Raw genomic sequence first — 70,231 nt, 5'->3', positions numbered from 1 at the left:
AAGGTGTTTGCCTGCAGAAGCAGCCTCAACGTAGTAAAAGGCAAAATTACCATCATTCCAGATGACCATTGTCTGCTCTCCCCTTTGTTGGGGGGGGGGGGGGGGGTGGGGTGAGAGCTGACTGGAGGTGATTTAACCTTAGGGTCACCAAGCCTCAGGCAAGGGGCAAGGGTGAGAAGGCCGGGCCTTCGTGAATAACCTCAGCCAATGTTGTTGGCGTCATGAACCAGCCGTCCAGCCAACTGAGCTAAATCCCGAAACGTGACCTCATGGCACAGTCACATGATAATGGAAAGCCAGATCCGTCAACCAGACTGGTTACATTTCAAAACCGAAACATCCCCATTTTCATCTCTAAAAAAATATACAAACATCTCCCTTTTCCCAGTAAGGAAAGGACACATTTGCATGAACGATCCTGCGTGACTGAACGTCACCCAAGTTACCCACCACACACACGCCCACTGTTCTAATGCAGCAGCAACTGCTTGTTCTCCTGCACCTGACACCATGTTACATGGTACAAGGATAGCAGAGTTTCATCAGTGTCTTGTTTCTGATGAGTCCTTGCTGAAGTGGTCTTAAGATGCCTGCTTCCACAGGCAGCCTCATGGAGTAGTCACACTACAGAAACCCAGATGTGTCAACCAGAGGGGTTACATTTCAAAAGACAAACACATGCATCTTAAGGGACCGCTGCTTGTCTGTGACCTGTTTGTTCTCTGCTTGCCACAACCTCACAGCTTAGAGAGGATGGCTGCACAAATAGTTTATCTTATCTATCCTGTCAGGTCCCTTTGTCACTTTAAACATCTCCATTTGATAACCCTTTTTTATGTTTGTTCTTGGGGTGTGGGCATTGCTGGCTAGGCCAGCATTTATTGCTTATCCCTGATTGCTTCTGAGGTGACAGCTAAGAGTCAACTACATTGCTGTGGCTCTGGAGTCACACGTAGGCCAGACCAGATAAGGACGGCGATTTCCTTCCCTAAAGGACATTCATGAACCAGATGCGTTTTTCTGACAATCGACAATGGCTTAAGCCATGATCTTATTGAATGGCGGGGCAGGCTCGAAGGGCTGGATGGCCTACTCCTGCTCCTATTTCTTATGTTCTTATGTTCATCAGTAGATTCTTAATTCAGATATTTTTTATTGAATTCAAATTCTACCATCTGTCCTGGTGGGATTTGAACATGGGTCCCCAGAGCATTAGTCTGGATCTCTGGATTACTAGTCACAATGCCTTCACTTCCCCTTATTATATAATAACAGGTTAATTAAGTGACTATCATTTCCACTCAAAACTATTTTGAGTTTGGCTCTTGGCCTTAGCAATGAGAACTGTGTCAAATAGGTGGAGTTACCAGGCTTGGTAACTGAAAAGGCAAAAGAGTAACATGTGGCACCGTTGGTTAGCACTACTGCTTCACAGCGCCATGAACTCAGGTTCAATTCCAGCCTCGGGTGACTGTCTATGTAGGGTTTGCTCTGCAGGTTTCTTCCCAAACTTCAAAAATGTATAAGTTTCCTCCCACACTTCAAAGATGTGCAGGTTAGGGAGACTGGCATTGCTAAATTGCCCCTTAGTGTCCCAAGACGTGTCAGCTAGATTGATAAACCATGATAAATGTGTGGAATTACAGGGATAGGGTAGGGGAGAGAACCCCTAATAGGATAGATGACAGGGCCTGTGACAAACAGGTCACATACAAAAGGGCCTCTTGACACATTGTTCAAGAGCTGATGCAGACTCGAAGGGCCAAATGGCCTCTTTTGCACAGTAGGGGTTCTATGATTCTATGATATTTTATAGGATTCTTCATAACGGGATGCAGCTTCATCCCACTACGATAAACTCTTAAAGAATAAAATAACTTGCACTTATCAAACACTTTTCAAGGTCTCAGGACATCCCAAACCACTTCCCAGCCATTGAAGTGCTTTATGAAGTGGAGTCCATGTTGTAATGCAGGAAACGTGGCAGCCATTTTGTGCACAGCAAGGTTCTACAAAACAACAATGAGAGAATGATCAGAAAATCCACTCAGGGCAATGCTGGTTTGAGGGGTAAATAGTAGTCAAGACACTGCGGAGAACCTTTTCTGCTGTGCAGGGACAATCCGAGCTTTCTGAAACAGTTATCAACAAGAAGCTGCTCACTCATCTGAACCCTTGATTAGATTCCAGACTGTAACTCATTCCCAGGTATCCATTATTCTATGTATAAACCGCCTGCACCCCTCGATTAGATTCCAGTCTGTAACTCACTCCCAGGTATCCATTATTCCATATATAAACCATCTGAACCCCTTGATTAGGCTCCAGTCTGTCTCAGAGTGGGCCAGTCACAAAATGTTGAACAAGTGTCTATGAAGCTGTGAACTCGGCTTTATCCATCACAACAGTATCAGAATGACAACAGACACCAAGAGCACGTGCAAAGCCAAACACATACATACATATACAAAAAGAGGTACAAATAAAAATACACACATATACATCTGCACACCCGCATGTACAGATAAATATACACAGTATATACGTAACATTCAATTATATTGAAGTTTATTTATTAGACACAAGTAGGCTTATATTAACACAGCAATGAAGTTACTGTGAAAATCCCCAAGTCGCCAGATTCCAGCACACTGAGGGAGAATCCAGCATCGCTAATGCATCCTAACCAGCATGTCTTTCGGACTGTGGGAGGAAACCCACCCAGACACGGGGAGAACATGCAGACTTCACACAGACAGTGACCCGAGCTGGGAATTGAGCCCAGATCCCTGGTGCTGGGAGGCAACAATGCTAACCATTGAGCCACCATGCTGCCCCAGCAGACAAGTTCAGATTCTCAACTTACACAAATGCATTCACTTATTATTATATACATAACACAATCCAAGCTGGCTGGGTGGTTAACAGTGTGGCTGAGTGTCTTGGGCTACAAGAAGATGTAGATAGAATGGTCATATGGGCAGATAAGTGGCAGATGGAATATAACCCTGAAAAATGTGAGGTGATATATTTTGGAAGGAGTATTCAATGAATGGTAGGACACTAGGAAGTCCTTGTGTCTTTGTCCACAGATCTGAAAGTGGAAGGGCATGTTATTAGGGCAGTGAAAAAGGCATATGGTTCACTCGCCTTTATCAATCCAGGCATAAATTACAAAAGCAAGGAAGTCATGTTGGGAGTTGTATAGAACTTTGTTGAGGCCACAGCTAGAGTACTGTGTGCAGTTCTGGTTGCCACATTGTAGACAGGATGTGATCGCACTGGAGGGATTGCAGAGGAGATTCACCAGTATGCTGCCTGGGATGGAGCATTTAAGTTATGAAGAAAAGTTGTGCTTACTTGGGTTATTTTCATTAGAGTAGAGAAGACTGAGGGGCATCCTGATTGAGGTGTACAAGATTATGGGGGACATGGAAAAATTGGATAGTGAACAGCTGTTCCCCTTACTTGAAGAGTCAGTCAGAAGGGGACATGGGTTCAAGGTGAGGGGCAGACCCACATGCTATTATACACATACTAATTATTAATCTCTTACACAAATACAAACACTCACATCTAAATATGTATCTATGTACATATCGACATTGATAAAATACACATAGACCAATACACACATTTACGTCTGAAATACACAGATATACAGAATACACACGATACCTGCACACACGCATATTTTTATACATATATTATAAAATATAATATATTTTTATGAGATAGATATGTATACATACACGTTACACATACATATGTTAACCACTGTGCCATCATGCTGCTCAGTTATGTGTGTATTCTCACACATACATATATTCACACACACATATATATATATATATATGATAGAACATAGAACATTTGAGTAAAGAACCTGCCTCTGACACCTGTTCTATATCTATCACCCCCTCAATTTAAAGCTATGCCCCCTCATGCTAGCCATCACCACCTGAGGAAAAAGGCTCTCACTGTCCACCCTATCTAATCCTCTGATCATCTTATATGCCTCTATTAAGTCACCTCTTAACCTTCTCTCTAACAAAACAGCCTCAAGTCCCTCAGCCTTCCCTCATAAGACCTTCCCATCACCCCAGGCAACATCCTAGTAAAACTCCTCTGCACTCTTTCCAATGCTTCCACATCCTTCCTATAATGAGACCAGAACTCTACACAATACTCCAAATGCGGCCGCTTCAGAGTTTTGTACAGCTGCAACATGACCTCATGGCTCTGAAACTCAATCCCTCTACCAATAAAAGCTAACACACTGTACGCCTTCTTAACAACCCTATCAACCTGGGTGCCAACTTTCAGAGATCTATGCACGTGGACACCGAGATCTCTCTGCTAATCCACACTACCAAGTAACTTACCATTAGCCCAGTACTCTGTATTCCTGTTACTCCTTCCACAGCGAATCACTTCACACTTTTCCGCATTAAGCTCCAGTTGCCACCTCTCAGCCCAGCTCTGCAGCTTATCTATGTCCCTCTGTAACCTGTAACATTCTTCTGCACTGTCCACAACTCCATTGACTTTAGTGCCAGCCGCAAATTTACTAACCCATCCTTCCACGCCATCGTCCAGGTCATTTATAAAAAAGACAAACAGCAGTGCCCCCAAAATAGATCCTTGTGGTACACCACTAGTAACTGAACTCCAGGGTGAACATTTTCCATCAACTACCACCCTCTGTCTTCTTATAGCTAGCCAATTTCTGATCCAGATGCACATATAGATCTCTAAAGCACATTCATAGACATCTATATTTACACACACACATATCAAGATGTAAAATGTATAACACACACAGAGCTACTTATCTACATTTATATCACAGCTGCCTGTATATTGGCACCTGTATTACACACAGCTGCCTGTATATTGGCACCTGTATTACACACAGCTGCCTGTATATTGGCACCTGTATTACACACAGCTGCCTGTATATTGGCACCTGTATTACACACAGCTGCCTGTATATTGGCACCTGTATTACACACAGCTGCCTGTATATTCACATCTATATTACAGAGCTATTTGTCTATATTCATATCTATATTACACACACAGCTACCTCTACATTTACACCTGTATTACACACACAGATATCTATCTGTATTTCACACAGCTACCTCTATATTTATATCTGTATTTCACACAGCTGTCTGTATTATATTTTGTTTCACACACAGTGCCGGCTGAAGTTTAGGTGATACTCTCAACCCCCGGGCCCGCTCTCTGTCTCCGCTCCGGGGCTTGTTATTGCCCCAAGCCACGGCCCCATGCAGTCCATGAGGGAGGCTGTGAGTGAGGCTGCGGCCTATGTTACCCCGCATCCCCGACGCTGGGTTACTCACCCTCAGCTGGCAGAAGGCTCCGGCTCTGCTCGGCTCGGCTCGGCGTCAGGGCGGGGCCGGGCCTTGAGAGCGGGGGCGGGGCTTGTGGACAGGGGCGGGGCTGGAAAGCGGGGGCGGGGCTAGTGGACAGGGGCGGAGCGGGGCTGGAAAGCAGAGGCGGGGCTGAGACCGGGTTTTGTGACTGGGGGGGCGGGGCCGTGGGACAGGGAAGGCGGGGCCTGGGCCTGGTGAGCGAGATCTGGGTTTGGAGCGCGGGGGCAGGGCCTCGTCCTGAAGAGCGGGGGAGGTGCTTGAGAGCGACGAGAGTGGGGATGTGGCTTGGAGACTGGATCATGTGACGAAGAAGTGCAGCCTGGGTTCCGGGGGCGGGGCTTGGTCTGGAGAGCGGGTTTGGGGCTTGGGCGAGGGGACTTGCGGTTTGGCTTGGAGGCCTTGGTCTGGTGACTGGGGGCGTGGCCTCGGCGACGGGGTGGGGTCTTGGTCTCGGGGCGGGGCCTTGGTAATGGGGGAGGGCCTGTGTGTCGGGGGCGGGGTGTGGTGTTGCGGTCAGGAGATTGTGCACCGGGATGAGTCTTGGCTACGACAGTGGACTCAATGAGACTGGGAGCTGGAGCTAGCGATTGGAGCGGGAACTTTGGGAATGGGGACTGGGGACGGGCGTCTTTGGAAACTGGGGAGGGGGGACAGACTTGCTGAGACTGGGCGGGATCTGTGGGGTCTAGGGGCGGGCCTGGGGAGAGTGGGGCGGGGTCTTTGGATGTTTAAAACGATAGGTGTTTAGTACATTGGTTGCTTAGCACCATAGTACTTACAAATCAGGTTTAAGTTAAAGTTTATTTAGTTGTCACAAGAAAGGTTTACATTAACACTGCAATGAAGTTACTGTGAAATTCCCCTTGTTGAGAACATAAGAAATAGGAGCAGGAGTAGGCCATCTAGCCCTTCGAGCCTGCCCCGCCATTCAATAGTTGCTATACTCTAGCGTCTAATTGGGTCAATGCATCTAACCCGCATGTCCTTCAGATTTTGGGAGGAAACCAGAACACGCAGAGGAAACCCACACAGACATGGGGAGGACGTGTAGACTCCACACAGACAGTGACCGAAGCTAGGAATCGAACCTGGGTCCCTGGCGGGGCCTGGGGAGACTGGGGGCAGGGCCTGATATTCTGGGGCGGGGCCTGGGTAAATTGAGCATGGGTCTGGCAGTCAGGGCTGTGTTCAGCCTAAGTCCTGGAGGCTGGGGTCGAGGCAAAGCATGGGCTGTGCTAGGGATAATACAGTAAGAAGTATTGCAACACCACGTTAAAATCCAACAGGTTTATTTGGTGGCACAAACCCCTTGCTTTTGGAGCGCTGCTCGTTCATCAGGTGAAAACTCACTTCATCACTCACCTGATGAAGGAGAAGTGCTCTGAAAGCTCATGCTACCAAATAAACCTGTTGGACTTTAAGCTGGTGTTGTGATTCACCTTACTGTGTTTATCCCCGTCCAATGCCGACATCTCCACACTAGGGATCATAGCCCAGAGTATTTAATATGCAGAGTATTGAAGATCTGCTGTAGTGAATACCCTGACTATTAACACTTGGACTATCAATACTCGAGATATTAAACAAAAGAGTCTTAAACACAGTTTATTTAACACTCAAGACCTATTGATTTTAAACAGTTGGAACATGGAGTATAAAACCTCTGGACCCATGGCAGATGTGATTGTGGGCTTCTTTCCATTTTCCTGCTGTATCCCCATAACCTTTGACTCCATTGTAGATCTGTCTAAATTAGACATGAATGTATGCAATGATCCAACTCTTTGGGGAAGAGAATTCTATAGACTAACTTACCCTCAAGAGTACAAATTCCTCCTCATCTCTGTCTAAATGGAAGCCCCTTGTTTTGAAACTGTTCCCCTCCCAGACCTAGATTCCTGCATGAGGAGAAATGTCCTCTCAGTTTCCACCCTATCATACCCCTCAGAATCTTCTGTTTCAATAATCTCTCACTCCTCTACAAGACATCCAATATACCAAACAACCTGGGTGGCATGGTGGCACGGTCTGTTAGCACTGCTGCCTTATAGAGCCAGGGACCCAGGTTCGATTCCTGGGTTCGGTCACTGTCTGTGTGGAGTCTGCACGTCCTCCCTGTGTCTGTGTGGGTTTCCTCTGGGTGTTCTGGTTTCCTCCCAAAATCTGAAGGACATGCCGGTTAGATGCATTGACCCAATTAGATGCTAGAGTGTGGCAACTAGGGGAATTTCACAGTAACTTCATTGCAGTGTTAATGTAAACCTTACTCGTGACAACTAAATAAACTTTAACTTAAACATGATTTGTAAGTACCATGGTGCTAAGCAACCAATGTACTAAACACCTGTAGTTTTAAACATCCAAAGTGCTAAACTTCTAGAGTACTAATCATCCAAGTACTAAACTTCTGGAGTATTATACACTCAGAGTACTTAACACCCATTGTACGAGAAATGCAAAGTGCTGAACACCTACACTGCTAATACTCAGAGCGCTAGATAACCAGAATACAGAACAGCCAGAAACCTCAGTACTAAACACCCAAAGTACTGAGCACCTATAGCACTAAACACTCAGGGTATTAAACCCCTAAACACCCAGGGTACTAAACATCCAGCGCATTAAACACCCAGAGTATTAAACATATATAACACCAAATACCCAAAGTATTAAACATCTGGTGAAAGTGTTACAATTACAATTAGTGATAGTTTTATGGTCACTATTACTGAGGATAGATTAGTATTCCAGATTCATTAACTGAATTTAAATTCCACCAACTCCCATGGTGAAAATTGAAACCATGTTCCCAGAACATTAGCTCCAATTACTAGCCCAGTGACATAACATTAAACTAACCTTTAACAATATTAGTGCTGATGTATTCGATTAATATTAAATACACTTTCCTAGTTACTTTAAAAAAAGACTCACCAGTTTATTCTCTACCTTTGAATAAAAAGGAAATGCTCACCAGGCAATCACCAACCTGCATTCTTAATGTGGGTTCTGACTGGCTCCTGTTGTTGGCAGCAGATAGTTATATCCTACTCCTCGTCTTGCATTTTCTCGCTGCTCTGACTGAACACACTTCTCCATGCTGTTTTATACCCACTGCTCCTGGTCTAGCTCTTTCTCTCTGCTCTGACTGAACACTCACTTCTCCATGCTGTTTTATACCCCCACTCCTGATTTTGCTCTCTCTCGCTGCTCTGACTGAACACTCACTTCTCCGTGCTGTTTTATATCCCTGCTCCTGGTCTTGCTCTTTCTCACTGCTCTGACTGAACACTCACTTGTCTGTGCTGTTTTGTATCCAATGCTCCTGATCTTGTTCTTTCTCGCTGCTCTGAGTGAACACTCACTCCTCAGTGCTATTTTATATCCACACTCCTGGTTTTGCTCTTCCTCGCACCACTGACTGAGCACTCATTTCTCTGTGCTGTTTTATACCCCCACTCTTGATCTCGCTCTTTCTCGCTGCTCTGACTGAACACTCATTTCTCTGTGCTGTTTTATACCCCCACTCCTGGTCTTGCTCTTCCTTGCACCACTGACTGAACACTCACTTCGCTCCTGGTCTCACTCTTTCTCGCTGCTCTGACTGAATATTCACTTTTCTGTGCTGTTTTAATACCCCTGCTTATGGTCTTACTGTTTTTCTCTGCTGTGAGTGAATACTCACTTCTCCATGCTGTTTTTTTACCTCCCGCTTCTGGTTTTGCATTTTCTCGCTATTCTGACTGAAAACTCACCTCTCTGTGCTGTTTTATACCCCTGCTCCTCGTCTTACTGTTTCTTTCTGTTCTGACTCAACACTCATTTCTCCAAAATGTTCTATACCCCACTCCCGGTCTTGCATTTTCTTGCTGCTCTGACTGAACACTCACTTCTCTGTGCTATTTTATTCCCCTGCTCCTGGTCTCACTCTTTCTCACTGCTCTGTCTAAACACTCACCTGCTCCTTGTTGTTTTATATACCCATTGGGGCGAGTGTAAGTATTTGAAGTGGAAGGGAAAGGGTGCCTTCTTTTGGTCGATGGCTATAGCAAGTGGATAAATGTTGAGTCTGTGCCCAATGCCACAAGTGCCAAGACTACTGAGAAGTTGGTTTGCAATTTATGGGTTATGCTGGTGTCAGGTAGTGACCCACAGATCGCAGTGGAAGATTTTGAAATGTTTCTGAGTAAGAATGAAGTCAAAGACTCTCTAATGCCATCATATCACCCAGCATCAAATAGTGTTGCAGAGAAAGGAGTGTAGAAGTATTTGCTAAGTGACAAGCTACGCTCTAATTTCTACATTTTTCTTGGGCACAGGCTAGATAATGTTTTTGTTCTCTTACAGAACAACCCCAAAGTCTACAGTAGGTTGCTTACCTTACAAGCTAAACACGCTCCAAAGGAACGTTTATTTTGCTTAAGCCTGACTTCAATAGCAAAGTAAGACAAAGTCCTACCACACAAGATATGAAACATAGAGAGTTCAGTGCTAGTCAGAAGATCACGGTTAAACAAAACACCAAAAGTGATAAGGAGAAATAAGTGTTGGAATTGTTGTAAAGAGATGAGTTGCATATGCATACCTAGTAAGATTGGAGGGAGACACAATGTCGTGTAGATCATTTACTTGAAAGGAAAAACCTAAAAATGGGTGAACCTCCTGTGGCCCCAATTCCCCTGACAGTCCCAAGTGCAAGTCAGAAGCTTTGCTGGTGTCGCAGAGTCCACTCGGAGCAATGTAAGTCAGGGTCTTTCATTAAGGCAAATCTATCAACATTGCAGTCCCAATGGAGTTGGGAGTCAAGGTCAAAGTTCAGTGTTCAGAGCCAAAACAGTTGGAGATACTGAGAGATAGAAACAGAAGGAGATACCCAGATGGGAAGGGGAAGGAGCCAGATGGGGCAATTGAAAGTATATAGGAAGAAAGGAGTTAAATTTTATTTTAATTGTTTCTTGTAAAATATTTTTGTTAACTAAATACTCATGTTAAATAACCTTTTTTAACATGTAAATCGCTCTGTTAATATAAGTAACAGATGTTTTGACTGTGATTTTTGTCAAGTAAGTATGTAACCAAGCTATTAAATTTCAGTCACTGTTGATGTTGATTTAGTCATATTTCATCCGGGAAATTATCCACACAAATCATTGACATCTAAATGTGTATTTTTAATGTGGGAAGGGAGTGTCCCGTGCTAGAAAGTGTTGAACAGTTTGTTGTACTGCTGTCTCTACTGCCCTCTGTGTAGGCGAGGTGTAACTGAAATCAGTTCCCTCACGTGGGCCTGAAGCCAGTCCAGCATTCATCTTACTAATGCAGTACACACCAGTGACCACTCTTTTTTGGGGAAAGAGATTTCCTTTGATTTCCTTATTGGATTTCTTGATGATTATTTCTGGCCTTGAGGGAAGCATTTCCCCACGAGTGGAATCATTTGCTCTGTACTCACTCTTATCAAAGACCAAAGAAAAGGACAGCTTAGGAACAGGCTGTTTCGCCCTCTAACCCTGTGCTGATCACGATGACCTAACTAAACGAAAAAAAAACCTTCTGACCTTACTCAGAACCATATCTCTCTGTTTCCTTCCTATTCATGTATCCATCGAGATGCCTCTTAAATGTTGCTAATGTGCCTGATTTCACAACCTCCTTTGGTAGCACTTTCCAGGCACCCACCACTCTCCATGTGAAAAACGTCCCCTGCACAACTCCCTTCAACTTGCCTCCTCTTACCTCGAATCTGTACTCCCTTGTAATTGACCCTTCCACCCTTGGAAAAAGCCTCTAACTGTTCACCCTGTATCTGCCTCTCACAATTTTGTAGACCTCAATCAGGTCTCTCCTCAGCCTCCGTCTTTCCAGTGAGAACAATTATAGTTTATTCAATCCCTCCTTATTGTCAACACCCTCGAGACCTGTCAACACCTCCCTTAAGTTTATTTACTTATTAGTGTCACATGCAGGCTTACATTAATATTGCAATGATGTTACTATGAAAACCCCCTAGTTGCCACACTCTGGTATCTATTTGGGTATACTGAGGGAGAATTTAGCATGGCCAATGCATGTCTTTCGGACTGTGGGAGGAAACCCAAGCACTCAGAGGAAACTCACGCAGACACAAGGAGAACTTGCAGACTCTGCACAGACAGTGACCCAAGCCAGAAACCGAACCCAGGTCCCTGACCCTGTGAGGCAGCAGGGCTAACCACTGTACCACCATGCCGCTAGGTCACCCCTCATCCTTATTTTTTACAACAGGAAAGAGACTCAGCCTGATAATCCTTTCCTGATGAGCACACCCACTCATCTCTTGTATCATCCTTGTAAACCTTCTCTGTATCCACTCCAAATGCCTCCATATCCTCTTAACATGGCAACCAGAAAAATACATAGAAGTCAATGTGCAGTCTGACCACAGCTTTAACATAAATTTTCAATTCTATCACTTGAGAACTATGGGGTGGCACAGTGGCACAGAGGTTAGCACTGCTGCTTCACAGTGTCAGGGACCCCGGTTCAATTTCAGCCTCTGCTCCAGGTCACTGTCTATGTGGAGTCTGCACTTCTCCCCGTATCTGCATGGGTTTCCTCCGTGTGCTCTGGTTTCCTCCCACACTCCAAAGCAAAGATGTGATGGTAAGATTGATTGGCCGTACCAAATTGTCCCTTAGTGTCAGAGGGAACTAACAGGGTAAATATGTGAGGGGGATAGGTCTTGGGTGGGATTTTTGTTGGTGCAGTTTCAGTGGGCTGAATGGCCTCATTTTGCACTGTAGGGATTCCAAGATTCTAAATCCTGTGGTCTGGTTTGTTTATGTTTATGGCTTTGCCAATCCTATGACACAACTTTTCATGATTGGTGTTTCTGTATTTCAAGATCCCTCTGTTCCTCTCTTCCACTTAGATGGCACCCCCTGAGTAATAAGTGATCTCAATAGTGGAACAGTGGTTAACACTACTGCTTAGAAATATATTGGCTATTCCTTCACTGTCACTGGGTCAAAATCCTGGAATTCCTTCCCTAACAGCACTGTGGGTAGACTTACACCACAGGTCACCACCACCTTCCCAAGGGCAATTAAGGATAGGTATTGAATACTGAGCCAAGCCAGCAATCCTTACACCCTGTAAATACATTTTAAAAAAGGACTAAAGGCCTATAAGTCTTCCTGACCTGATGGGCTGAACACGAAGGTGTTAAAGACGTGCTGGTTAGGGTGCATTGGCCGTGCTAAATTCTCCCTCAGTGTACCCGAACAGGTGCTGGCATGTGGCGACGAGGGGAATTTCACAGTAACTTCATTGCTACCTGTGACACTAACAAATAGACTTAAATGAGGTGGCTCCAGAATTTCCCTAGGTTCTGAAAAGTTCCCACTAGGTTGGAAAACCATAAATATTCACAAGAAGTGAGGGTGACAGGAAGCAGCAAACTGTAGACCTGTTGGCATAACATCTGTCATTGGGGAAAAGTCTGGTTTTATGAAAGTGAAATCACATTTGACAAATTTATTAGAGTTCTTTAAGGATATAACAAGCAGGGTAGATAAAGGGGAACCAGTAGATATGTGGATTTGGATTTCTGAAAGGCTTTCAGTAGGGTACCATACAAAGGTTACTACATTAGATAAGAGCTCATAGCATTGGGAGTAATATAGATGCTTGGGTTAAAATATAAGAACGTAAGAACTAGGAAGTAGTAGGTAGTTCAGCCCCTTGAGCCTGCTCCGCCATTCAATATGGTCATAGCTGATCTTGTCTTAGCCTCAACTCCACTTTCCTGCTATTCTCTATAACCTTTCAATGCATTACTAATTAAAAATCCAACTATCTCCTCCTTAAATTTATTCAATGTCCAGGCATCCACTGCACTTGGGGGTAGTGAATTCCACAGACTCACCATTCTTTGAGAGAAGTGATTTCTCCTCTTCTGATTTAAATCTGCCACCCCTTATCCTAAAACTTCAACCTCTCTGAGTCGATTGCCCCACAAGAGGGGACATCCTGTCTACATTTATTCTGTCAATCCTCTTCAGCACCTATATACCTCAATTAGATCTCCTCTCATTGTCCTAAATTTCAAAGAGTATTGGCCTGAACTGTCCAATCTTTCTTCATAAGACAAACCCCTCATCTCTGGAATTAACCTGGTGAACCTCCTCTGAACTGCCTCCAATGCAACGACATCCCTCCTCAAGTAAGGGGACCAAAACTGTACACCATATTCCAGGTATGGTCTCACTAATGCAGTGTACAGTTGCAGCAACACTTTGGCACTTTTATACTCTATTCCTTTAGCAACAAATGCCAAAATTCAATTTGCCTTTTTTATTACCTGCTATACCTACACGTTAGTTTTCTACTAGTTCCAGAGACTTGTGATAATTGAGTCATTTTCAAACTGTAACAAGTGGAGTGCCACAGGGATCAGTGCTGGGGCATCAAATATTTACAATCTTCAGTAATAAACCTGGATGGAGTGTATTTCAGTCAAATTGCCGATGACGCAAAGGTCGGCAGGGAAGCACATAGGTGCGGAGGATACACATAGTCTGCACAGATTTTATCAATGGAATTTAATGTGGGGAAAATGTGAGGTGCTAGAAAGAACAGAAAGATAGAAGCCTATATGAATGGAGAGGATCTACAGAATGCTGTGGTATAGAGGGCATCCTCATACATGAATCACGTAAATGCGAAGTTATTCATTTTGGAAGAAAAACAAGAAGGCAGATTGCTTCCTGGATGGCTGTAAATTGGGAGAGACGAGTGTGCAGTGGAACCTGGGTGTCCTTGTGCACCAGTCACTGAAGGTAAGCATGCAGGTGCATCCGGTGGTAAAGAAGGCAAATGGCATGTTGGTCTTTACTGCAAGAGGTCTCGAGTACAGGAGCAGGGATGTGCTGTTGCAATTATAGGCCATACCTAGAATATTATGTGCCCTTTTAGTCTCTTTTTCTGAGGAAGAATGTTCTTCCTCTCAAGGGAGTGCAGCGAAGGTTTACGAGGCTGATTCCGGGGATGGCGGGACTGATGTATGAGGAGAGATTGACCAGGGTAGGATTGTTTTCACTGGAGTTCAGACGAATGAGGGGGGATCTCATAGAGATTGACAAAATTCTAACAAGACTAGACAAGGTTTATGCAGGGAGGGTGTTCCTGATGGTGGGGCAGTCCAGAACCAAGGGTCACAGTTTGAGGATTCAGGGTAAACCATTTAGGATGGAGATGAGGAGACATTTCTTCACCTGAAGAGTGGTGATCCTGTGGAATTCATTACCTCAGAAAGTAGTTGATGCCAAAACCTGGGTTCAATTCCCGGCTTGGGTCACTTCTGTGTGGAGTCTGCACATTCTCCCCGTGTCTGCATGGGTTTCCTCCAGGAGCTCCATTTCCTTCCACAGTCCAAAAGATGTGTTGGTTAGGTGCATTGGCCGTGCTAAATTCTCCCTCAGTGTACCCGAACAGGTGCTGAAGCGTGATGACCTGGGAGTTTTCACAGTAATTTCAATGCAATGGTAAAGTAAGTCAACCTTGTGAGACTAAAAATAAAAAAAAACAAAGCATATAATTCCTTGAGGGAATTCAACCCTGTATCTTACCCTATGCTCTGGAACAACATTACTTTCATAGCATGGGAGCTACTTATTCAAACAGGTACTGAAGACAGGAACCTTTCTCACTGGCAACACACATTAGAAAATTGGTAGACTGCTTGCTAGCATGTACTTGTTAAATGACCTTTGCATCTAACCCTTCCTAACCCTAAGATAGGAGTGTACAGTGGTGGGCTAGAAGTAGAAATGTATTCTAAATTGTCATATTTCCTGCATACGCTAAGGACTTTCTATCAATTTCAATCAGTTGTACTTGCCTTTCAGGATAAGCTTGAGAAGTCACTCAGCTTCCTCCAGCAGCAGATGGAAGAGGTCTTCAGGAGTCAGAACGAAGAAGAGGCAAATATGATCCAACTCAAGGCAAGTTAACATGTGAAACTGAAGGCAGTGATTTCCAAGTAGAACCAAGGGATTCTTTATTTTATTCATTTGTGGGACATCGGCGTCACTGATTGGCCAGCATTTATTGTAAGAAGTCTCACAACACCAAGTTAAAGTCCAACAGGTTTATTTGTAGCACAAGCCACTAGGTTTTGGAGCACTGAGTGGGAGTTCTGTTCACAAACAGGGCATATAAAGACACAAACTCAATTTACAAAACAATTGTTGGAGTGTGAGAGAAGACTTGCATTCCAACCATTATTTTGTAAATTGAGTTTGTGTCTTTATATGCTCTGTTTGTGAACTGAAATCCCACTCACCTGATGAAGGAGCAGCACTCGAAAAGCTTGTGGCTTGTGTTAGCAAATAAATCTGTTGGTCTTTAACCTGGTGTTGTGAGACTTTTTACTGTGTTTACCCCAGACCAATGCTGGCATCTCCACATCGCAGCATTTATTGCCCATCCCTTGTTGCTCAAAGGTAGTTGAGAGTCAACCACATTGCTGTGGCTCTGGAGTCACATGTAGGCCACACCAGGTAAGGTTGGCAGACTTCCTTCCCTAAAGGATATTAGTGAACCAGATGGGTTTTCCAACAATTAATATAGTGTCATGATCATCAATGGATTCTTAATTCCAGATTTTTTTAATTGAATTTCAATTCCACCATCTGCCGCGTTGTGGAATTTGAACCTGAACAGTAGCTGAGTTTCTGGATTAATAGTCTAGCGATAACGTCTCTAGGCCATTGCCTCCCTCTATTCGAGCTCTCTTATTAAAGTCTACTAATGGGCCACGAACTTCAGGTGGATTCACACCCATGTTGAATCTCTACCCATCTGAAAGGGTTATTGAGCTGCAGCGAGTTACGTAGAGAAGTGGGTTTTGCTGTCCACACTCTTCCAAAGTGAGACCATAGGATATCTTGAAATACATTTTGAAGTGTAGGCCCTGTTGTAATGTAGGAAATGCAGCAGACAATTTGCGCACAGCAAGTTCCCACAAACAGCAATGAGATAATGATCAATGAATTTTTTTTTGTCATGTTGACTAGGAGATACTCGTTGTGAGGGTTCAATTCCCATCATGGCAGATGGTGAAATTTGACTTCAATAAAAATCTGTCATTAAAAGTCTAATGGTGACCATGAAACCATTGTTGATTGTGCATCTAGCTCACTTTAGGGAAGGAAATCTGCCATCTTATCCTGTCTGGCCTACATATGACTCAACGAGCCATTCAAGTTGCGGGCAATTAGGGATGGGCAACTTTGCTGGATTGGCACCGAGGTCTCATTTCAAGGAGCTTTCAATGACATTCAGGGAGTTGACAAATCTGGGAGGTGGGGGCTAGCCTTGGCAAAGAGAGATTCCACCTTCACTTTGATGGTGATGTTACCCATTTGTCCAACACCGCATTCACTGGGGCAGAGTCATTCTCTTGAGCAAGCCGAAACAGGAGGGGCTTGCCTCTACCCCAGGCAATTCTTCATTGGTGCAAGCTTGTTGCCGAAATTCTGAGGCATCCAGTCCACTGATCTCCAGGTCTTTTCCACTTTGCCTCTGGGTGACCTGTAGGATTTCCCACCAGTGATTTGATTGGAGAGTGGATGAACCCCCAAGGACTTTCGGGGTTGGGGGTGGGGGTTGGGGGTGGGGGGTGGGGGGTGGGGGTTGGGGGTGGGGGTGGGGGTTGGGGGGGGAGTGGTGAAGGGGAGGGAGTGGTGAAGGGGAGGGGGAGGTGAGGGGGAGATTTTAAAATCACTGACTGGCAATCAAAGCAGCATCACAGACCCTATCATAGAAACTGGCTAGAATTTTATATCTGTCAACTTCAGCGATGGTGACCATTGGAAGGGTTTCCATTACAAGTCGTCCCTCAAGTGCCAGTTTGACTTCCTACTTGAAAATCTGAAATGACAATGTGCGTGCATTTGCACATGCACCCACATATTTGCACAACTGTGTGCACAAGGTACTGCTGGTTGTATGGGTACACACATGAATGTCTTGCTTGTGTGAGAGTCTGAACACGTGTGTGCAAGTGTGCATGGATCAGTGTGCATTTGTATGCACATTGATGTGTATTTCTGTGAAGGTGTGCAAGAAATATGTAGAAAGATGCACATATAATCTAAGAATTTATTCCTCCCTGTGTAAACAATGTGCAGCAGTGTGCGAGTGTACAGTAGTGCATGTGTGTGTGTGTACAGCAGTGTGTGAGTGCACAGCAGTATGTGGGTGTACAGCTATGTGGGTGTACAGCAGTGAGTATACAGTAGTGTGTGTGTGTAGTAGTGTGTGAGTGCACAGCAGTGTGTGAGTGTACACCAGTGTTTGAGTGTACAGCAGTATGTGAGTGTATAGCAGTGTGTGCGTGTATGGCAGTATGAGTGTACAGCAGTGTGTGTGTACAGCAGTGAATGTATAGCAGTGTAAGTTTACAGCAATGTGTGTGCATAGTAGTATGTGAGTGTGCAGCGGTGTGTACGAGTGTGCAGCAGCATGTACGTGAGTGTGCAGCAATATGTATGTGAGTGTGCAGCAGTATGTACGTGAGTATGCAGCAATATCTACGTGAGTGTACAGCAGTATGTACGTGAGTGTGCAACAATATGCACATGAGTGTACATCAGTATGCACATGAGTGTACAGCAGTGTGTATGTCAGTGTACAGCAGTACGTATGTGACTGTGCAGCAGTATGTATATAAGTGTGCAGCAGTATGTACATGAGTATGCAGCAATATTATGAGTGTACAGCAATATGTATGTGAGTGTGCGACAGTATGTGCGTGAGTGTACAGCAGTGTGCAAGTGTGTATAGCAGTATGTATGTGAATGTATAGCAGTATGTATGTGAATGTACAGCAATATATATATATGTGTGTGCAGCAGAATGCACGTGTGTATAGCAGCATGTATGTGAGTGTACAGCAATATATATGTGAGTGTGCAGCCCTGCTTATAATATTCCTCTCGAGCATGTTGTCCATGCCGTTAACTAATTTTGAATGCAAGTAAAACTTTCGCCTTTCAGCCAGCACCCTCAGCCCGGATGCCTCCTGTGTAAGTGAATGATGTAGAGTAGAGTTGGTCTATACGTATCCCACACTATTTCAGACACGTGTGCTATTGCTGTTCATCCTGTTCCATACACACTTGCATGAGCCCTCTCCTCAGACGCACATCAGAGTCAGACTGATGGGCGCGACACCACTCTCTTATCTGTTGATGTCTTTCTCCCTGATACCAAGGGCACCTACTCATGAGATTGACGGGGTTGGGAGCATTAGAAAGATCTCGTGTGACTGGGTACCTTTGGATAGGTTTTCTATGTGTGTAACCTGGTGTTCCCTATGATATTGGTGGAGATCCCATGGGATGGGACAGTTGAGTAGTTTTCCTAATAGATTGTCCAGGTTTCAACATTGTAGGATTGGACTGGTTTGCAACAGTTTCCTACGGTGTGGAAGGAGGGGAAGGAATGGGTGATGCAGATTGAACAGACTTCATTGGGCTGGTTTGAGCAGCTTTCCTATGGGATTGGACTGGTTTGACCTGGTTTCTGTTGGGATTGGCCTGGTTTCTGTTGGGATTGGACTGGTTTCTGCTGGGATTAGACTGGTTTGGACTGGTTTTTGGTGTGATTGGACTGGTTTCTGCTGGGATTGGACTGGTTTGGATTGGTTTCTTTTGGGACTGGACTGGTTTGGACTGGTTTTTGGTGTGATTGGACTGGTTTCTGCTGGGATTGGACTGGTTTGGACAGGTTCCTGTTGGGATTGGACTGGTATCTGCTAGGATTGGACTGGTTTGGGCTGGTTTCTGCTGGGATTGTCCTGGTTTCTGCTGGGATTGGCCTGGTTTCTGCTGGGATTGGACTGGCCTCTGTTGGGATTGGACTGGTTTCTGTTGGGATTGGACTGGTTTCTGCTGGGATTGGACTGGTTTGGACTGGTTTCTGTTGGGATCGGACTGGTTTCTGTTGGGATTGGTCTGGTTTCTGTTGGGATTATACTGGTTTGGACTGGTTTCTGGTAGAATTGGATGGGTTTCCAATGGCAGCCATCAGTTTTGAAGAGGTTTCTTCAGGGATTGGATGGGACTGAATACATTCTTGGTGGAAATGATCCCATGTGAGCAGTTTGCCATGGGTTGGGAATGTCTGTAGACATTTCCTACCAGGTTGGGCTGGCCGGGGATGCATAGTGGTGTTTCTGGCTCTGAGTGGCGCGTGCATGGTGTGGAGTAGCACACGGTCAGGGCAGCTTCCCATGCATCAGGGATTGTGGGTAGAGTGGCTGCCATTGGAGCCAGTTCTGCCATGGTGGTGGATGGCATCAAACTGAAGCAATGTCACTGGACTAAGTAATCCAAATGCCCTGGCTGTTGCTCTGGCAGCACGTTCATATCTCGACTGAGCATTTGATTTGATTCATTATTATCACATATGTCTGTCAATGGTGGGGTGGGGGGTGCAGTTGTTGGGAAGCACAGGGGCACAGTGGGTTAGCACTGCTACCTCACAGCACCAGGGACCCGGGCTTGGGTCGCTGTTTGTGTGGAGTTTGCGCATTCTCCCTGTGTCAGCGTGAGTTTCCTCTGGGTGCTCCGGTTTCCTCCCACAGTCTAAAGAAGTGCAGGTTAGGAGGATTGGCCGTGCTCAATTGCCCCTTAGTGTCAGGCAATTAGCAGTGTAAATATGTGAGGTTGTGGGGGTAGGGCTTAGGTAGGCTTGATGGGCCAAATAGTCTCCTTCCGCATGGTCAATTCTATGATTCTGTGATTGTAGAATGTCTCAAAGCTACCTGCACCACATTCCCAGGCAGGGCATTCCAGACCCCAAACCACTCACTGTGCGAAGAAGTTATTTTCTCACATGTCATTTGCTCCTTTTGCAAATCACTTTAAATCTATGCCCTCTCGTTCTCGATCCATTTGTCAGGGCGGATAGTTTCTCCCTATCTATTCTCCCTATTTATCTCCCAGTCCCCTCATGATTTTGAACATCTCTATCAAATCTTCTCTCCGCCTTCTTCTCTCAAAGGAGAAGAGTCCCAACCTCAGTCGCAAGGTTACGTAATGCATTTTGGAAGGTCTAATACAGAAAGGAAATATGCAGTAAATGGCAGAACCCTTAAGAGTATTGATAGGTAGAGGGATCTGGATGTACAAGTACACAGGTCACTGAAAGTAGCAAAGTAGATGGAGCAGGTAATCAAGGAGGCATACGGCATGCTTGCCTTCATCGGCTGGGGCATTGAGTTTAAAAATTGGCAAGTCATGTTGCAGCTTTATAGAACCTTAGTTAAGCCATGCTTGGAATGTAGTGTTCAATTCTGGTCACCACACTATCACAAGCATGTGGGGGCTTTGGAGAGGGTACTGAAAAGGTGTACCAGGATGTTGCATGGTATGGAGGACAGGTTGGAGAAACTTGGTTTGTTCTCACTCGAACAACGGAGGTTGAGGGGCAATTTGGATAGAAGTCTACAAGATTATGAGAGGCATGGACAGAGTGGATAGTCAGAAGCTTTTTCCCAGGGTCGAAGAGTCAATTACTTGGGGACATAGGTTTAAGATACGAGGGGCAAGATTTAAAGGAGATGTACGAGGCAAGTTCTTCATACACAAAGTACGGTGGGTGCCTGGAACTCATTGCCGGGGGAGGTACTGCAAGCAGATACGATAGTGAGTTTTAAGGGGCATTTGGACAAACACATGAATAGGATGGAAATAGAGGGATATGGTCCCCGGAAGGATAAGGGGTTTTAGTTAAGTCGGGCAGCATTGTTGGTGCAGGCTTGGAGGGCCTGTTCTTGTGCTTTAATTTTCTTTGTTCTTTTATCTTTGTTCTCTCCAATCTGGAACCATGGAATCCCTACAATGCAGAAGCAGGCCATTCAGCCCATCTGCACTGACTCTCTGACAGAATATCTTATCCAAACCCTCTCCCCTGCCTTATTCCCGTAGTTTCACTAATCCCCCTAACCTTCACATCTTGGGATACTAAGAGACAATTTAGCATGGCCAATCTACCTAACCTGCACATCCATCTTTATCACCGAAATTTCTCATCCCCGGACCAAGCTTGGATTTCTGTTATGCACTGCGGTCTTCAACACTTCACCCACCAACACAGCAAAGAAGATAGCTTTCCCCCTGGCCTGATTTTCACTCTCCCACAAAGGTGATATTGGATGGGTATAAAACTAGCCTTTCACTGACACCTGTGGGATTCCCACCCGGCGAATGGGCTTAGAAATGATTCCCTTTGATGGTGTATTATGCTGCTCCATATCAGGGCCTTCCCTGAACTGGTTCAGATTATGTCGAGGTGGTCCGCGTTGGGGCGATGTTTTGGCATCACTCAGTTTGGACTCGTTTTGCTTTCGGAATGGCTGCCATTAAGTTGGCTTGATTCAGCAAGGGGTTTGCTGGGATAGGTGTGGTTTTGACTGGAGGTGAATTGGCTTCGAAGTACATTTGGCACTGGCTGGTTCAGAGTTGCTTGGCTTGGTCTGCCTTTGCTTGAATCATTCCGATTTGGCCCAGGGTAGCTTGGAAAGTGATCAGTTTTTGTTTGGAGTAATTTGGTTGCTGGCAAACCCAAATCTTATTGCAAATGGGGGTCAAATTCCATGTTCATGGGAGCAACCACCTCAACATTATTCTTGGTATCAGCGGAAACATGAATAAATATCAGGTCTTTTACACATTCCTGGAGTCTGAACATTTAAACAGAGTATGGGATGGAGAGGGTGACATTTGTTCCAATCATTCTGATCTGAACTTGATGATGTTCTCTGTTTAAACACCAACTTATAGACCATTTTAGTACTTAGTGAATCACTGATGGCTGCTATATTAAAGTGTGCAGATTATTTTATGGATTATATAAAGATAAATCATCACTGGATAACATACTCTGCTGGAGGAATACCCTGGTGTGGTTTTAATTTTAATGTTCATTCACATTGATATCTGGAGATGTCAATGGGGATTCACTGATAAAACTAGTTAAAGAGTTGACGTCTGGGAAGTCAGTCAAAGGCCTACTTTCTGTGCCTGCTCTCACTGTGCACTCTGATATGGTGGCTGTTCACACTTGTAGATCATTCTAATGTATGGCCTATCCACTGAATTCATGTCACTGCATTAGGTTCAACGCACAGATAGCGACACACAGTCAAGGAGTGTATTCTGCCGTACACAGACGAGGCATGTGATGCATATTGGCACCTTAAGTGATGACCGAGCCCCTTTATTTTCCCCCTTTCTCTCCCCAGCCCTTCACTCCCTCTCATTTTCTCCATCTTCTTGTCTCTCTCTTTCCCATCGTTCTGTCTCCCTCACTCTCTCTTCCATACACTCTCTTTCCCATTCTCGGTCTATCTTCTTTCCCCCGCATTCCTTCTGCCTCTCTCCTTTCTTCCTACTCTCTCTCTCCCCTCCTTCCTTTTCCTCACAAACCCCATTCTCCCTCTCTCTCTTTCACTCTCCCCATTCAGTTTTTCTCTCACCCTCCCTGTCTCCCTTTATTCATTCTCTTTCACTCTATACCTCAGTCTGTCACTTCCACTCTCTTTTCCACACACTCTTTCCAATTTTCTCTATCTTCTCTCCTTCTGCTTCTATCCTCCTCTCCCACTCTTGCTCTCCCTTTCTCTATCCATTTCCCTCACAAACCATCTCTTTCTCTCTTCCACTCTCTTTCTCTCCCCCAGTTATTTATTCTTGTTCTCTCAATATCTACCCCACCCTCTCTCTCTCTCTCTCTCTCACTCTACCTCGCTCCCCTACCTATTGTTCTTTCCGTCTTCCCCATTCTCTCACCCTCTCCATTTCTCCCCACTGTCCCTCCCCCACCACCAATTCTCTGCCCTTTGTCATTCTCAAGTGAAATGAAAGGCAGTTCGCACCATTGGCTGCGTGGCGCATTTGTTTATTATATATGGGTGGCTCTGACAGGACAGAACTGAGTTGTTAAAGGTTTGGTGACATTAAACATGTCATTTGAAATCCATGGAAATGGGACGCGGGATCAGACTACCTGGAGCCGTTTGCCACACAAATATAATACCTCAAGATGTTGTAGACAGTTCTTCACCTTGCCCAGCTGCCTGCCTCTCAGCCACTGAACTTGTTCAACTCTGAAGGGACTGAAGGATGTAACTATCTTTGGTGGACACTGAACATTGTCTCCCTTGCCAAGTTTCTACTGTAAGACAGCCAAAGAAATTATGTGGAGTTTTTTTTATTTCTTTCATAGAAACATAGGAAATAGAAGCAGGAGTAGGCCATTCAGCCCTTCTAACCTGCTCCATCATTCATTATAATTATCCAGTCTGATCCTGCCTCTCCCTCAACCTTTGACCCCTTTAGCCCCCAGTTTTTTTTAATTTAACTCCTTCTTGAAAACATACAGGACGGGAATTTCTGTCCATTCTCACCCCCAAAACCAGAGAATCTCGCTTGAGGTCAACGGACTTTTGTATGATCCCCCACAATGCTGTGATTTCCGAGGTGGCCAAGACAGGAAACTTCCCCCACAATGTTTTGGCCTCAAATTACTTTCTTTGGTAGTGAATTCCACAGGTTTACCAGTCTCTAGGTGAAGAAATTTCTCCTCACCTCAGTCCTAAATTGTTTATCCCATTTCTTTAGACTGTGACCCCTGGTTCTGGACACCCCACTTTCAGGAACATCCTTCCGACATCTACCCTGTCTAGCCCTGATAGAATTTTATAGATTTATAGTTTATCCTGCAGCCCACACACCAACAGGTTCTTTGTCTCCACCCCCTACCTCTCCACAAGCTTCTACCTCATTCCGACATCTATTTTCAGGAGCCAGAAGGTTTTCATCCAAACAGGTTGGGGGGGGGGGGGGCACTGTTTCTTAGGGAATGTTTCTTTTTTTAAATTTGTTTGTGGAACATGGGTGTCATTGGCTGGGCCAGCATTTATTGCCCATCCTTGAGGGCATTTAAGAGTCAACCACATTGCTGTGGGTCTGGAGTTACATGTAGTGCAGACTAAGTAAGGATGGCAGATTTTCTTCCTTAAAGAATATTCATGAACCAGATGGGTTTTTCCGACAGTCGACAATGGTTTCAGGGTCATTAGTACACTCTTAATTCCAGATTTTTATTGGATTCAAATTTCGCCATCTGCAGTGGCGGGATTTGACCCCAGGTCCACAGATCGTTACCCTGGGTCTCTGGATTGTTAATCCAGTGATAACATCACTGTACCACCGTCTCCCTTCATGCCCCAGTTTAACTCTTGCCTGACCTAAATTCCAATAGCTCACAACTCTTTAAGAGAAGAACAGGTACAATGGCCATGCTAAATTCTCTGTCAGTGTTCCCAAACAGGAGTGTGGTGACTAGGGGATTTTCACAGTAACTTCATTGCAGTGTTAATGTAAGCCTACTTGTGACATTAACTTGCTGTACCTGTGCTCAGCACTCTAGGCATGCTCTCACCAAATCTCTGTATAGATGCAGCAAGGCTTTTGTATTCATGCCCTCCAATCCCCTTGCACTTGAGACCAACATGCTATTTTCCCTCCTTGCTAGATGCAAACGTTAACTATTTTTGTTTCATGTACAAGGACCCTAAATCATTCCGAATACCAACATGCAATAGCTCCTCAATGCGTTTAAAAAGAAAACCTTTCTATTTTTCTGGCCAAAATGAATAACCTCACATTTCTCTACAGTACAGTCCACCTTCTTGCCCAATCAGTGAAGCACCCTATATACATTCGCAACCACTTTGTGTCCATCACGCAGCCTAAATTCCTACCATAGCTTTCCACTGTTAGCAAAGCTTTATACCCTTACACTTGATCCATTCAATAAACACATCTAATTCTTACAATCCTTTCCTATTAAAACCCCTCCCAGTGATACCCACTGGGGATATGCTAGGCACCATACGGTTCCCTCATGAAGAATGAAGCTGTATGACTGCTCCCACTGCATCATTACCTTAGTGAAATATCCAGACAAAAAGCAGCATTGATTGTCAGAGACACCAATTTAGTACATCCTTCACTGCGACTCAATAAAGTGTTTACAGCACAGAAGCAGGCCATTCTGCTCAGCAGATTAAGTTTATTTATTACTGTCACAAGTAAGCTTACATTAACACTGCAATGAAATTACTGTGAGAATCCCCTAGTTGCCACACTCTGGTGCCAGTTTGGGTACACTGAGGGAGAATTTAGCATGGCCAATACATGTCTTTCAGACTGTAGGAGGAAACTGGAGCACCTGGAGGAAACTCATGCAGACATGAGTAGAGTGTGCAGACTCCACACAGACAGTGACCCAAGGCTGGAATCAAACCCACGTTCCTGCCATTTTCTCTTTCACATGCTTCTCTATCCCCCCTCCGAATATTCATCTCAACTGTTCTTTGTGGCAGTGATTTCCACACGCTCACCCCTATTGGACTGTCACCATGCATGGTAGAGAGATTCTTGTCGGGCTTCGTAAAACTGAACAATTCTCTTGGGCATTCTGCAGTTTATCAAATTCAAAGACTCCCCGCCCTCCCTCCCCCCTGCCCCTTCAGTCCTCCCAAGGTTGAACTCCACCAAGGCTTGAGGCAGTTTGAGGTTTGGCGCCTGACTAATCAACTTCCTTGACTTTGACAGAAAATGGCGGAGAGCCTGGAACAAAACATCGCGGCTGAGTTCACGACCTTGCATCAGTTCCTCAATGATGAGGAGGAGCTGATGAAGGGGAAGTTGAAGGAGGACGTGGAGAGGCTCTCCAGACTGCTGAGGGAGAACTTGCAGCGGATCACTGAAAAGCGGGCCTCCATTGAGTGTACCATCCTGGAGATCCAGCAGAGACTCGATGTCCAGGAAACCGCCTTCCTCGCGGTAAGAACCTTCTCCAGCAGAGACTCCCCAAGCCAATGATGTCTATTCTGTGCACAGGGTCAAAGGCAGCAGGAACATGGGACCACCACCACCTCCAGGTTCCCTGCCATGTCACAACTTGGGCATATTGGAGCAATTCTCCCAGCCCACTGATTACTCTCCAACAGCACTGTGGGATTACCTCCCTAACAGCACTGTACGATTACCCCCAAACAGCACTGTGGGATTACTCTCCGAACAGCACTGTGGGATTACCCCCTAACAGCACTGTGGGATTACCCCCCTAACAGCACTGTGGAATTACCCCCTAACAGCACTGTGGGATTACCCCCCTAACAGCACTGTGGAATTACCCCCTAACAGCACTGTGGGATTACCCCCCTAACAGCACTGTGGGATTACCCCCTAACAGATCTGTGGGATTACCCCCCCTAACGGCACTGTGGGATTAACCCCCAAACAGCACTGTGGGATTACCCCCTAACAGATCTGTGGGATTACCCCCAACAGCTCTGTGGGATTAACCCCCAAACAAATCTGTGAGATTACCCCCTAACAGATCTGTGGGATTACCCCCAACAGCACTGTGGGATTACCCCCTAACAAATCTGTGAGATTACCCCCTAACAGATCTGTGGGATTACCCCCCTAATGACACTGTGGGATTACTGCCCTAACAGCACTGTGGGATTACCCCCTAACAGCTCTGTGGGATTACCACCCCTAACAGCACTGTGGGATTATACCCCTAACAGCACTATGGGATTACCCCCTAACAGATCTGTGGGATTACCCCCCTAACAGCACTGTGGGATTACCTCTTAACAGCACTGTGGGATTACCTCCCCCCCAACAGCACTTTGGGATTACCCCCCACTAACAGCACTGTGCGATTACCCCCCCAACAGCACCGTGGGATCATAGAATCATAGAATCCCTATAGTGCAGAATGAGGCTATGCACCCATTGAGCCTGCACTGACAACAATCCCCACCCAGGGCCTCTCCCCAAAACTCTATGTACTTACCCTGCTAAAATAGGGTAGAACATGCAGACTCCGCACAGACAGTCACCCGAGGCTGGAATTGTACCCGGGTCCCTGGTGCCGTGAGGCAGCAATGCTAACCACTGTAACCTTCTGGACTCCCAGACTCCAACTGCCAGTCCCTCCTCTTCCACTAGGCTCAGCCTCCCACCGGAACGATCCATAGGGTCCTCACCAATTACTCAGCCCTTGGAACTTGTAACTCCCAAAGCCTCCCCACCTTTCAAGGGCCACACTACCAAAAGCAGATAGCAGTCAGCAAACCCAGGGCCATCCGCTGATGCCTGGGATCAGTTGGCTGTGCTTGTACAGTCTATGGATCATTTAACAATAAATCCATTGCAGTCTTGGAGCGACACCCTCATGTAACTGTGATTTCCATCGTTCAAAATGGTTAACCTTTTCCTTGTTTTCTTTTCTGCTTCCCACCTGAAGGATGTCAAATCTCTAATCGAGAGGTACGTGTCATTTCTCAAAGTACTTTGTTGTATTTTCACATCATTTCATTGCAGTGTGGTATTGCTGTTGGTGAGTGTCGCTTGTTGTGAGTTTTTGGACTATTTGGAAGGTGAACTCCACCACATAGAGCCAATGCAGAACAGGAACTGTTCTTGGATGCTGCGTCATCAATCATTGGATGCTGCGTCATCAAGTGGTGTGATGAATTAAAGGCCAACTCCTGAATGACACAAGGGTCTCAGGCTGTTATCAGAGTCGATGGGTTATGGTTGGTCTGAACACAGGAAGTGACAATCCTTCAGTTCGTTTAGCCAGTGAGCTCATGCCAATCTCAGCATTGGAAATGACTGGGTCAATTTAATTTCAGTAATGCTCCTGACAAGATCCTGCATGGGAAACTGGCCAAGAAGATAAGAGGCCATGGACTGGACAATTTTTGGCAAATTGGACCCAAAGTTGGCTTAGTGGCAGGAGGCAGAGAGGTATGGTCGAAGGTTGATTTTGTGACTAGAAGCCTGTGTCCAGTGATTTACCACAGGGATTAGTGCTGGGTCCCTTGTTTGTAGTGTACATTAATGGTCTGAATGTGAATGTAGGAGATATGATCAGTCAGTTCACAGATGACATGGACATTGGTGATGTGGTAAAGAGTGAGGAGGAAAGCCTTAGATTACAGGAAGATATAGACAGACTGGTCAGATGGGCAGAACAGTGGCAACTGGAATTTAACTCTGAAAAGAGTGAGGTGATGCATTTTGGAAGAATTAACCTTGCAATGAATGGCAGGACGGTAGAGTATATTGGTGTGCATGTCTGAAGGCAGAAAGACAGGTAGACAAGGTGGTTAAGGAGGCATATAGGATACTTGCCTTTATTAGCTGAGTCACTGTATATAAGAGCAGGGAGCTGTATAAAATGCCGATTAGGTCACAGCTAGGGCACTGCGTGCAGTTCTCATCACCACACGATAGGAAGGGTATGATTGCACTAGAGAGGGTGCAGAGGAGATTCACCAGGGTTCTGCCTGGGTTGGACAGTTTCAGTTGTGAAAAAAGGCTGTTTAGGCTGGCGTTGTTTTCCTGAGAGCAGAGAAGGCTGAGGGGGGTTTGAGGTATATAAGATTAATAAGGGGTGATAGATAGAATGGATAGGAAGGAATGGTCCCCCTTAGCAGAGGGGTCAGTAACCGGGGACATAGATTTAAAGTCAGGGGCAGGAGATTGAGAGGGGGACTGAGGGAAACCAATTTCACACAGAGGGTGGTGAGAATCTGGAACTCACTGCCTGAAAGAGTGTTAGAGGCAGGGACATTTAAGTCGCATTTATTGAAGCACTATTGGCAGATTTTTCACCTGTGCTCACCCAAACCCAGAAAATACTGCCCGAGGGCAACGAGCATTTGCATCATTTGTCCCGGCCTGCTACTAATCCCGGGCTAGACAGAACATGAAAATTACCCCCCTCCCCCATAGCATACCAGGCTCCGGGACCAAGTATTGGATAATAGGATTAGAGTAGATAGGTGCTTGATGGTTGGCACAGACATGATGGGCTGAAGGACCTCTTTCTGTGCTGTAAAGCTCTGTGGGTGGAATTTTCCCAACCCACCCACCACAGGAATCATAGTGCGCAGGGTTACACCATGCAAAGGTTTGTTGACTTTGGGACGGGAATATCTGCCCTGGAGCATGAGGTCAGAAAATCCTGCCCGATGATTCTAAGATCACACTATCGGAGGTGATTGGGTCTATTTAAAATCCCTGTTGGAGATGACCGGATGATAACCTGGCCTTTCTAAACTCATCATTGGAGTTAGCCAGGTCTCATTATCCTCACTATTTGAGATAACTTGCTTTTTGTTGACCTCAGCATTATTGAATAGTTTCTGATTAACTTCATAATTAGAGCTGAGTAGATTTTGGTTAACCTCACCATTTGAGGTGATTATATTCTGACTAATCTCACTATTGGAGATTACCAGTCCTAGGCTAACTTCATTATCTCTTGTGTTACTCCACATACAAGTGATTTTTGCCTTCTTCTTGGGTTGCGACCCAGGCAGTCAATCGTTCTGAGTACCAGGCGTTACTTTTCATGGGTGGGGCATGCAAAATCTCTCATCTTTATGCCAGCTCTCATTAATTTCTCACCTCAAGTAAACATAGAAACTAGAAGCATGAGTAGGCCCTTCAGCTCTTTGAGTTTGCTTCACCATTTATTATAATCGTGGCTGATCATCAAATTCAATATCCTGATCCCACCGTCCCTCCCATATTCCTTGATCCCTTTGGCCCCAAGAGCTATATCTAATTTCTTCTTGAAATCACACAACATTTTGGCCTCAACTACTTTCTGGGGTAGTGAATTCCACACATTCACCACTCTTTGGGCGAAGAAATTTCTCCTCACCTCAGACCTGAAAGGTTTACCCCTTACCCTCAAACTATGACCCTAGTTCTGGACTCCTCCGCCACTGGGGCATTTTTTCTGAATCTACCCTATCTAATCCTGTTAGAATTTTATAAGTTTCTCCCCTCTCACTCTTGCACACTCCAGTGAATATAATCCTAATCAAATTAGTCTCTCCTTATATGACAGTCCTGCCATCCCAGGAATCAGCTGAAATCATGTATTTTGTTCTCTTGTCCAAATCTTTAATATATAATGTGTACAGCTGGGGTCCTGGCACAGATCCCTGTGGCATCCCACTAGTCACTGCCTGCCAACCAGAAAAAGTCAATTGATGGTATTTTCCATCCACGCTCACCCTGGGAACCTGAAACTGGAAAATCCCGCCTGAGGTCAAGGGACCTTTGCCTGATTCCTGTCCCGCCAGCTGCGATTCCGATGGTGGACAAGTGGGAAAGTTCCGCCCTATGAATTACACCAGGCTCGCATCCTGAGTTGATAATACCTTGTGACTCCTGATGTTCTTAATTTAAAATACAGCAGCAAAATGGCTAAGTGACGAGCCAGGCGACGTGATTTTGAATCCTGCCGTGGCGATTTGAGGATTTAAACTCATACTTAAAATGGGAAGTGTTTATCAGTGAAGCTATCAGATTATTGAAAATGGTTTCATTAATGTCCAACAGAAAAGGAAACCTTGCCTTTTCTGATTTAAGTTCAGAGATCTTCCAGTGATTAAATCCTAAACCAACACATTCCCAAGGATAGTCAGCTGCAAGTAACCACCACTAAAATGGATAGAAAAATGCAATTTAAGATCAAGAGTTCATTCAAGTTTCAGTACCCATACTGGAGTCAAAGAGTCTAAGTAAACCTATAATTGAATAGCCTCCCTCACAGCTGGTTTATTTATTTATTAGTGTCACCAGTAGGCTTAAGTTAACACTGCAATGAAGTTACTGTGAAAATCCACTAGTCACCACACTCCGGCACCTGTTCGGGTACACTGCGGGAGAATTTAGCACGGCCAATGCACCCTGCCCAGCACATCTTTCAGACTGTGGGAGGAAACTGGAGCACCCGGAGGAAACCCACACAGACACGGGGAGAACATGCAGATTCTGCACAGTGACCCAAGGTTGGGATTGAACCTGGGTCCTTGGCGCTGTGAGGCAGCAGTGCCAACCATTGTGCCACCATGCTGATGGATTGAATACAATATTTTGGTTGTTTTGGTGCAAACTGGGGATCGGGCACCCCCAATTACAGCATTCATCTTGCGGGAAAATTGATTACGACTGACGAGTCTCGAATTGAGAGCATTTTGAGCAAGTAAGTGTGTCGCAAGTCCGAGCACTATCTTGGGCAAGCGATGTGATACTGTCCCAATGTGGTCTGCCTTGTATACCCTCCTCCCCCACCCACCCTGCCACTCCGAGATGGACGTCTGCTCCTAAGTTTTTTCAAGTGTTAGTATCACAGAGGAAGGGAATTGTTTAACTTCATTTGTTTTAAAAAATTGTGTTCTTTCCAAGGTCCTATGTGAAGTTTAAGAAGCCGGCAGAGATTCCTCTTAGCCTTCTCCTCGGCGAATTTGGTGGCCCCATCCAGCTCATTGTGTGGAGACGGATGTTGAGTGTCATCAGTCCAGGTAATGTCCCCACGGTGGGGGAGGATTGTTCATTCGATATGAGGCTGATAGCAACGGCCATTGTGTGAGGGACTTGTTCTTCTATGTGACTCCAGGCTCCACCAGATGTCCAGGCTGGCTGTCGGGCTAATCTGCAGCTTGGGGAAGCACTAGCGGAGAGAGGGGCAGAGACCCTCTGCCCCTCAGGTTGATGATTTTTCAACAGAGACAGAAGATAAACCAGTGCCGAATAAATCCAGGGTCAGGGAAATGTGGGGCGGTGGTGATGGGTAGAATAGGGTAAAAATAAGGGCAAAAGAGCAGTTGGGAGGAAGACCTGCATTTAAGTTACACTGCCTCGGGTCATAGAATCCCACCATTGCAAAAGGAGGCCATTCAGCCTATCCTACTCCGATTCTCTGGCAAAGAATCCCACCCAGAACCTAATTCCGTAATCATGCATACTTACCCTGCTAATCCACCTAACTTGCACATCTTTGGATACTAGCTGGCAATTTAGCATGGCCAATCCACCTAACATAAGCTATTTTTAAGTTTATTTATTAGTGTCACAATAGGCTTACATTAACACTATAATGAAGTTACTGTGAAAATCCCCTAGTCTCCACATTTTGACACCTGTTTGGGTACACTGAGGGAGAATTTAGCATGGCCAAAGCACATAACCACACGTCTTTCAGACTGTGGAGGAAACCCACGTAGACACGGGGTGAACATGCAGATTCCACGCAGACAGTGAATCAAACCCTGGTCCCTGACATTGTGAGGCAGCAGTGCTAACCACTGTGCCATCATGCTGCCTGTACATCTTTGGACACTACAGGACAATTTAGCATGGCCAATCCACCTAACCCACATATCTTTAGACTGTGGGAGGAAACCCAAGCATCCAAAGGGAACCCATGCGGATAAGGGGAGAGTGTGCCATCACCACACAGACAGAAATCTAAGGCCAAAATTGAACCCAGGTTCCTAGCGCTATGAGGCAGCAATGCTAACCACTGTGCCACCATGCCATCTTCATTCCCCTTTATGTGGGAAATACAGCAGTCAAACTGCGCATAGCAAGATTCCCCCACATAGCAATGAGGTAAAGGACCAACTAGCCACTTGATATGACAGAAATTGATCATTGCTTAAAAGAGAGGCATGTTGTCAAAACTTTTCATCCTGTGTCCAACAGGACAAATGCAAGAGTATCAAATTTCAAACACTCATGGCATTTTATAAGGTGGGAGAAAAGTGCACTGATTGATTTGGCGAGCTGACTCTGATTGGCCAAAATGTTGCCATGGCAAAAGAAAATGGTAAACTATGTGTTCCCCAAATTCCCCAATAATTCAAAACAAGACCAAGGTTTGAACCTCTTCTTTTAGTTTGCAGATAACGGGTCCCTGTGTATGAATGTATACTGTTTCTAGCAAGCATAAGTAAGTCACGTACTGAGCTTGACTGATTATCTTAAACTGGCTGTTGGTGTAACTATTAGCACACTCTGGGCAGCATTTACTGAGCAATCCTTAGTGTAAAACAGTAGGTAATTTGTCTGTCCTTTCAGCAATATTCAATGACAAAATCATCTGCTTCAATGATGTTGAGTGCAGGGTAAAAATTGGCCAGGACACTGGGGTGAACTTTGCTTCAAAATAGACCCATGAGATCTTTTATGCTCACCACCCCCCGCGAGACCAGATACAGCACTGGTTGAATGAACTGTCTAAAAGATTGCCATTCCGATAATGCAACATTCCCACAGTACTGCACTGGTGTATCAGCCTAGATCACCTGTTTGAGTCCACGGAGTGGGACAACAATTCACCACCTTCTGGCTCAGAAGTGCTAGCCACTGAGTCACGGCATACAGCATAAAATCAGCAAAGATCAAAGAGACTCAGAGGTGTTTCAACAGGCCACCAATTGGACAGGTTGGGAACAGATTATCCATCCCAATGAGACTGTGGGATGGAGTTTTCATTAATGAAAATGGCAATGAGGTAACGCATCCGTTGAAGAATAACAGCTGTCTTTTGTCTCTCTTTCTCATCTCTTCTTCGCCCCTCCTCCCTCTCCCCCCTTCCTCTCTCTCTCACTTCACGCTCCCACTCTCTCCCCCCTCCCTCTCTCCCTCTCCCTCTCTCCCTCTCCCTCACTGTCCCCCTCCTCCCTCTCCCATCCCCCTCCCTCTTCCCCCTTCTCTTGCCCCCTTCCCTATGTACCCCCCTCCACCTCTCCCTCCCTCTCTTTTCCCCTTCTCTTCCCCCCCCCCATCTCTCTCTCTTTCTCTCTCTCCCTCTCTCGCCACCCTCTCTCTTTGTCTCCACCCTCTCTCTTTCTCTCCCTCTCTTCCTCTCTCTCTCTCTCTCTCCCCCCAAACCCCCTCTCTCTCCCTTTCTCACTCTCTCTCTTTCTTGTCCTTTTCTCTCTCTTCCTCTCCCCCTCTCTCTGTCTCTCACTCTCCATCCCCTTTTCTCTCTCTCTCTCTCTCTCTCTCTCGCCCTGTGTCTTCTTCTCCCTCTCTCTCTCTTGCTCTCTCTCTCTTTCTCTCTCTATATATACGCCTCGCTGTCTCCCTCTAACTCGCTCTCCCTCTCTCTCTCTATATATCCTCCTATCCCTTTCTCTCATTCTCTCTTTCTCTCTCTCCCCCCCTCTCTGTCTCTGTACCCCACCCCCCCCCTCTTCTCCCCCACCCCCCCTCTTCTCCCCCACCCCCCCTCTTCTCCCCCACCCCCCCTTCTCCCCCATCCCCCCCTCTTCTCCCCCATCCCCCCCTCTTCTCCCCCATCCCCCCCTCTTCTCCCCATCCCCCTCTCTTCTCCCCCATCCCCCCTCTCTTCTCCCCCATCCCCCCTCTCTTCTCCCCCATCCCCCTCTCTTCTCCCCCATCCCCCTCTCTTCTCCCCCATCCCCCCTCTCTTCTCCCCCATCCCCCCCTCTCTTCTCCCCCACCCCCCCCTTCTCCCCCACCCCCCCTCTCTTCTCCCCCTCCACCCCTTGTCTCTCCCTCTCTATACCCCTCTCTCTCCGCCTCCTCTCCCTCTCTTTCTTTCTCTCTCTCTCTCTCTCCCCATCTCTCTCTCTCTCTCTCTGCCCTCTCTCTCCCTCCCTCTCTAACCTTCTCTCTCTTTCTCGCCCCTCTCTCTTTCTCCCTCTCTCTCTCCTCCTCTTTCTCTACTCCTGCCTCGCTCCCTCACTCTACCCCTCTCTCTTGCTCTCTCTCGCACCTCTTTCTCTCTCTCCCTCCCTCTCTCTCTACCCCCTCTCTCCCTCACTCTACCCCCTCTCTCTTTCTCTCCCCCTTCTCTCTCTCTGTCTCTTCCCCCCACACTTTCTCTCTCGCTCCCTCTTTCTCTCTCCCCCCTCTCTCTATCTCCTCTCTCTCTCTTCCTCCCCCCTTACTCTTCCTCTTTCCCCGCCCCTCTCTCCCTCTCTCTCTCTCTCCCCGCCGCCCCCCTTTCTCTCTCTGTCCACCCCTCTCCAACACACCCCCCCACTCTCTCTCTCTCTCTCCCTCTGTGTTTGGGTGGGGTTTGAACACCCCCCCCCCTCTCTCTAAAACCCCTCTCTATCTCTCTCTCTCTCCCCCTCTCTCTCTCTCCCTCTTTCTCTCCCCCCTCCCTCTCTCCCCCCCTCTCTCTCTACCCTCCCTCTATCTCTCCCTTGACTCTCTCTCCTCCCCCTCTCTCCTTTTCTCTCTCTCTTCCCCTCACTCTTTCTCTCTCTTTCTCTTTCTCTTCCCCTCACTCTCTCCCCCCCTCTCTCTCTCACACCCCCCCATTCTCTCTGCCCCCCTCTCTCTCTCTGCCCCCCTCTCTCTCTCTGCCCCCCTCTCTCTCTCTGCCCCCCTCTCTCTCTCTGCCTCCCCACTCTCTGTCCCCCTCTATCTGTCCCCCTCTATCTGTCCCCCTCTATCTGTCCCCCTCTATCTGTCCCCGTCTATCTGTCCCCCTCTTTCTGTCCCCCTCTATCTGTCCCCCACTCTCTGTCCCCCTCTTTCTGTCCCCCTCTATCTGTCCCCCACTCTCTGTCCCCCTCTATCTGTCCCCCTCTATCTGTCCCCCTCTATCTGTCCCCCTCTATCTGTCCCCCTCTATCTGTCCCCCTCTATCTGTCCCCCTCTATCTGTCCCCGTCTATCTGTCCCCCTCTTTCTGTCCCCCTCTATCTGTCCCCCTCTATCTGTCCCCCTCTATCTGTCCCCCTCTTTCCCTCCATCCCTCCTCTCTCTCACCCCCCTCTCTCTCTCCCCCTTTCTCTCCCTCTCTGCTCTCTCTCTCTCTTTCCCTCTCTCTCTTCTCCTCTCTCTTTCTCTCCCCCTCTCTCTCTTCCCCCTCTCTGTCCCATCCCCTCTCTCCACCTTCTGTCCCTCTGTCTCTCTACTCCCTCTTTCTCTCTCATACCCACTCTCTCTCTCTCTCTCCCCTTTCCCTCTCTCTTTCTTTTCTCCTCTCTCTCTCCCCTCGCTCTCTCTCTTCTTCCCCCTCTCTCTTTCCCACCGCCCCTTCTCTTACTCTCTCTCTCTACCCCCTCTCTCTCCGTCTCTCTCTCTCTCACACCCACTCTCTCTCTCTCTCTCCTCCTCTCTCTCTCTGTCTCCCTCTCTCTCTCCCCCTCTCTCTCTTCTCCTCTCTCTCTCCCCCCACTCTCTCCCACCTCCTCTGCCCCCCTTCTCTCTATCTCCGCTCACTTTCTCTCCCTCTCCCCCCTCTCTCTTCCCCCCTCCCCTTCTCTCCCCCCCTCCTCTCTCCCCCCTCCTCTCTCCCCCCCCTCCCCCCCCTCCCCCCTCCTCTCTCCTCCCCTCCTCTCTGCCCCCTCCTCTCTGCCCCCTCCTCTCTCCCCCCTCCTCTCTCCCCCCCTCCTCTCTCCCCCCTTTTTCCCCACCCCTTCTCTCCCCTCTCTTTCTCTCCCCCCTCTCTCCCCCTTTGTCTCTCTCTCTGCCCTCTCTCTTTCCTCCCCTTTCTCTTTCCCTTTCTCTCTTCTCCTCTCCCTCTCTCCCACCTCTCTCTCTTTCCCTCCCTCTCTCACCCTACTCCCTCTCTCTCCCCCCCTTCTCTCTCTCTCCCCCTCTTCTCTCTCTCTCCCCCTCTTCTCTCTCTCTCCCCCTCTTCTCTCTCTCTCCCCCTCTCTCTCTTTCCCACTCCCTCTCTCTCTCCTCCTCTCCCTCTCTCTCTCTCCCCTCCCCCCTCTCTCTGTCTCCCACCCCCTCTCTCTCTCTCCTTCCCTCCCCCTCTCTCTCTACTCCCTCTCTCTCTCTCTCTCCCCCTCCTCCCTCTCTCTTCCCCCTCTCTCTCTCTCCCATCCCCTCTCTCTCTCCTTCCCTCCCCCCTCTCTCTCCTTCCCTCCCCCCTCTCTCTAATCCCTCTCCCTCTCTCTCTACTCCCTCTCTCTCTCCCCCACCCCCTCTCTCTCTCCTCCTCTCCCTCTCTCTCTCTACTCCCTTTCTCTCTGTCTCCCCCCTCTCTCTCTCTTCCCCCTCTCTTTCTCCCACCCCCTCTCTCCTCCCCTTCTCTCCCTCTCTCTCTCTATACCCCCTCTCTCTCCGTCTGTCTCTCCCTCCCTCCCACCTCTTTCTCTCCCCACTTCTCTCCCCTCTCTCCCTCCGCCCCCCCCACCCTTTCTCTCTCTCCTCCCTCTCTCTCTCTCAGTGCCGGCTGCCCTGACCCTCGAGCCCAACACGGCTCACCCTGAGCTGCTGATCTCGGAGGATCTGAGGAGCGTGCGTCTCAGTGACACCTGGCAGGACCTGCCTGATAATCCCGAGCGCTTTGATGACTGCGTCAGCGTGCTGTCTGCCCAGGGCTTCGACTCGGGCCGTCACTACTGGCAGGTGGAGGTGGGCAACAAGACCATGTGGGATGTGGGGTTGGCCAAAGAGTCGGTCAGCCGCAAGGGGAACATAATCCTGTCACCTGAGGATGGCTTCTGGACCATTTGGCTGCGCAACGGTAACGAGTACGAGGCCCTGTCCACACCCTCCGCCTTCCTGTCTCTCCGCTCCAAGCCCAAGACCATCGGCGTCTTCTTGGACTACGAGAAGGGTCATGTCTCCTTCTACAACGCTGATGACATGTCTGTCATCTACACCTTCACTGACACCTTCAATGAGAGACTCTTCCCTTACTTTAGCCCAGGAGAGAGTGACGGGGGGAAGAATGCTGAACCCTTAAAGCTTTGTCTCCTCCGCTTATAGAACTTCCAGTTTACCAAAACACTCGCCCATTCAGGAGCCTGTATATTTTTCAGAGGAAAGTATAGATCGTCGTGTGTATATTTTGATACCGTGCCGTGGAAAAGATTCTCTCTCTCACTCTCTCTCTCTCTCTCTCTCCCTCGCTCTCTCTCTCGCTCTCTCTCTCTCTCTCTCTCTCTCTCTTGTTTAAGGTGTGGTTGGGTAAAGTGCCACAGAGACTCTTGACCTTTCCAGAACGGATGGGCTTTAAAGGAGGCACTTAAAGCAATTCACCAACCTATGTTTCTAGACTGCCTTTTGCTCTCTCACTCTCCCTCTCTTCCTTTCCCTCTCCCTCCCTCTCCCTATCTCCCACTCCCTCTCTCCCTCTCCCTCTCTCCCTATCCCTCTTTCTCGCTCCCTGTCCCTCTCTCCTCTCCCTCTCTCTCTCCGCCTTCTCCCCCCTCTCTCCCTCTCTCTCCCCCTTCTCCCCCCTCTCCACCTCTCTCTCCCCCTCACTCTCTCCCTCTCCCTTCCTCCCAATCCCTCTTCTTCTCCCTCTCCCTCTTCTTCTCCCTCTCCCTCTCTGCCACTCCCTCTCTCCTGCTCTTTCTCTCTCTCTCCCCCTATCTTCCTCTCTCCCACTCCCTCTCCCTGTCTCCCTCTCGGTCTCTCCCTCTCGGTCTCTCCCTCTCGGTCTCTCCCTCTCGGTTTCTCCCTCTCCCCCTCGCTCTTTCCCTCTCCCCCTCGCTCTTTCCCTCTCCCCCTCGCTCTTTCCCTCTCCCCCTCGCTCTTTCCCTCTCCCCCTCGCTCTCTCCCTCTCCCCCTCGCTCTTTCCCTCTCCCCCTCGCTCTTTCCCTCTCCCCCTCGCTCTTTCCCTCTCCCCCTCGCTCTTTCCCTCTCCCCCTCGCTCTCTCCCTCTCCCCCTCGCTCTCTCCCTCTCCCCCTCGCTCTCTCCCTCTCCCCCTCGCTCTCTCCCTCTCCCCCTCGCTCTCTCCCTCTCCCCCTCGCTCTCTCCCTCTCCCCCTCGCTCTCTCCCTCTCCCCCTTGCTCTTTCCCTCTCCCCCTCACTCTCTCCATCTCTCCCTTTCCCTTTCTCCCTATCCCTCTCCCTCTCTCTTTCTTTCCTCTCTCCCTCTCCCTCCTCTCCCTCTCCCTCTCTCCCTCTTCCTCTCTCCCTCTAGCTCTCTTCCTCTCCCCCTCGCTCTCTCCATCTCTCCCTCTCCCTCTCCCTCTCTCTCCCTCTCACCCTCTTCCTCTCCCTCTCCCCTCTCCCTCTCCCTCTCCTCTCTCCCTCTCCCTCTCCCTCCCCTCTCTCCCTCTCTCCCTCTCCCTCTCCCTCTCCCTCTCCCTCTCTCCCTCTCTCCCTCTGTCCCTCTCCCTCTCTCTTATTTTCTTCTTTTTAAAAGACAAATGTGATGACTGTACAGTTTAAATGCTTTGGTGCAATGCAGTCAATCCACTGCCCCATAACACTCCCCTCCACAGCACTTCCTGCTCCCTCCTCCCTCCACTGCAGCCCCCCATTCCCACCCTCTCCCCTTCCCCCACACCACACACACCCTCTCACCCATTACCTCCACTTTCCCCATATTCATTCCCCACCCTCTCCCCTCTCCCCACTGTCCTTTTCCCCACACCTCCACCCCCATCCCCATGCCCATCCTTTCCCCTTTCTCTACTACCGCTCCCCTCATGCCTTCACCTCTACTCCCCCAGCCACTACCTCTCCCCTTTTCTCCCTACACTTCCTTTTCCCATTGCCGCCTCATTGTCCCCAATGCTGCCTCCAGCCCTCTCATTCTCACTATCCACACCCCTTTTCCCTCTCTCCCTCCTCACCCACTCAACATTCCCCTCCCCCACACCCATCCATTCCTGACCCCCTTCTCCCCACTCCAACCTCAACCCCGCCCCACCCCCCGCCCACCATTGACCTCACCTGTGACATTCGTCAGTGCCCAGCTTGGTTTCCTGGGTCTCACAGCAGGGCCATTCTGCCCAGCATCCTGCTATTGGTCTACTTGGACCTCTTTGCAATTGTTGCACTAATCTTCTCTTCCACTGTGCACTTGTACTGGCCCCACCGCCACATCCCACCCCCACCCGTTCCTTTACCCTACCCCACCCTCAATAATGTAGGAGACTTAGGGGTGATAGTATAGAGGTCTATAAAATAATGAGGGGCATAGATCAGCTAGATAGTCAATATCTTTTCCCAAAGATAGGGGAGTCTAAAACTAGAGGGCATAGGTTTAAAGTTAGAGGGGAGAGATACAAAAGGATCCAGAGGGGCAATTTTTTCTCTCAGAAGATGGTGAGTATCTGGAACAAGCTGCCAGAGGTGGTAGTAGTAGAGGTGGGTACATTTTTGTCTTTTAAAAAACATTTAGACAGTTACATGGGAAAGATGAGTATAGAGGGATATGGGCCAAATGCGGGCAATTTGGACTAGCTTCGGGGTTTCAAGAAAGGATGACATGGACAAGTTGGGCTGAAGGGCCTGTTTCCATGCTGTAAACCTCTATGACTACAAACATTTAACCCTTTACTCTCCAAACATCTTGCCCTGATTCTTTATTCCTTTACCCACTGCCCCCACCACCAATCTCACACCAACTCTCCCCACCCACCCCACTTCCATCACCACCCTTGCTCCTCCCAACACCCATCTGTCCCAGATCTGCAACCCGTATCCATCCACCAGCAATGGGCACGGAAAGGGGCCCCCCCTCCCACCGTGGAAGCCCCATCTTGATGCATTGGGTCGATCTAACATGTCCTCAGTGTTTTGCCACCCTAGCGTTGAGCCTCCCACTTTCCATTCCCTTTGCTTGGATCCACAGGCAGCAGGGGAAGTGCACAGTGGCAGTTTTGGAAGGTGGGGATGGTGGAGGAGGCGGGGGGGGGGCTGCAATTTTAACCCAACCTAACCATTAGGGTTTTGGTGCAATGAAAGTATGTCTAATACCCAACCCCAATTCTGGCAAAATCAAAGGTGAGTCATGCTGGTTGGGTGGGGAGGATGGGGGAGGAGGAGCAGTGGGGTGTGAGTGGTAGTTGGGGGAGTGGGGAGGCAGTGGTTGTAGTCGCAAAACCAGCATCTCATGAGCTGCGACTGCAGGCAGGTAGATTTGAAATGACATTTTTGTAGCTGGATCATTGCGGATTTAAAAGCTACGTTGTGTTGTGTGGAGGGGTTGGGTTGGTATGGTGGGCGGGCGAGTGTGGCGATTCTGCTCCCTGGAACCCAGATGTTGGCAGCAATGCAGGAGACAGTCGGTTTTTGTGAGGGTATTTCTGCGGGCGGCCTCTCACGAACAAACGCACAGGAGCCCGAAAAGTACGCGGTGACACCACACCAGAGTGCATCCTGATGGATTCGTTACAGAGAGGCCATGTATTGAGATTTCTCAAACAACAAGGGAGCAATAATGAACACTTGTTTATATAATCAATGTAAGAGCGAAATTCTGCTTAAGAACCTTTATTTGCAAGTTAAAGGGTCTTTCCTTCTAGCTTATAGTTACTATGATGTTAAGAGTTTCTGGTTTTCTTTGATAGGTTCTTCTGTAATCAATGATCGCTTCAAGTGATGAATAAGTTGGAACCTGTGTTATTTTTGTTTGAGTTTAGAAATGTCATGAGTGGGAACTTCCCTCTCCTCGATTCCTGGCAACAGTGCAAAGTCACGCATCAGAATACTCTCCTGTGGTGTGCGGCTCAGCGACCGACCCCCCCCCCCCCCCCACCCACCCCATCCCTGTCCTCCCCATCCTCTGCTGCCCCATCCCCACTGACATATCTCACCCCCCCACCCCCATAGCTGCCATAGCCTTCCCAGCGAATTTAAAATTCCCATTCCTGTTATCAAACCGCTACGCAATGTTACCCCATCGCGACAGCTGCCCTGAGCCCCGTCAAGTAAAACCAAACAACAACGTGGAACTCCATTTCCAGCACAGCTCTGAATGATCCAAGTGGAATTGGGCCCCACTGTGTTCACTTGACCATTGTTAATGCCCCAGGACCCAGGGATCCCAGGCTCTTGTTGACTCGTGGTTGTAGATCCTGCTCTTCTGATTCCCCCATCCCCCTCATTTCAAGCCGTGTGAGTTTATTCTGATTCCAGAGGAGGGGGAGGACTGGAGGTGGTGGTGAGGTGGGGAGGGCAGGGTTCATGATTGCAATTGTTTGCTGGTTAAAAGAAAGAGGTAACATGCATTTTATCCAAGGCCGTTCTGATGCTCAGGATGTTCCACTGGCCCTGCAGCCCATCTAGTTCCTCCTGTGATGTCGGGAATGCAGCAGTCAATTTATGCACAGCAAGATCCCACAAATAGCATTGCGATAACTGACCATAAATATTGACTGGGTTATCAGGGAGACCGCAGCCCTCATCCCCTCCCCTCATCCCACATATTCTCTCTGAAATAGTGCCTTGGGCTCTTTAATGTCCAATTGAAAGGGTGACAAGGTCCTCTGTTCACCAGATCTTCTGAAAGATGGGCACGCTGTCAGTGCAGCTCTGCCAGGTACTATGCTGGGTGGAGCTGGATGGGGTTACTTCTGAGTAACTGTGAAAGACAAAAGGGCTATTTAGCTTTGTGTGGTGGGATCTCCCATTTGAATTGATCATGTCTAATCTCCGGCGACTCACCTTGTTTCCTCGGTCCTGGACACCTTTACCTAATAATGCACTTACCCATCTCAGGCCTGAAAGCTCCTTTTGAACTCCAGGAACCCAAGGTCTTTTTGGGGCGGTAGTGGGGGAAGGGGAGGGGGAGCAGAGTTCCAGATTTCCACCACCCTTTCTGCAAAAATTGTTTCCTGGTTTCTCCCCTCACAGTCTAACTCTAAGTTGAATGAATTTTCCACCTAGCTCACCCCCAAAGCCCACCACCACCCCCCCCCCACCCCCCCCCGACACCAATGGAGCCAGTTCATTCAGGTGGGAATTTCAAAGCTCCAATGTTGGCAGGCTTCATTGCGGGGAGGAGGGAGGTGGGGGGATGGGAACATCTGGAGAGTCAACAGCTCTTCAAACATTTTTGCCACACTGGCGATGAGGCTGGAAAATTCTGGAAAATTCTTCTGGTCCTGCCGATGGCAAAATCCCCATTTTGTGTGCGGGCGGGGGGGTTCGTGTGGGGGCAGTGGGATTTGAGTAGAACAGCAAACCCCATTGACAGAGGTGGGTTCAGAAGGTCTCAACGCCAGCCAATGGCAGGCCACCTCCCCAAATCATGCCGCAATCGAGGCGTGGAAAATCCCACCATTAATCCCTACCCCACCCTTCAATCATCCAACGCACCAATGGAATACAAGCCAAGGTTTTCACAACCATGTCCTCTGGACAACACATGCCTTTAAGAAGTATATATTTCTAAATTTAAACAAAAAACAGATTTTAGTTGTTTAGCAATGACCGTTAACAGCCTCGCAATCGCTTCAGTGACGTTGGTGGACGACCGCTTGATTTGTGCTGGCATGGAATTCCTGGTAGGTTTTTGGAGGGTTGGTCTGTTCAAAATCAATGGATTGACAAAAAAAAAGCAGGAAGCAAACGCCTCGCAGATATGTCAAACTTTCATCCGCCAACTTCACCAGCGCTACCTACATGTAGTTCAAAGCCATTTATAACGTCGTGTGGATGTGACTATTCAGGGTACGGTCCTTCAGTGGTGAGGTTACTGGGTCAATGTTCCAGAGGCCCTCAGACCATGAGTGCTGCTGAGGAACTCAGAAAGGGACTTTGAACTCTCTTGTTGGAAAACCTGACAGGGAAAAGCTTGTATTGGTTAAAAAAAAATTAAAAATCCAGCTTCTTCACTTTGGGGAAAGAAATGCGTCATCTTTCACTGGCCTGGCCGATATGAGACTTCAGTCCCACATCTTGGGAATTTTTGCCAAATGGGGAGTGTAGCAAAGGTTTACCAGGTTCATTCCTGGGGGTGGCAGGTCTGTCGAATGAGGAGAGACTTAGTCAGATAGGATTATATTCACTGGCATTTAGAAGATTGAGAAAGTATCTCACAGAAATTTATAAAATTCTAACAGGGTTAGACAGGGTAGGTTCAGAAAGAATGTTCCTGATGGTGGGGGAATCCAGAATTAGGAGGTCACAGTTTGAAGATAAGGGGTAAATCTTTTAGAACTGAGGTGAGGAGAAATTTTTTCACCCAGACGGTGGTGAATGTGTGGAATTCACTATCACAGTAAGTAGCTGAGGCCAAAATGTTGTTATTTCAAGAAGAAATTAGATATAGCTCTTGGGGTTAAAAGGATCAAGGGACATGGGGAAAAAGGGGGGAAACAGCCATGAACATAATGAATGGTGGAGCAGACTCGAAGGGCCAAAAGGTCTACTCCTGCTTCTAGTTTCTATGTTTCTAACTTTTAACTGCTCTTTGACGTAGTCCAGTGAGCCCTTCACATTGGATCAAAGAAGTCTCATGACCACCTCAATGATGGGGTGGGGAATAAAATGCTGCCCTTGCCAACAGTGCCCACATCCTCAGAACAAATAATTATTTGTGGTATTTATCACACCAGGTTCCTGTTTTCCCAGCATGCCTGCATAGTTTCATTGAAGTTACTGGGCAGCTGCAGGGAGTTGGGAGACACAGTGATGGAATTAGTTGCAGCTTAGGAACTATAGGCCCTTTCAACAAGGTTTCCATGCTGCATGGCTGACATGGAAGGATATTCGCTTATTTCGTGAAGCTGGGAATCCATTCTTCATATAACATTGCAATTATGTTGTAAAAAGCCAACAGTGTTGCCATCTTTTTTCCCCTCCCGTGCACACTCCCTCTCCCACATAACACCACGACATAGGAGCAGAATTAGGCCACTCGGCCCATCGTGTCTACTCCACCATTCATCATGGCTGATATTTTTCTCATCCCCATTCTCCTGCCTTTTCCCCATAACCCCTGATTCCCTTATTAATCAAGAACCTACCTATCTCTCACCTCCCACCTCCCCCCTTCCACCCTGTGATGTATCCTTAATTATCTGGGGGTGCCCTCTGTTGTATGATACTATGGGTGTGAGGAATAGTAATGTAACCAACATGTTTGTTCATTAGCACTGTCCCACAACAGTGTGAACAGCCTTCAGGGCACGGAGTATTCCTCTGAGTAACACTGGACTCTATTTGCCAGAGAACTGTGCATTGAGGGTGCCGTGTACCACACGATACCACGGTAAGATCACAATATGTCATGATGAAGGGTGGCTACATCACAGTATGTCATTGAAGCGTACAATAGCTGCATGGTGAAAGACTATATTAATGCAGGATGTTAGGAATTCCTTGTCAGCCTGACTAAGCCCAAACTCCAGCTGGGTCAATTCACCGCTCAATGCTACAATCTTCTCTTTGAAATCTAGCTGTTCATCTTGCAGTCTGTCAAAAAGCTTGCAATTTAGCATCTCTTGGACCTGTGCTTGAGGTTTTTGGCCTACTTTGAGTCTTGCAAGGATATATGCAGTTTTGACTGCTGGACAAGAGCAGCTTTTCAAGCAGCACTTTCCTCATAGAGCCAGTGGCTCCAGTGATGAATACATTCTTGTCCAGGTAGAATTTTAGTGTGACCAGGATGTAATATATTGTGATACGTCATGGAGAGAAATAGGAGAAGGCGATTTGGCCCATCAAACCTCCTCTGCCACTTGATAAGGTCGTGGCTGACCTGACTCTGGTCTTAACTTTCTAATCAAACAAAACTCAGCTTTGTATATTCAATGACACAGCCACCATTACCCAGTGGGGAGAAGAATCACAGAGATTAAGGGTCTTGTGACAGAGGAAATTTCCTCTCATGGTTTAAATTGGAGACACCCTTATTTTTAAACTGTGCCCCCTGGCTCTAGGCTCCCCTGTGTGAGGAAGCATCCCCCCATCCACCCTGACAAGCCCCCTCAGAATCTTCTTTCAAAAAAATCACATTCTTCAAAACTCCAATGAGTATTGACCCAACCTGTTCAACCTTTCCTCATGGGACAAAACTCTCATCCCAGACTGCGTGAACCTTCCCTGAACTGTTTCCATTGCAAGTATATCCTTCCTTAAGTAAGGAGACCAAGATTGTACCCTGTACTCTAGATGTGGCTGCACCAATGCCCTGTACAGCTGTAGCAAGACCTCCCTACTTTTATCCTCCATCCTATTGAAGTACACGCCAACTTTCAATTTGCCTTCCGAAGTATTCCCTGTGCCTCCATGCTGACATTTTGTGATTCAAGTACAAGTACACCTGGATCCCTCCGTACTGCAGCAATCTGCAGTATCTCTCCACTTTAATAATGTTCTGCTCTTCTATTCTTTCTGTCGAAGTGAACAGCCTCACTTTCCCACGTTTTATTCCATCTGCCTAATTTGCGTCCACTCACTGAACCTATCTAGACACTGTGTATCCTCCGCACAGCATTTCCTACCTATCTTTGGGTAGAATGTGCAAATGTGACTACAATACAGTCTGTACCTTCAAGTCATTAATATTGATCCTAAAAGTTGAGGGCCCAGCACCGATCCCCTTTGGCACTCCACTGGTTACCATTTGTCAACCTGAAAATGAGCTATTTATCCCAACTCAGTTTTTTGTTCATAATTAATTCTCCACCTGTACTAAAATGCCACCCCTAACATCCTGACCTGTTATCACGCCCATTGTGTCATTGTGAGGGACGTGATACAGCACCGTAAATCAGGGTGATGTCATGGTGGAGGGTAGGGTGACAGGAAGGAAAGAAAGATTGGCATTTATATCACAACCCCTCATGGCCTCAGTCTATTTCACTTATAGCTAATGAAACACAACCATTGTGTAATCACTGTTACAGCTCTAACCTGCGCAGCAAGCTCCTACGACATGATAATGACCAGGTAATCACTTCCATTCAAAACCTGCTCATCAATACATTATGTAAAGAGTGGAATAACAAAGGGAAATCCTCATGGATACTGATCACACTGAAAAAGGAGTAAAACTTGGGGTCGGAATTCTCTGACCGTTCACGCCGGTGGGGTTCCCCAGTCCTGCTGGCAGCGCACCCCCAGCCAGCGGATTTCTCACTGGCATGCGATGGCGTCAATGGGAACAGTGGCAGGACCAGGGAATCCTACTGCTAGTGAACAATGCACCACCTCCTGGTGGGAAATACAGGGCTGGGAGGCTGGGGAGTCTCATTCTGGATTTGTCTACAACCCCCCCTCAGTCTACAAGCTCAGCTGAATGAACACTACAGCAAGAGACAAAACTAATGTGATCTGAAATGGAGCCCGAACATGCTGGAAACAATTTAAATTCTACTTCACCAAAGCAGGTTATTCGGCCCCATTGGCCTTCATTCTCCAAGTGAGCCTCTTCTCACATTAACCCTATCTGTATTTTCTTTACTAGTCATTTCATCCTCATTTATCTGGCGAGTTTTCCATTAATGGCATCTAAACTATTTAGCTCCACAATACCATGTCTTGAGTGTATTTCCTTCTATTGTAAGGTCAGAAGTGAGCATGTTTGCCAATGATTGCACAATGTTCAGCACCATTTGTGACTCCTCAGAAACTCAGTCCTTGTCCAAATGCAGCAAGACCTGGACACTATCCAGGCTTGGGCTGACAAGTGGCAAGTTCAGGACGCACAAGTGCCAGGCAATGATCTCCAACAGGAGAGGTTCTAACCATCTGCCCATGACAGTTAATGGCATAATCATCACTGAATCCTCCCCACTATCGACATCCTGGGAGATAGCCTTGACCAGAAAAGGACCTGAACTAGCCAAATAAATATGGTGGTTACCAGAGCAGGCTGGGAACCCTGCAGTGGGTAACTCGCCTCCTGTCTCCCCAAAGCCAGTCCACCATTTACAAGGCACAAGTTAGAAGTGTGATGGAACATTCCCCACTTGCCTGGATGAGTGCAGCTCCGACAACACTCAAGAAGCTCCACACCATCCAGGACAAAGCAGCCCACTTGATTGGCACCTCACCTACCACCTTCAACATTCACTCCCTCTTCCACGATGCAAAGTGGCAGTAGTGTGCACTATCTACAAGATGCACTACAAGAACTCACAAAGGTCCCGGAGGCAGCACCTACCAAACCCACAACCCCAATTCCCGGCCTTGGAATTCACTGTCTGTGTGGAGTCTGCACATTCTCCCCGTGCCCCAATGGTGGGGGAGTCCAGAACTAGGGGTCATAGCCTGAGGATAAGAGGTAAACCTTTTAGAACTGAAGTGAGCAGAAATTTCTTCACCCAGAGGCTGGTGAATGTGTGGAATTCACTACCACAGAAAGTAGTTCAGGCCAAAACATTGTGTGATTTCAAGAGGAAATTATTATAGCTTCTGGGACTAAAGGGATAAGGGGGTATAGGGGAAAAGATATTGAATTTGATGATCAACCATCATCATAATGAATAGCAGAGCAGACTCGAAGGGCCAAATGGCCCACTCCTGCTTCTATTTTCTAGAATCCATAGAATCCATACAGTGCAGAAGGAAGCCATTTGGCTGATTGAGTCTGCACTGACTCCCTGGAAGAGCATCTCAAACAGCCCCAACCCCCTGTCCTACCCTATCTGCATAACCCAATGAATTTTTGCCACAGTTAAACCGCCTAACCTACACATCTTTAGGCACTAAGGGGCAATTTAGCATGGCCAATTTGCCTAAACATCTTTGGACTGTGGGAGGAAACCAGAGTATCCAGAGGGAACTTACGCAGATACAGGGAGAACGTGCAGACCCAACACAGTCACCTAAGGCCAGAATTGAACCTTGGTCACTTGAGCAGTGAGGCAGCAGTGCCACAGTGCTGCCCCTTGCCCAAAGTTATTGGGCATCTTCTCACTTCCACCATATAACCTACACAGTGTCACTCTTGTCTCATTGCCAAGATGTGATTTGTCAGTCAGTGACACTTTACACATGTGGTGGCGTCATGTCACCGGGATGTCCACTGCAATGGGCCATTAAACTTTTTTTATTCATTCGTGGGACATGGGGGTCACTGGCTGTGTCCATCCCTAGCTGCCCTTGAAACTAAATGGCTTGCTAGGCTATTTCAGAGGCAATTGAGAGTCACATGTAGGCCAGACCAGGTAAGGATGGAAGATTTCCTTCCCTAAAGGGACATTCATGAACCAGATGGGTTTTTCCGACAATTGGCAATGGTTTCATGGTCATCAGTAGATTCTAGGTACCTTTTATTGAATTCAAATCCCACCATCTGCCATGGCAGGATTCGAACTCCGGTCGATCCCAGAACATTAGCTGAGCTTCTGGATAATAGTTTAGCGACAATACCACAAAGGGTATTCGCTTTCCCCATATTAGTGAAGCCACTGACTCTGACTGACCATGGACTTCTGGCGTGAGGTTGCTCAGCGTGGACATTGGTCCCCAGGCATTCCCAATGCAGGGGGCCAGGGAGGGGAGGAAGCCACCTCATGATGTGCAGAATTGAAAGCTGTTGACTACAGATGACTGCAACAAGACGCTTGAGGCAATGCACCCACATCTGTGGTGAGGCTTGCTGGTCTCTCTCTCTTTCTCTCTCTCTCACTCCATTCCCTCACCTCCTTCAGGAGCCCCTCCAGTGAGGTTGCACTGAATAGTGCAGTTACCCTTCCTGTAAACTCAGCCATCCCTCTGCGGCCCCTCTTGATCTACCACCCCTACTGATGCCCTCTCTGCGTGCAGCTCACCTGAACACTGCAGACTGGCCTAGGCGGATGCTACCTTCTGTTCACCTGCAGCTCTCCCCCCCCCCCACCCCACCCCCACCCCCAGCCTCCCCACCCCCCTGGCAAGACTGCTCGCTAAGTCTTGCCACCTTCCCCATGCCACCTGCATACAACTGTGGAAAAGTCCAGGCCACAGAGTCTAAATCAGGAAGCAGGAAGTATGAATTAAATTAAAATCATGCCAAGAAAGTGAAATAAAGGTTGGAAAAGAAATATAGCAATCAGAGAGAGATGAAGGAGCTGGACAGAAGTTGCAAAAACACCTGCAACGTTAATTCAATTCTTACAGAATGAAACTCTACACTTGTAAAACTACATTTTCATGACCAGCGAAAGTATTTGTAAGTAATTACCATTTAAAATATCATTAAACGTTCACTGATTTGTAAAGGCACCATTCCTCTGTGTTCCTGGCATATTTATTGAGGAACTTGTGAGTGAATAAGATAAGTATGCAAATAACAACTAGAAACAGGAATGGGCCATTTAGCCCCTTCAGCCTGCTCTGCCATTCAATAAGATCATGGCTGATCTTTTTGTGGACTTAGCTCCACTTACCCAGACCCTCACCATAACCCTTAATTCCTTTATTGTTCAAAAATCTATTTATCCTTGCCTTAGAAACATTCAATGAGGTAGCCTCAACTGCTTCACTGGGCAGGGAATTCCACAGATTCACAATCCTTTGGTTCAAGAAGTTCCTCCTCAACTCAGTCCTAAATCTGCTTCCCCTTATTTTGAGGCCATGCCCCCTAATTCTAGTTTCACCTGCAAACAGAAACAACCTCCGTGCTTCAATCTTATCTAGTTCCTTCATGATCCTATATGTTTCTATAAAATCTCTCCTTGCATGTATCTCAATGCTATGCTAGCGAGGTGGTGTCATAGCCAATGGGGGAAGAGGGGACAAATTTCAGGATTTGAGCTAGTCAGTTCTTCCTTGGGCTATACCCTACCTGTGCACCAAGCTTTCTTGCAGCCTGTCCACCAGTTTTTTTTAAGATATGATGTTTACAGACAAACAACCGGGGCAAATACATCATAAGAACATAAGAAATAGGAGCAGGAGTAGGCCATCCAGCCCTTCGAGTCTGCCCCGCCATTCAATAAGATCATGGCTGATCTGTCGTGGCTCAGTTCCACATTCCCGCCCTCTCCCCATAACCCTTAATCCCCTTGCCTATCAAAAACCTATCAACCCGCGTCTTAAAAATATTTAGCGAGGCAGCCTCCACCACTTCAACGGGCAGAGAATTCCAGAGATTCACCACCCTTTGAGTGAAGAAGTTCCTCCTCAACTCCATTCTAAACCACCCCCCCTTTATCTTGAGGCTGTGCCCCCTAGTCCTACTGTCCTTTCTGAGCGGGAAGAGCCTCTCCACCTCTATGCTATACATCCCATTCAACATCTTATATGTCTCAATGAGATCTCCCCTCATTCTTCTAAACTCTAACGAGTACAAGCCTAGTTTATTCAGCCTCTCCTCATAGTTCAACCCCCTCAACTCCGGAATCAGCCTGGTAAACCTCCTCTGCACTCCCTCCAAGGCCAAAATATCCTTGTGTAAGTGCGGCGACCAAAACTGCACACAGTACTCCAGCTGCGGCCTCACCAGTGCCCTGTACAGCTGCAGCAAGATCTCCCTACTTTTATATTCAATCCCCCTCGCTATGAAGGCCAGCATCCCATTTGCCTTCCTGATCACCTCTGCTCACCTTCGGCAACAGAGATCATAAGGGCTTTAAGAAGGAGGTGAGGAGAAATCAAAGGGATGTTAATCTTTGGAATTCTCTAATCCACTGGAGGTTGGGTCATTGTATATGTTGAAGGCAAGTTTTTGATATATCGGGTGGCATGGTGGCACAGTGGTTAGCACTATTGCCTCACAGCGCCAGGGACCTGAGTTCAATTCCCAGCTTGGGTCACTGTCTGTGTGGAGTCTGCACATTCTCCCCGTGTCTGCGTGAGTTTCTCCGGGTGCTCTGGTTTCCTCCCACAGTCCAAAAGAAATGCTGGTTAGATGTATTGGCCATGCTAAATTCTCCCTCAGTGTATCCAAACAGCCGTCGGAGTGTGGCGGCTAGGGGATTTTCAAAATAACTTCATTGCAGTGTTAATGTAAGCCTGCTTGTGACATTAATAATAAATAGTAAACTTACTGGATAGCCCAGGGGTATGGAAGGGAGATGTGGGGGGTGGGGTGGACAGAAATGTTGAAGCCACAATCAGCTCAGCCATGATCTTACTGACTGGTGTATCGGGCCCGAGGGGCTGAATGGCCTACCCCTGCTCTGTTCTCTTGAGTGGCTCATTGCATTGAAAGTCTTTGACTCCTTTCCACAGCAGATGGTATTAGCCTCAATTCCTGTGCTGAAGTCTCTAGGGTAGGACAGAAGCGAGGGTGTGCTACCCCACCCTGCCTCGTCCTCCAACCATCCCTCCCCCAGCCCAAGCTAACAACCATTTACTGTGTTTGTGCCTCAGCTTTGAGCACCTTTATTATCTGGGATGGATTTGTTCTTCATCCTTGTAACTACATAATAAGTTCTGGCCTGAATGAAAGGGCTGGCTAAACTGTTCCCCAGACATTAGAATTCTCCTGCAATTCCACACTTCTCCAAGACAGTAAGCTGACAACTGTTATCACAAAACAAGGTCCAAATTATCAGAGGAATCTGTTTGTGACCATTTTGTGGTTTCATTCTCTAATGCTGAAACTCAGCAGCAGAAATGCCTGCGGTTATCTGAATTTGTCACAGTTGATCTTACCCACGCTCATGCTCTTTGTTTATCCAGTTTGACAGTATTATCACCCGTGCATCACTCAGTCCTGTCACTATTAATCTCTGAGTTTGCCAGTCTGACACTATCAATCTGTACAGCTACTCAGATTGTCACGATTAGTATCTATCACTTCACCCGATTTGACACTGTGGGCAGGATTTTCCAGCCTCGGACGACCTGAGACCAGAAAATCCTGCCTGAGGTCGACAGACCTTCCCATTGTCTGTCCCTCGCCCGTTCTGATTCCCGTAGTGGACGGGGCAGTAACATTCCGGCCTATCAGTTAGTTACACAGCCTGACAGGATTAATATCAATGTGTTACCTGGTCTCTCACTGTTAATATCTGTATGTTACCACTCTCTCTATTAATATCAGTACATTATCTAGCCTGACGCTATCAATATCTATTGATTACCCATCCTGGCATTTCATATCTGTGTGTTACCCACCCAATCTTTCACTATTAATGTCAGTGGGTTACCCAGTTTCTGACTATTTATCTATTGGTTACCCAGTCTCTGACAATTGTTCTCTACTAGTTAGCCATTCTGGCACTGTATTAATAACTGTTGATTATCCACTCTGCCATAATTAATATCATTAGCCAATCTCTTATTATTCCTGTCTGTGTTAGCCAGTGTGACAATATCAATACCTGCAGTTTACAATGTTCTCTCTGCCCCACTTCATGCTAGATTTCTTCGAGATGTTAAGATAAGTTTATATTTTAAAGATGATGTTCCTTGTCTGTTCCCCTCTTTGAGTCTTTATCCTCCTCCCTCCCCCATTCCTTCACATGCTGGATTTTAACATCAGGATCATTTTCTGAGCAAAAGCATTTTGATGAATGCCCATTGCCTTATTTCCTCCTTCTATACAACTTGTATGCAAACAAGGCCGTTACAAACCAACTGTCATCAGCCTTGCTCCAAATTCTTCATTTCCTCTTTCTTCCCTTTGCCTTTGCCGGGTTACTTGATTAGACACATTGGGGTACTGGCTTGAGGTCCAACAAGGCACTCAGGAAAGTGGCTGAAGGTGCAAGAGAGTAGCAAGGAGGAAATTATAAACAGGGAGGAATCTCCACACCGTCCAAACTGACATCTTTCTTACTCCATTCAGGCGAAGGGGAGTCACTGGCTAGGTCACCATTTATTGCCCATCCCTAATTGCCCCCTTGATAAGGCGGTAGTGGTGAACTGCCTTCTTGAAACCTACAGCCCCAGGTGGTGTCCCCACAGTGCCGTGAGGGAAGATTCCAGGATTTTGATCCAGTAGCGGCGAAGGAATGGCCGATGCCTTTCCAAGTCAGAATGGTGACTAGATTGACTTCACTGGAGGGTAAAATCTGGGGTGGGGGTAAAAATCCTACATTGTATCCAACCCTCCCCCCTCGCCTTTGGAGCAGGAGGGCAGAGGGTGGGGGGGAGAGGGGGTTAGATTAATCCTGTGCAGGCAGTAAGGACCACAATGAACTACGCCAGTGTGTAATGGTTCTCAAAGGTCAAGCCTGAGTCTAAGCTGCAGAGATCTAGGTGGACATGGCACCCCCTTGCCACCCACATGGGTCAAACTGATATGGCTGACTGGCGGCACTCACGGGAGAGGGCTCTGCTTCCATTCCCCGTGAACAAGAAGCCAAGCTGGGGTTGGGAATTCTGCGCGTCAAACAATAACAGCCCACGGAGATTCAGAGAACCTCTACTTCAGGTTCCAGCCATCCCAACCCTCACCCCAAATCTGGATTGACCAAATCCAGTCACAACAAAACCGTGGTTGCAAGATACTGGAGATCGGGTGATCCTGAATCCAAATTATCCTCAAAAATGTCCCCACACCATCCGACACCGAGGGGATAAAAGAATAACTGATGGTGGGGAGGGGTTTGAGGGGGGAGGCGTGTGGGTCAGAAGGTTACTGAAGGGTCAAACCATCGTTTACTGACTACGTATGGATTGCATCGACATTCTAGCCAGCAGACTGCTGTGTTGTTTGTGCCTGAAGCAATGGTATCTTTCTGTCCTGCTTTCTATCAACGAGAAACGAGGTGAAAGTCTGTGGAAAGGTTTCCGTGTGTGCATGAAACTGTTGTCTTTGCTGGGACGTGATGAAGTTGTCTGGCCGTGTAAAATGTATCAAATGAAATACTGTAAATCTCAGGTCTTGTCGGAGAGAATTAAAAGAAAATGTTATTTTGCAGAATATTTTGACACCCCCCCATGTGTCTTGGCATCATTCAAAGCTTTGTCTCGAAATTCCACTACATGTTGGGCATGCAAAATATTCTTCCTGCTCCCACCAGATGCAGGAGACCAGATAACATTCTTCATATCTCAGTGAGTCCCACAGCAATCAGTCGGAACTGCCATGCAGAATTGCTCCAATTAAGATCAAGTTCAATGATTCCACCCGTGGTAAAGAAATATTATCAGTGCTGGTGTAGCCCCAAGCTGGGGGTTAAGGGGTGTGGAAGGAGGGGGGTTGCGTGGTAAAATAAATGAACAAACTATTCATGAAGGTATATAAGCAAACAAGAAAGACTTCAGCAGTGGGAACGAAAGGACCAGATTGACTGATGCACTTCCACGCAGACTGACTCACATAAATTCTCCAACCTCCCAGCCCCACGTTTCTCGCTAGTGGGAGGTGGTGCGATGTTTGCCAGCGGCAGGATTCTCTAGCCCCCACCACCGTCAGTGGGAATTCCCATTGATGTCACCCACACACTGGCAGGAAACCCGGGGTTCTCCGCTCCCATCGGCAGGAGAATTCCAGCCACGTACTTCAATGTATTTTTTTGTATTCTTTCATAGGATGTGGGTATCATTGGCTGCACCAGCATGTGTTGCCAATCCCTAATTGCCCTTCAACTGAGTGGCATTCATCCAGAAGGAACTCTGCAAATATACAGGATAAAAATATAACAAAGCTTACTCCAACAGAGCAAATCTTACTCCAAACTTGGGACCTCACCCTAGGTCACTCCAAGCTCCCCACAATTCCCAATTTATACTGAGACAGCTGGTCAGCTGATCATCATGTTATTCTGTCATTGGTTTCCTAGTTCACTGGGTCAGCTGACCCTCACAGCTTGTTACCATTGGTCACATTACAACAGATCACCGGTTACATTCTAACATGCTCGGTCATTTCAGAAGAGCATTTAAGAACCACATTGCTGTGGGGTCTGGAGTCACATGTAGGCCAGACAAGGTAAGGGACAGATTTCCTTCCCTAAAGGGACATTAGTGAACCAGGTGGGTTCATGGTTGACAATGGTTTCACGGTCATCAGTAAACTTTTAATTCCAGACTTTTATTTAATGGAAATCAAATTTCACCATGTTGGGATTCGGACCCAAATCCCCAGACCATTACCGTGGGTAGCTGGATTACTGGTGAACAATGTCACCACCCCACTGCCTCCCCAAGTCTTTCCCCAAATGTCATTATATATGCCTGGTTCTATTTACAAATTTGTACATCTACATGACCATTGCAAATCCTCAAAACAATAAATAATATCAAAGGTAATTTAACTTTGATAACTCTATTGCAATGGCTATTCACTGGGGCAGCACGGTGGCACAGTGGTCAGCACTGCTGCCTCACAGCACCAGGGACCCGAGTTCAATTCCTGACTTGGGTCACTGTCTGTGTGGAGTCTGCATGTTCTCCCCATGTCTGCGTGGGTTTCCTTCGGGTGCTCTGGTTTCCTCCCACAGTCTGAAAGATGTGCTGATTAGGTGTATTGGCTGTGCTAAATTCTCCCTCAGTGTAACTGAATGGGCACTGGAGTGTGACGACCAGGGGATTTTTACAGTAACTTCATTGAAGTGTCAATGTAAGCCTACTTGTAACACTAATAAATAAACAAGTAAACTTTTTTGTGTAAGTTTATGCCTGTAATCAGCCGCTATCTGTTGCAGGGATGCATAGGACAGGCTTTTCCTGCCCTTCCTGCTAGTGGGATCTTCCAGTCCCACTGATGGTGAACATCTCTCCCTGCTGCTGCAGACTCCCCAGCTGGTGGAAGGTGAAGGAATTCCAGCGGACAACAGCAGCGTGGGAAGATCCAGCTGCTGGCCAGTGGCAGGGCAGCTGAAAAACCCCTCCTGTAATGTCACAACCTCAAGTGAGCCTCATCACACTTTGTAATGTTGATAGACTGTCTCGGCAAATGGCCCCAAGTCTGGAATTCTTCAGTGTCGCACACCCCATCACTGGCGCCAGCGGGAATGAAGAATTTGGTGCTCCAAAAGAGCATTGTGGCACAGTGCCAATCACCTGTCTCTTTCCCCTTGCCCGCTGCTTGTATTATGTCTTGTGATCATAGCATAGGATCATAGAATCCCTACAGTGCAGAGGGAAGCCATTCAGCTCATTGGGCCTGCACTGACAACAATCTCACCCAGGCCCTGTCTCCATAGCCCCAAATATTTACCCCACTAATCTCCCTGACATTAAGGGGCAATTTAGTATGGCCAAAGCACTTAACCCGCACATCTTTGAACTGTGGGAGGAAAGCAGATCACCGGAGGAAACCCACGCAGACACAAGGAAAATGTGCAGATTCTGCACAGACAGTGACCCAAGGCCAGAATTAAACCCGGGTCCCTGGTGCTGTGAGGCTGCAGTGCTAATTACTGTGTCGTCCTAGAAGTGGTTCCCAGAAGTGTGTGATAATCATTATTTTCCTTAATGCAGACACTGGATTTTACATCATGCATTATCACACCTCCCCATGTCTGTGTGGTGAATGCAATCATGATGCATTGTTGGTTTGCCGTACTTACTGCAGTGCCATGGTGACCAGTGTGGTACTGTGGGTATACCTGTCAGCACACACATGACAATATAGTTTGGGGGTAATATAACAACAATATGACAGTGCCCCATATTCACCCATGGCTCTGGTTCAGGGACAGAAAGCATTTGGTGAAGCCGCCAGTTGCCCAATGCAACAGATATCCGGGAGATACGGAACAATTTGCAACTGTTTAAGGCAAAGTCAGGAAACCGGTGAAAGGACTTAAACATGGGGCTGCCCAGTAAAAACTTGTACAGTTCTGATCTCCACACTACCCAAACAACGTGGAAGCTTTGGAGAGAGTGCTAAGAAGGTTCGCCAGGATGTCGCCCGGTCTCGAGGGTGTAGGCTATGAGGAGAGGTTGAATAAACTAGGATTATTTTCACCGGGAAGACGGAGGTTGAGGGGAGACCTGATCAAGGTCTGCAAAATTATAAGAGGCTTAGGCAGGGTGGATGGTCAGAGACTTTTTCCCAGGGTAGACGTGTCAATTACAAGGGGGCACAGGTTCAAGGTGAGCGGGAGAGAGCTTAAGGGAGAAGTGTGGGGGAAGTTTTTCACACAGAGAGTGGAACCAGAGGAGGTGGTGGGAGCAGGCACATTAGCAACATTTAAGAAGCATCTGGATGGGTACATGAATAGGGAGGGAATAGAGAGATACAGACAAAGTAAGGGCAGAAAGTTTTTCTTTTAATCTAGGGAGGGCATTATGATTGGCATGGGCTTGGAGGGCTGAAGGACCTCTTCCTGTGCTATATTCTCCTTAGTTATTTCTTTGTTCTTTGAGTCTATAGAGGTCACATGAACTAAGAGTAAAATAGACAGGGAAATAGGAACAGGAAAATGACCGTCATCACTGAGGTTCAAATAGAACAGCTAGACTGAGTCATAGAGTCCTTCAGTGAGACTGAAATAGAAAGGCACGGTTATATCCTATTGATTATGTCTCCACATTTACAGAACCACGGAGAATTTGGGGCACAGAAAAAGGCATACAGCTCATTGCGTCTGTCTAAAAAATGAGCCACCCCGCCTGGCCCAACTCTCCAGCACTTAGCCGTGCAGGTTTGGCACTGCAGGTTCATATACAGACACCTTTTAGGTAAGTTGAGTATTAAAGTTAAAGTTTATTTATCAGTGACACAAGTAGCCTGACATTAACACTGCAATGAACATAAGAAGCTAGGAGCAGGAGTAGGCCATCTGGCCCCTCGAGCCTTCTCTGCCATTCAATAAGATCATGGCTGATCTTTCTGTGGACTCAGCTCCACTTACCAGCCTGCTCACCCTAACCCTTTACTGTTCAAAGATTTATCTATCCTAGCCTTAAAAACATTCAATGAGGCCTCAACTACTTCACTGGGCAGGGGATTTCACAGATTCACAACTCTTTGTCTGAAGGAGTTCCTCCTCAACTCAGCCCTAAATCTGCTTCCTCTTATTTTGAGTCTATGTCCCCTAGTTCTAGTTTCACCTGCCAGTGGAAATAGTTTCCCTGCTTCTATCTTATCTATTCCCTTAATAATCTTATCTGTTTCTGTAAGATCTCCCCTCATCCTTCTGAATTCCAATGAGTATAGTTACTATGAAAATCCCCTAGTCTCCACACTCTGGTACCTGTTCGAGTACACTGAAGGAGAATTTAGCAGCTAACCAGCATGTTTTTCGGAGTGCGGGAGGAGTAACCAAGGAAACCATGCGGACATGGGGAGAATGTGCAAACTCCACACAGTCAGTGACCTAAGCTGGGACTCAAACCCAGGTCCCAGGCTGTGAGGCAGCAGTGCTAACACACTGTGCCACTGTGCTTTCCCAAGTGGTTCTGCCTCTTTCGTAAAGTGACTTCCAGACCCTGATAATCACTCTGGGTGAAAAAAGATTTTTCCCTTCTCCCCTCTAATCCTCCCACCAATTGCTTTAAATCTGCCTCAGTAAACAGGTCCTCCCAAACCACTCTATCCAGGCCCCTCCTGGATCAAATATCTGGATCAAATCAGACAGTTAACTTTGGACCGGGAAGAGAATGACGTAACCCCTAAATCAGATGCAGGTTGTTCAGCTTCATGTTTACCTTCCACATAGGAATTAGGAGCAGAAGTCAGCAATTCAGCCCTTCGAGCTTGCTCCGCCATTCAATCAGACCATGGCTGATCACCCCCTGGTCCCAAATCCACCTCCCCACCTCTTCCCCATCTGTCCCTGAGCCTGGCCAAAGGACCTGAAAGGGAGATAATGATTCACAGGAAATCCTATAGCGTAGTGAGCTGTTGTGATTGAGAATCAGCTGGAATTGGATTCAATGCCTTTGAAAGGTTACTCATAGTATGAATCAATCCCAGCCTCCTGGACTGCCTGGATCCACTACAGTTTGCCTACCACCGCAACAGGTCCACAGCAGATGCCATTACCCTGGCCTGCACTCAACCCTGGAACACTTGGATAATAAGGACACCAATGTCAGACTCCTATATATTGACTATGGCTTCAACACCATTATTCCTACAAAACTCATCTCCAAACTCCTTGGCCTGGGCCTCGGATCCTTCCTCTGCGACTAGATCCTGAACTTTCTAATTCACAGACCACAATCAGTAAGGATAGGCAACAACACCTCCTCCACGATCATCCTCAACACCGGTGCCCCACAAGGCTGTGTTCTCAACCTCCTACTATACTCCTTATACACCAATGACAGTGTGACCAAATTCCTCTCCAGCTCAATATTCAAGTTTGCTGACGACACCGCCGTAGTGAGTCGGATTTCAAGCAATGACAAGACAGAGTACAGGAATAAGATCGAGAATCTGGTGAACTGGGGTGGTGACAATAATCTCTCCCTCAATATCAACAAAACAAAGGAGATTGTCATCGACTTCAGGAAGCATAAAGGAAAACATGCCCCTGTTTAAGTCAATGGGGATGAAGTGGAAAGGGTTGGGAGCCTCCAGTTTTTAGGTGTCCAGATCATCAACCTGGTCCCCCCATGCTGACACTATAGGTAAGAAAGCCCACCAATGCCTCTACTTTCACAGAAAACTAAGGAAATTTGGCATGTCAGCTACAATTCTCACCAACTTTTACAGATGCACCATAGAAAGCATTCTTTCTGGTTGTATCATAGCTTGGTATGGCTCCTGCTCTGTCCAAGACCGCAATGAACTACAAAAGGTCGTGAATGTAGCCCAGTCTGTCTGTAAACCAGCCTCCCATCCATTGACTCTGTCTACACTTCCCACTGCCATGGCAAAGCAACCAGCATAATTAAGGACTCTACTCACCCCGGACATTCTCTCTCCCACCTTCTTCCATCACGAGAAAGATACAAAACTCTGAGATCTCATACCAAGAGCAGCTCCTTCCCTGCTGCCATCAGACTTTTGAATGGACCTAAATCGCATTAAGTTGATTTTCCTCTGCACCCTAGCTGTGACTGTAACGGTACATTCTGCACCCTCCCATTTCTTTCTCTGTGAACACTATACTCTGTATAGCGCACAAGAAACAATACTTTTCATTGTATGTTAATACATGTGGCAATAATAAATCAAATCAAATCAATGAGAACTTTCAAAAGGCATTGGGTAAGTGGTGAAGTTGGTGAACATGGAGAATGGGACTCATGGGTAGCCCTTTCAAAGCAGGAGTGAAATCTATGATGGGCTGAATGGCCACATCCTCCTCCTGCACCATATCACTCTATGAAGTGGGGAAGTTGGTGTTAATCTGTACAGGGGCCTCCCCGCACCCTCCACCAGTATGGGCCCCTGTTGCTTTAAACCTTCCAACCTCCGAACTGGATACCATTAATCATCTGGAGCATTGCCGAATTCTGCCTTGCCGGTTACGGTGTGTTGAGTGCTGTGTAGATTCTGGGCACAAAGGGTTTTGCTGACTCACTGGCTCAGACCTCATTAAAGGCAACAAGCGCAACACAAATAAATCACTGTCCCATTTCTGTCCCCTTTACCCTCACACCACCATTTTATCATTGAATCTTCCCTGCCCATCACAGACCCTTCCCTCCAGTCCCCATCCCCTTCCCACGGCACCTCCCCCTGCAATCACAGGAGGTGTAACGCCTGCTCCTTTAACCCCTCACTGTCCAGGGCCTCAAACACTCCTTTCAGATAAAGCAGCATTTCACTCACACTTCCTTCAATTCAGTCCACGGTATTCGCTGCTCCCAGTGCATCTGCTCTACATCGCGGAGACTAAACGCAGACTGGGTGACCGCTTTGTGGAACACCTTCGGCCTGTCCACAAGCAGGAGCCGGACCTTCCTGCCGCCTGTCACTCCAACACACCACCCTGCTCTCCTGTCCACACCTCCATCCTTGTCCTGTTGTAATGTCCCAGTGAAGGCCAACGCAAACTGGAGGAACCTCATCTTCCCATTGGGTACTTTACAGCCTTTCCAGACTGAACATTGATTTAACAACTTCAGAGCCTGAACTCTGCCTCCATTTGTATTTCTTTCCCTCAATCCCCTCCTCCACTGAACCATCTTGTTGTTTAGCTTCACTTTCACACAGCGCTGACCTTTGTGCTGCTTTAACACAATCGGCTACCTTGCCTCAATGCCACTATTCGCACCTTCTTTAGTCTTTAACACAACCGTTAACACTGCCTTTGTCCTGTGCCCATGACCTTTATCCAGTCTCTCCTGAACTCCCACTGACCCCTGACCTTTTATTCTGCTCCACCTTCTTCTCCAAGTGTATGATCCATTACATCTCCCTCTCAGCCAGTGTCATAAGGGACATTAGCTCTCAGCTTCTCTCTCCATAGATGCTGCCAGACCTGCTGAGTCTTTCCAACATTTCCTGCATATCTTCTCCTTTTGGTTCTTCCTTCGCCTTTCTCTGTACTAGCTGACAGAATCATAGAATCAGACAGTGCAGAAGAGGCCATTCAGCCCATCGAGTTTGTATCATCACCTGACCTCCCACCTAACAGACCCCTAGAACAGGGATCTGTTCTCGGACCCTTGCTGTTTGTCATTTTCATAAATGACCTGGATGAGGGAGTGGAGGGATGGGTTAGTAAGTTTGCCGACGATACGAAGGTTGGTGGTGTTGTGGATGGTCTGGAGGGATGTCAGAAGTTGCAGCGGGACATAGATAGGATGCAAGACTGGGCGGAGAAGTGGCAGATGGACTTCAACGCGGATAAATGTGTAGTGGTCCATTTTGGCAGGACCAATGGGATGAAGGAATACAATATCAAGGGTAGGAGTCTTAGCTGTGTTGAAGGGCAGAAGGATCTTGGGGTCCGGGTCCATAGGACTCTTAAATCGGCCTCGCAGCTGGAGGATGTGGTCAAGGAGGCGTATGGTGTACTGGCTTTCATTAATCGAGGGATTGAGTTTAGGAGTCAGGAGGTAATGCTGCAACTTTATAAGACCCTAGTCAGACCCCACTTGGAGAACTGTGTGCAGTCCTGGTTGCCTCACTACAGGAAGGATGTGGAAGCTATTGAAAGGGTACAGAGGAGATTTACAAGGATGTTGCCTGGATCGGGAGGCATGCCTTATGAAGATAGGTTGAGGGAGCTGGGACTCTTCTTCCTGGAGAGACGAAGGTTGAGAGGCGACCTGATAGAGGTTCATAAAATGTTGAGAGGAATAGATAGGGTGGATTCTGGGAGGCTATTTCCCAGGGCTGAAATGGTCGCTACGAGAGGACACAGATTTAAGGTGCTGGGAAGCAAGTACAGAGGAGATGTTAGGGGAAAGTTTTTCACTCAGCGGGTGATGAGTGAATGGAATCGGCTGCTGTCGGTGGTGGTAGAGGTGAACTCACTGGGGTCTTTTAAAAGACTTCTGGATGAGTATATGGGATCTAATGGTATTGGGGGTTATACATGGGTCTATGGCTTGGTAGGTATAGATGTGATTGACACAACTTGTGGGCCGAAGGGCCTGTTTGTGCTGTAGTGTTCTATGTTCTATGTTCTATGTTCTAATCCCATCTACCAGCACTTGGCCCATAGCCCTGAATGTTCTGATGTGCCGAGTGCTCATCCAGGTACTTTTTAAAGGATGTGAGGCATCATGCCTCCACCACCCTCCCAGGCAGAGCATTCCAGACCATCACCACCCTCTGGGGAAAAAGGTTTTTCTCAAATCCCCCCCTAAATCTCCTGCTGCTCACCTTGAACCCGTGTCCCTTCATGACTGACCCTTCAACTAAGGGGAGCAGTTGCCCTTATCCACTCTGTTCATGTCCCTCATAATCTTGTACACCTCGATCTGGTCACACCCTCAGCCTTCTCTGCTCCAATGAAAACAACTCAGACCTACCCAAACTTCCTTCATAATGGTGACACAATGGTTAGCACTGCTGCCTCACAGCACCAGGGACCCAGGCTTGATTCCCGGCTTAGGTGACTGTGCAGAGTCTGCATGTTCTCCCCGTGTCTGCTAGGGTTTGCTCACGGTGCTCCGGTTTCCTCTCACAATCCAAAAGGTGTGCTTGTTAGGTGCGTTGGCCATGCTAAGTTGTCCCTTAGTGCACCAAAGATAACATAGATCTATAGGTTTGGTGGATTAGGGTTAACGGGGATTGGGCTGGCAGTGGTAAAATGTTGAGTTGGAGCAGATTTGATGGGCTGAATGGCCTGTTTCTGCACTGTAAGGATTCTATTCTATGAAAACTGAATGATATGGAGTAATGTCACAATTTATCTTTTCATCATTTAGAATGCAAGTAATAAATAGCGGTAAGCATCTAGAGAAACAGGCACTCGTGATGGTTTGGTACTGTTTAACATACATTAGGTGAATCAGAAATTGTGCTATTTAATCCATTGCTTGCACAGTGATTTTCTGTAACAGTGCAATAGTACCACCCAGTGGCTCAGAGCATCCACAATGTTGGCGACACTTTGACAAAAGGCTATCAAGCTCTTTGAGGTTATGCTGTATAAATCATTGAATCCCTACAGTGCAGGAGGCCATTTGGCCCATTAAATGCGCACCAACTCTCTGACAGAGCAGCTTACTCAGGCCCTATCCCTGTAACCCTGCATATTTACCCAGTTAATCTCCCCAACCAACACATCTTTGGGACAATAAGGAGGACTTTAGCATGGTCAATCCACCTAAACAGCAGATCTTTTGGACTGTGGGAGCATCTGGAGGAAACCCAGGCGGACACGGGGGGAACGTACAGACTCCACTTGGGCAGTGATCCAAGCCAGGAATCGAACCCTGGCCCCAGGAGCTGTGAGGTGGCGGTGCTAACCACTCTGCCACTGTGCCGCCCGTTCATTGTGGAGACCTTGGTGCAGTCACAAGTTGGATTCAGTGTGAGCTCTGAAGGCGAAGACCTTTTCTTTTTGCAAGATTTACATTTTGAAAGTTAATTAATTCGATCTCCCCCCTCCATAGGCCCCGCCCCCTCTGGCCTTGCCTCCATCGCACTGCTCGATGCCTGGGGTGGATAGTGCCACGGTGCCCCTTGGATATTGCCAATTTGCCCCGTGAACTGTGCCAGGGAGCCAGGCTGGCCTTTGCAAAGCTGGAAATGCCCAGGAGGTATCCCTCACCCCTAACCTCCTGGGGCCCCTGTGGCCTCCCTTCACTCCAGTGGGGTCGGGCCACCAGCTTCCTATTTTTAGGGGCTATTGCGAACCCCACTGGAGAGAACCACTCCTGGCGATGGGGAAGAGGCTAGCAGTCCCTCCAATAGGATATAAATGCTATTCAAATAAATTATGCAGCTTTGTGCCGATTTCTGGTGTGGAGCTGATGATGCCAGAACTCCGGTGGCTGGAGAGGATGTGGTGCCCAGTAGGAGAATTCCCCCTCAGAATACTGATTCCATTGATACACTCAGAAGCTTTTATCAAAACCAACTTCATTTCACAATACAGTTTAACAAATAAATTCACTTAACTTTTACCAGTTGAAATACTTAAACATTACAGTTCTTAGCTGTAATTATAGTCATGGAGAAGTAGAGATATACAACGTGGAAACAGGCCTTTTGGCCCAACACGTCCATCGCCAACTTGGTTTCCTAAATTGAACTTGTCCCATTTGTTTGCATTTGACTCATTTCCCTCTCAGCCTGGTATGGTGGGAAAGTCTTATGAGGAAAGGCTGAGGGACCTGAGGTTGTTTTTGTTAGAAGAAGGTTAAGAGGTGGCTTAATTGAGGCACACAAGGTGATCAGACGATTGGATAGGGTGGACAGTGAGAGCCTTTTTCCTCGGATGGTGATGGCTAACACGAGGGGACATAGCTTTAAATTAAGGGGTGGTAATTATAGGATGGAAGTCAGAGGTAGGTTCTTTACGCAGAGGGTAGTAAGGGCGTGGAATGCCCTGCCTGCAGCAGTTGTGGACTTGCCAACATTAAGGGCATTCACATGGTCAGTGGATAGGCATATGGATAAAATTGGAATAGTTTAGGTTAGAGGGTCATTAGATTGGTTCCACTGGTCGGCGCAACATCGAGGGCTGAAGGGCCTGTACTGCGCTGTAATGTTCTATGTTCAACCTTTCCTATCCATGTAGCTGTCCAAATGTATTTTAAATGTAATTGTACCCACCTCTACCACCTCCTCTGGCAGCTCATTCCATACACACACCACCCTCTGTGTGGAAAAAGTTGCCTCTCAGTCCCTTTTCAAGCTTTCCCCTCTCACCTTAAACCTATACCCTCTAGGTTTGGACTCCCTTACCCTGGGGGAGAAACTTGGCTATTCACCCTGTCTACCTGTGAGCCTTTTAAAGGAACGATGTGCTTGAACCTCTAGGTCTCTCAGTTTCACGACAGTCTCTAGGTCTCTACCATTAATACCTGTCTAAGTCCTGCCCTGGTTTGTCTTACCAAACTGTAACACCACACATTTATCTGAATTAAAATCCACCTGCTATTCTTTGGCCTACTGGCCCAGTTGATCAAGATCCTGTCGTGGTCTCAGTTCCAATTCAAGCAATATTTCTCTCATAGACTTTAACTTCTCTTCAAAATCAGTTAACAAAGCCCTAGGCTTACGTGCTTTTACATGTTAACACCTCTGGAGAGAGAGAGATGCAGAGAGAGAGAGAGACACCTGTTTTCCGTCTGCTCCAAACTGCGAATCGCACCCGGGTCCCTGGCACTGTGAGGCAGCCGTACTAACCACTGTGCCACTGTGCTGTCCACAGTCAGTCCATCACTTTTGCTTCGCCATTCAATAAGATCAGGACTGATCTGATGTGATAAATCCTCATCTCCAGTTTCCCACCTTATCCCCATAACCCTCGATTCCCTTACAGATTAAAAATCTGGGGTTGGGGAAATATTTAATGACACAACCTCTGCAACCCGCAGCGGTAAAGAATTCCACACATTCACTAACCTACCCCCAAGGCCCGGAAAAATGTGTATCACAGGAGTGTGCTATACCCCCTGCCCAATATTCAGTTCAAATGAGTTTACCAAATAAAAGTCTTGTTTGTTTTTATCACATTGTAGGGATGTTATAGAGATAATGCTCCGTGAGTCTATCATCTCCCAAGAATTTTCATAGAATCCCTATAGAGCAGAAGGAGGCCATCCGGCCCATTAAGTCTGCACCAACCACACTCCGACTCAGGCCCTACCCCCATAACCCCATGCATTTACCCGAGTTAGTCCCCCTGACACGAAAGGGCAATTTAGCACGGCCAATCCACCTAACCTGCACAGCTTTGAACTGTGGGAGGAAACCAGAAGATGGGGTAGCAGATCATCATGGTGTGATTAAATGGCAAGCTCGAGGGGCTGAATGTCCTCCTCCTACCTTCCTATCGGGTCCCATTGGCATTTCCTGGGACCATCACAGGCACAGAACATGATGCACCTTCCAAGCTCGTGGAGTGGGTGCTCTGTGATACCATCCCCACATCCCTTAGTATAAAGTTAAAGTTTATTTATTAGTGTCACAAGTAGGCTTACATTAACGCTGCAATGAAGTTGCTGCGAAAATCCCCTAGCTGCCATACTCCAGCGCCTGTTCGGGTACACTGAGGGAGAATTTAGCACGGCCAATGTACCTAACCCAGTACATCTTTGGACTGTGGGTGAGACAGAGAGAGTGTGGATAGGGGAGAGGGGTGCTGGAGAAGGCACCTAAATACCTTGCAGATCTCAGCCGCTTCCTGAAGGGGCCTGATGGCATGATCCCGGTGATCCCAGGAGATCCGGCAGATCGTGCAAATCGCCCAGCGGACATCCTGGAAAAACACCTAGAGTCTTTCCCCATGCCATGGACAGAACCACCCTTGTCCCAGGGCGAGGGGTCCTTGTCCCAGGGCGAGGGGTCCTTGTCCCAGGGCGAGGTGTCTCCATCCCAGGGCGAGGGGTCCCTGTCCCAGGGCGATGTGTCCCTGTCCCAGAGCGAGGGGTCCCTGTCCCAGAGCGAGGGGTCCCTGTCCCAGGGCGAGAAATCCCTGTCCCAGGGTGAGGGGTCTCTGTCCCAGGGCGAGGGGTCCCTGTCCCAGGGCGAGGGGTCCCTGTCCCAGGGCGAGGGGTCTCCGTCCCAGGGCGAGGGGTCTCCGTCCCAGGGCGAGGGGTCTCCGTCCCAGGGCGAGGGGTCTCCGTCCCAGGGCGAGGGGTCTCCGTCCCAGGGCGAGGGGTCTCCGTCCCAGGATGAGGTGCTGAAGGCTCTGCGCCAGGTTTGACAGCGAGGCGTTGCCCCCGAGCAGCCTGTCACTCTGCCCACTGCACCCCCGTGCTGGGCCACCCAGGGAATTGTGTCCACAGTCTAACATCACCGGGGTCCCGGTGAACGTCCCCGCAGATCGGATAGCTGCTATTTAACATTCTCCAGCTCCTGGGCGGGACACGCAGGACATTCAGCACCTCACCCTGAGATGGCATTCCAGCTTCCTGCCTTCTCCCTCTCTCTCAGTCTGAATCCAGAGGGAGTGTTCAATTGGTGCTGGAGGGAGGGGGTGGATCCTGGTCTGAGCAGAAAGTAAAGATTGAAGTTAATTTATTAGTCACAGGTAAGGCTTGCAAACAGTGCAATGAAGTTAATGTGAAATTCTCCTGGGTGTTACCGTGCAAGGTAACAATTTAGCTGCTGCTGCTTTCACACTGAGGTACTCGCAATATGGGACAGCTCACAACTGGCTTCAGATTAATCTCTTGTTGGGGAGGGTCATTGTGTGGCTTTGGAGTGGTGTGAATGCTACTGGTCACTGATCAGACCAAGCCTGGATATTCTCCAGGTCTTGCTGCATATGGACATGGACTGTTCCAGGAACCGAGGAGTGGTGATCGGTGCTGAACACTGTGGAGTCATCAGTGAACATCCCTACTTCTGGCTTTATGAAGGAGGGACGGTCATTGATGAAGCTGCTGAAGATGGTTGGATCTAGAACACTACCCTGAGGAACTCCTGCAGTGATGCCCTGGAGCTCAGATGTTTGACCTCCAACCACCATGACCATCTTCCTCTGTGCCAGGTATGACTTCAACCAGCAGAGTTTCCTCTTGATATCCCACTGTTGCAGCCCCAGCTTAACCAGTGCAGTTGTGATTTAGGTTAAAAGCCTCCCAACCATTGACTCTGTCTACACTTCCTGCTGCCTTGGAAAAGCAGCCAGCATAATTCAGAACCCCTGACATTTTATACCTTTTATACATTTTATACCGACAGAAGAAGGTATACTCTTTATACCTTCTTTCGTCTGGAAAAAGATACAAAAGTCTGAGGTCATGTACCAACCGACTCAAGAACAGTTTCTTCCCTGCTGCTGCCAGACTTTTGTATCTATAGACCTCGCTGATCTTTCTCTACAACTTAGTTATGACTGTGACACTGCATTCCGCACTCTCTCCTCTCTATGAATGGAATGCTTTGTCCTGTAGGTCTTGATTTGATTTGATTTGATTTATTATTGTCATATGTATTAGTATACAGTGAAAATTATTGTTTCTTGTGTGCTATACAGACACAGCATACTGTTCATAGAGAAGGAAAGGGGAGGGTGCAGAATGGAGTGTTACAGTCACAGCTAGGGTTTAGAAAAAGAAGGTAGGTCCATTCAAAAGTCTGACAGCAGCAGGGAAGAAACTGTTCTTGAATTGGTTGGTACGTGACCTCAGACTTTTGTATCTTTTTCCCAACGGAAGAAGGTGGAAGAGAGAATGTCTGGGGTGGGGTTTTTAATTATGCTGGCTGTTTTGCAGAGGCAGAGGGAAGTGTAGACAGAGTCAATGGATGGGAGGCTGGTTTGATGATGGACTGGGCTATATTGACGACATTTTTTAGTTCCTTGTTGTCTTGGGCGGAGCAGGAGCCATACCAAGCTGTGGTACATCCAGAAAGAATGCTTTCTGTGTTACGTGTGTAAGAGTCTCAGGTTTGGAAATTTCTGTCCATTGACGCAGGCAGGAGTTTCCCGTTCTGCTCCAGTAAATGGAGGCTTGTCTGAGCGCCAAATTCTCCATCTTCACTTGCAGCGTTGGTGGGACGTGAATGGCTGGTAAGATCGCACCCCTCATTTACCAGTGTCGGTTAAAAGTGCCCTTCCCTCACCACCTCCTTATGATCGCGCTGCCCCAACCCCATCCCCACAGAGTCTGCACGTTCTCCCTGTGTCAGTGTGGGTTTCCTCCGGGTGTTCCAGTTTCCTCCCACAGTCTGAAAGACGTGCTGGTTAGGGTGCATTGGCCATGTTAAATTCTCCTCAGTGTATCCGAACGAGCACCAGAGTGTGGCAACTAGGAGCTGCTTCATTGCGGTATTTATGTGAGCCTACTTGTGATACTAATAAATGAACTAAAACATATACGTGATATATATATATGTATATATATATATATATATGAGAGAGATATGTTTATATGTCGCTG

At 47.4% G+C, this 70,231-nt stretch overlaps 1 protein-coding gene across 1 annotated transcript; it reads left to right on the top strand.

Moving 5' to 3' along the window:
- The first annotated feature begins 10,054 nt into the window (after positions 1-10,054).
- Positions 10,055-38,061, top strand: LOC145335740 (zinc-binding protein A33-like). The gene is made up of 6 exons (XM_080181459.1): positions 10,055-10,145; positions 15,276-15,388; positions 26,078-26,308; positions 27,789-27,811; positions 31,757-31,872; positions 37,517-38,061. Exons 1-6 carry the CDS (start codon positions 10,055-10,057, stop codon positions 38,059-38,061), a joined length of 1,119 nt encoding a protein of 372 aa, XP_080037585.1.
- Positions 38,062-70,231: the final 32,170 nt, after the last annotated feature.

Source organism: Carcharhinus amblyrhynchos, unplaced genomic scaffold (assembly GCF_965287045.1).
Source record: "Carcharhinus amblyrhynchos unplaced genomic scaffold, sCarAmb.v2.hapA scaffold_40, whole genome shotgun sequence".
NCBI classification, from domain to species: domain Eukaryota; kingdom Metazoa; phylum Chordata; class Chondrichthyes; order Carcharhiniformes; family Carcharhinidae; genus Carcharhinus; species Carcharhinus amblyrhynchos.
Note: the sequence above shows the minus strand (reverse complement) of the source record. Positions and strands in the feature narration are given on the sequence as shown.

Excerpts from the sequence above, each read along its gene's own strand:
- LOC145335740 (XM_080181459.1), top strand. The coding sequence starts at position 10,055 with ATGGGTGAACCTCCTGTGGCCCCAATTCCCCTGACAGTCCCAAGTGCA. Across the intron at positions 27,812-31,756 it reads GTCAAATCTCTAATCGAGAG|GTCCTATGTGAAGTTTAAGA; the intron begins GTACGTGTCATT and ends GTTCTTTCCAAG. Across the intron at positions 31,873-37,516 it reads GTTGAGTGTCATCAGTCCAG|TGCCGGCTGCCCTGACCCTC; the intron begins GTAATGTCCCCA and ends TCTCTCTCTCAG.